Source organism: Pseudonaja textilis, chromosome 1 (assembly GCF_049901715.1).
Source record: "Pseudonaja textilis isolate UNSWEBS1 chromosome 1, rPseTex1.2, whole genome shotgun sequence".
NCBI lineage: Eukaryota > Metazoa > Chordata > Lepidosauria > Squamata > Elapidae > Pseudonaja > Pseudonaja textilis.
Window position 1 is genome coordinate 65,979,019 of NC_141990.1, and position 72,089 is coordinate 66,051,107.

General features: G+C 37.1%; 5 protein-coding genes across 5 annotated transcripts in view; 2 read left to right on the forward strand and 3 right to left on the reverse strand.

The window, feature by feature from the left end:
• Window positions 1–14,519, reverse strand: part of DRC8 (dynein regulatory complex subunit 8) — a 22,871-nt gene extending 8,352 nt beyond the window's left edge. Inside the window, exons 1-2 of the mRNA XM_026695396.2 lie at window positions 14,338–14,519; window positions 1,501–1,585 (exon numbers count right to left, since the gene is read on the reverse strand). Of these exons, the coding sequence (XP_026551181.1) occupies window positions 1,501–1,585; window positions 14,338–14,371 (119 nt within the window). The 5' untranslated portion in view covers window positions 14,372–14,519. The remainder of the gene's footprint in view (window positions 1–1,500; window positions 1,586–14,337) is intronic.
• An 8,648-nt stretch (window positions 14,520–23,167) lies between these two features.
• Window positions 23,168–35,343, forward strand: HNRNPU (heterogeneous nuclear ribonucleoprotein U). The gene is made up of 14 exons (XM_026695437.2): window positions 23,168–24,018; window positions 24,646–24,757; window positions 24,844–24,917; window positions 27,961–28,100; window positions 28,604–28,703; window positions 29,634–29,746; window positions 30,321–30,584; window positions 30,857–30,976; window positions 31,494–31,622; window positions 31,923–32,091; window positions 32,547–32,792; window positions 33,279–33,487; window positions 34,317–34,388; window positions 34,522–35,343. Exons 1-14 carry the CDS (start codon window positions 23,286–23,288, stop codon window positions 34,573–34,575), a joined length of 2,535 nt encoding a protein of 844 aa, XP_026551222.1. The 5' UTR covers window positions 23,168–23,285; the 3' UTR covers window positions 34,576–35,343.
• A 4,718-nt stretch (window positions 35,344–40,061) lies between these two features.
• Window positions 40,062–46,242, reverse strand: COX20 (cytochrome c oxidase assembly factor COX20). Its single transcript, XM_026695439.2, has 4 exons — window positions 45,761–46,242; window positions 42,739–42,850; window positions 42,059–42,122; window positions 40,062–41,328 (listed from the first exon to the last, which is right to left on the reverse strand). Exons 1-4 carry the CDS (start codon window positions 45,797–45,799, stop codon window positions 41,190–41,192), a joined length of 354 nt encoding a protein of 117 aa, XP_026551224.1. The 5' UTR covers window positions 45,800–46,242; the 3' UTR covers window positions 40,062–41,189.
• A 6,498-nt stretch (window positions 46,243–52,740) lies between these two features.
• On the reverse strand, window positions 52,741–60,592 carry DESI2 (desumoylating isopeptidase 2). The gene is made up of 4 exons (XM_026695436.2): window positions 60,414–60,592; window positions 59,035–59,128; window positions 56,893–57,034; window positions 52,741–55,661 (listed from the first exon to the last, which is right to left on the reverse strand). Exons 1-4 carry the CDS (start codon window positions 60,478–60,480, stop codon window positions 55,428–55,430), a joined length of 537 nt encoding a protein of 178 aa, XP_026551221.1. The 5' UTR covers window positions 60,481–60,592; the 3' UTR covers window positions 52,741–55,427.
• Window positions 60,593–67,359: 6,767 nt separating this feature from the next.
• Window positions 67,360–72,089, forward strand: part of ADSS2 (adenylosuccinate synthase 2) — a 35,006-nt gene continuing 30,276 nt past the window's right edge. The window contains exons 1-3 of the mRNA XM_087934489.1: window positions 67,360–67,371; window positions 68,540–69,010; window positions 69,923–69,925. Coding sequence (XP_087790615.1) covers window positions 67,360–67,371; window positions 68,540–69,010; window positions 69,923–69,925 — 486 coding nt within the window. The remainder of the gene's footprint in view (window positions 67,372–68,539; window positions 69,011–69,922; window positions 69,926–72,089) is intronic.

A 72,089-nucleotide genomic window follows, 5' to 3' on the forward strand; every position in this document is an offset into this window, starting at 1 on the left:
AAGTGCTTAGTGACAAAACAAACATTACAATATATAATAGTATTATCAATTCATGCTTTCAAACATAAACTGAATGTCTACTTAATTGAACTATAGTTCTGCAATATCGAATTTAAATTCCTGTCATGACAAATTATGAAGAAGTCCTGAAATTATTCACTTTCTAAATGCATTTACACTAAATGGCCTACTCTAGTTTTATCACATCATTGCAATAGTGTGTACATCTGGAAAATCAGTGGAGAGGACTTTTAACAAAACAGAGCTTTCCCAAAGAGAAAGCAGTAAATTCTATCAGAGATAGGTCCAGATTAAAAGATTGCATATTGAGAGGTTGCACAGTCCTGAGCAAGAGGGGGGGAAAGGAGAAGAGATCAAAGTAGCCACAACCTATATTTTTTTTTAGTATATATATCTAGTAGGTTAGAAAGTTACAGCTTTAATTTGGTAAGATTCTGTCCATTATTAAGTAAATAAAGAACTGGACTCAGCTGGATTTCATTGTGTCATTTAGGCTGGGGCCTGACAATCACTTACCCCAAATTTAGATTACTACAGAATAACTCAATATTGGTATTTATGGTTGTGGTAAGCTAGCCTTCCCCTACCTTGGTACCTCCAGACATGTAAATTTCAACTCCTAGAATTCTCAGTAATGACCACCTCAGAAAATTCTTTGAGTAAAATCCATGTATCCAGGGGACAGCGGGTTGGGGAAGGCAGGATTAAGCTGCTATCACCTTTCCTGTTGAATGGAAAGGGAGCACTGAAATTCACTCATTTGCCAGGAAATGTGAGTCTACAAATAGTGGCCCAAATACATGGTAAGTCACACAAAAAAAGAATTTATATTTAAAATACAAAAGAAAAAAGGTACAGTCAGTAATTGGCTTTCAAAAATACAAACAGTCCAGTACTAAACTGGTTAACTTATTTTCTTAATAAACCCCAGCAAAATCTCCAGCTGAGCAATAAGCTATGCCACATTGAATAGTGGTTAAGAAAAAAGAGGGTTGTGGCAATAAAACAAACAAAACAAAAAAAGGCAAAGGTGTCATAAAAAACCAACTGTAGAAAGAAAAGCTCAACAGGAATCTGGTGACTACTGTAAGCAAACCAAACTAGAACTTATCCTCTGTCAATCTTTGTCAAACTCAAATTTTCACACTTCAGGCTTTTCCTCCATAACGAAAGAACAGAACTCTACTCCCCTTCTCCATTTGCCTTTTATATGGTAAACACAAATGTTTCCCAGTCTCTGATTTGTGTGTAACATTAACTTCTTCCCTTATGCATTCAGCCAAACCATTTTGATCTCAGATTCCTGATTTCAGGGAAGTTTCCATTCTGCAACACAGACATTCAACCACATTAGGGCTAACTTAATCTAAAACCAATCAAAATGTTGCACATTTCTCTTTAAAATAATTGTCTTTATTAACCCCTTTATCCACTTTATCACTAGGGCTGCTAATTCTTAACAGATGAAATTTTCCAAACCTGACATCCACAGTTTTATTACACTCATGGTCAAAAACTTCAAAGGCTTCTGTGATCTTCTTTTCGATTTCTGTTATTGCAGATTCTATAAAGCAAAGAATTAAAAGTCAGTCATAGTATACTTTTTGTCAAAATTAGCAGTAAAGTGTTCATTAGAAGCAGCATAGCAAACATTTTGAGCTTTCCAGAGTTAGCTTGGATGTTAGGCATAATATAGTTGGATAAATAAGTGGGATGTAATCAATTGCCTTCATTCTTTTTTTCACTGTCAGTTTGAGTGTCACTGTCCCAATTTTATCTTTTTCATCAATTCTGGATGTGAATGTCATCCCTCAATCTTGGTGTGCTAGGATTAAATTTGACATTGCATTAATCATATGCTGAATGCATTAAAAGCACCCTTTGATGGAAATAGAGGATGTACCAGAATAAACTGAATACTCTGCGAATAGTTTGGCATTAAAGAAGTAGTAAGATAATGTGTGATATCTCCCAGATTGTTTAGGATGTTTATGGATAAAGGAACAGTTGTGGTGATGCTAGAGGTGTATAGATTGGGAATGTAAGTAAGTATGCATATACTCATATAGGCTGATAATCATTGAGTACCTAAATTCCAATAGAACATAAGTTACTCAGGGTTGAACTATGGAGCTCAGGTACCCTCTAAGCTTGGTTGTTTATTTGCAGATATTTCATTACCCAACTAGGTAATATCACCCATATGTATAAATAGGGGTTTGCTCACTGTTTATATACCATAGATTGCCCTGTCAGTGTTGCTGGGTGCAGAATTTTCTCCTTGGTAGTTCCCTGATTAGGACTTTGTTTTCTGCTTGATTGTTTATCTGGTATTAATCCCTGCTTATCAGGGTGTTAGCTGCTGGAGAGGATGTGTTCCGGTCTTTTTATTTCCTTCTTAGCATTAGCATTTATGTTGTCTCATTTTTGCTATACTATTTTTGTTTTATTTTGCTATACCATTTCTAACTTATTTGTGATGTAGCGCAAAAAGTTGTTTACCCTGAAAAGGAAAAGCATGAGCTGCCTGTGTGTATATGTATGTGTTTCTGCATACACAATGTTTTAAATTAAACTGCTGACATAGAGATTCCTAAAATATATTTACAATTGTGAGCCCCACCATGACTATACTCCATATTGTGTATTTAGGGTAGAGTGGGGAACCTGTCTGATATTTATAATATATTGGATGGATAGAGAATTGATCCACATTTAGATTAAGCCCAGGTAGATCAATTGGACAAGTAAATTGTATCAAAAACTATTTTATTTCACTGAGCCTAGAACCAATGTAGTAGATTTTTTCCTCAAAGAAACTAACTATTGTAGGGTCACACCAAACAGGTAAAATTTCTAGATACAGCCTATTGTATTCTAAAGTAGTTTATCAAGGAACTTCATAGAGCAGAAGTGGTAGGATTAAGACTATAAATTACTTCTAGACTACTGTTTAATTTACAGAACCAATTAGAAACCATGACTATAATATTAAATGACAGTATCGTTTGAAGAAATGTCCATCTGGGTTCAGTTCCAAGTGGGGAGAAAGACACTTGAAACATGGAGACAGCTTGGAAGGACAGGACCATATGGTTTAAGGTCCTGGGCAAAATTGAGCACAGGGGTGAGAGAGATTTATACCCTCTCTTGGGCTTTGAACTTGCTTCCTGTTCCTGTGAAAGAAATGTATTCTGATTAGTTACCAGACTCCCATGGGGCCATGCAGGGGTAACTTTGTAGGTTGTCTTGAGCCCCAGGCTTGGTTGAATCGTGCTGGTGATGTAATGAAGCAACTTTGGGCAATTCCGATTATGGCTTAATGGCTTTGTCCTGGTTTGGATCTGAGTGAGGGCTAATCCTATCATGTCCTGAGGGTGAAGGTCTTTTGTGTTGTAGATAAGCTGGCGCCAAAATATCTGCTGGGGCTGAGTTTCTATGTCTCTTAAGATTTCTATTTCTTTTAGGGGAAATATTCTGCCTTTTTAATATTTCCTAGAATATTTCATTCTTCTAGGAGAGGGGTAGGAGCTAACTTTCTACAGTATATTACAGAGGAGAAGATAATTGCTAAGGAAATCCAACAAAGTTATATTTCCTATAATTAGTGGACAACCTAAAAAGTGTATATGTGTGTATACCCATACACCTACATAAATATGCATGTATGCATATATATATGTATGCTATATATATATATATATATATATATATATATATATATATATATGGATCTTTGTTGTTCGGTTTTCTCCCACGGGAGAAAACCCGAACAACCAAAGATCCACATACAAATACCCGCGAGAACCTCAGAAAACAAATATATATATATATATATACATACACATACACATACACATACACACATACATACACACACACACACACACACACACACACGGAGATCAAAACTCTGTAGAATATTTGGGGTTTATTAAAAACCACTATTTTAAATACATATGAATACTGAATATGAACAAATGTAGTGCGAATCAGGAGGGGATAAGTTACACCAGTATTGTGAATAGTGAGATTTCCTATACAACAGTAAGCTGTTCTACAACATTTTTGTTCCCTAATTCTTCACAAGCAAATAGAAGCTGACTTGTGATTATTTTTCTGCTGACTTTTAAATATTGAGAATATTACCAATTAGTGATCCCACCAGTTGACCAATAGGTGAATGCAAGGAACCTTATTCAGTTATTGTTTTATACTGTTGGTCCTAGAGTAACAAAAATCCTCTTACCTACACCAAAAAGAAATAAACAATAATCTGCAGTAGTTCAGACCTGACTGCATTTGTCACTTATGACATAGAGAAGTATAATGAAATATGGGACTCATTTATACATAATATAGTAGGTTTTTTCCTAAACAAAAAGCTTGTCATATAAATGTATTGGAAATATATACATATTTGAATATTTGCATTAGACAAGTATATATAGAATTGTATATCTTTATTATAATGACATATTATGTTTTTGTTCTTTATTGCATTTCTTCATTCTTTTTGTTAAAGCATTTTTATGTATTCCTTTTTGTCTTCTCTTTGACAACATATCTACTTCCACCATTATTACCATTTTGTTAATAATTAGAAAACAATTTTAAAAAAGTATTAGGAACAATGCAGTTAGTTTTAAGGGTAAGGAAGAATAATAGCTCTCCTAAGCCTAGAAGACCGGGAGAGGCAAAAGTTCCTGGCAATGGGATAATTAGATAGCTCTAAAAGTTTGCAAACCTAGTGATTCAAAGAGAAAGCACAGCTTTCCTATAGTTTCAAAGAGACAAGCACCAAATCAACTCACATTGTGAGAGCATTAGTATTACTAAAAAGAAGGGTTTTTTAGGTTTCTAAAACCTGCTAAAAACAAATGTGATGCAAAGAGAGATTTTTGAATAACATAACATAACAAAATTAAATTAAACTGACAATAAAACCATAAGAAGGAAATCTTCCAGGAAGTCATTGAGTAAGGAAATTAAAGAAATAACAAAGATAATAAGGAGGTTGCAGAAAAATAGAATAAGTTCTTTATTATTTTTTCCTCTTATTGTATACTATTATTATGACAGACTTAGTGGAATATGTATATGTGTGTTAGTATAACTCCACACATAGAGAGGTGCATATGAAAGAAAATAAATGATATATGATAACATAAGAAGTCCCATAGGACTCTTTAACCTTGCAATGCCTTAGATAGATTAACATTCCCTAAAGAGTAATTATTAGTAATATGTTGACTGTTATTGTGCAATATATTAAGGCACCGAGTTCAACATCTCAAGAAAAGGACATATTCTTACTATATTAGTTTGGGCTTATCAAGAATAAAACATGCAAGGGCATGCATTATCTTTTGGGGACAAGGATATTACAGGTAGTCTTTAAGTCATAACCATTTGTTTAGTGACAGTTTCAAATTACAACAGCACTGAAAAAAGTGAGATGGCCTGTTTTTACACTTACAACTATAGAAAGTTAGCACCCACCCATCTCCTAGAATAATGAAATATTTTAAAAATAGTAAAAAGGCAGAATATTATATTTCCCTGGATGAGAAATGGAGAAACATGCTCTTGGAAAGCAGCCCCCACCTTTCTTTCTTTTTTTTTGAATAAATTTTATTAAATTTACAATTAAAAACATAACAACATTACATCTACAACAGGGGGAGAAAAAGGAAAAAGAAAAAAGGGAATAAAAAAAAACCGCTCGGTCTTGCGAACCGAAAAAGGAGAAAAAGAGGTATAAAAGAAAGAAGAAAACAAAGAAACGGAAGAAAAAAGAAAATACATTAAAAACAGACAGATATCCTTTTTGACAGTCTGCAAGATCCAATTCTCCTACCTTACTTTAATTATACACATCTTACCACTATTTATGCTTAAATTACCCATTGTTCATTGAACAGTTTATCTCTGAGATAACCAATTATACCACGCATTCCAATTATCATAAAATGCTGAAGGCTCTTTATTTTTAAGTGCTATGGTTAAATTGTCCATTTCTGCACAGTCACATATTTTCTGGATGACCATTTGATCTGTAGGTATATAGGATGATTTCCAGCACTGGGCAAATGCTAATCTGGCCACAGTTAGAATATGAATTGTTATATATTTCATCTTTTTAGGTAAATGTTTATCAGAGATCCCTAGTAGGAAGAACTCTGGTTTGTATTCGATTTGTTCTTTGGTTATTTCCTCCAACCATTTTCTAAATTTTTGCCAGTATTTCTGGGCTTCCTTACAGCACCACCACATATGAAAGTAGGTTCCTTCTATGTTTTTACATTTCCAACATTTTGGACTAGAGTTTGGGTTCATTTTCGCTAACCTCGAAGGGGGTAAGTGCCATCTATATAACATTTTATACATATTTTCTTTGCACGCATGGATTTCGTAATCTTAATGTTTCTATTCCAGATCTTTTCCCATTCTGTTAATGTAATGCTTCTTCCAATATTCCTACTCCACATTATCATGTTCCCTTTCACTATCTCTTGCTCTAGTTCTACCTCCAATAAATATTTATAAAATTTGGAGATATTCTTTTTATTTGATCCTAATAAGATTTTATCTAAATATTGTAATTTGCTATAGATTCCAAACTCTTTGATATCTTGTTTGTATCTGCTATGGATTCGTATATATAACCACTGGTCAATTTTAAATCCCTGTTCCTGTAAGTCCTGTCGAGTTCTTAATTTTCCTAAAGGGTCTAATAAATCTTTATATTTAGTCATTTTTGTTATATCCAAATTGTTGGGATGAACCATTGCCTCCATTGTTGAAAGCCAAATCGGAATTTTTAAATAATGTTTTTTGCATATTTTTTTCCAATTAGTTAATAGTGAATCTCTAATAAGATGTCTATGAAAATACGACTGTTTAGTTTTCCCCACATCCCATAGAAATGCGTGCCATCCTCTCTGAAGGTCGTGCCCTTCCAAGACTAAAGTTCTTTTATTCAGTAAATTGACCCAGTCTTTTAACCATAATAAGTTGGCTGCCCAATAATATAATTCCCAGTTTGGGAGCGCTAGCCCACCTCTACTTTTTGCATCTTGTAAGGCCTTAATACTGATTCTAGCTTTTATCCCTTGCCAAATAAATTTAAGAGTTACCTTATTTATATCTTCAAAAAATTTTTTTGGTAATTTTATTGGAATTGTCTGGAATAAGTAAAGGAGTTTTGGTAAGATGTTCATTTTGATCGTGGCAATCCTGCCCAGTAGAGAAAGCTGCAAGTTATTCCAAGATTCTAGATCTTTCTTAATTTGCTGTAACAGTTTATCATAATTATTCTCTTTGAGCGATTTACTATGTGGTGTTAACCATATGCCTAAATATTTGACCTTTTTTGTTGCCTGTATCCCCATGGTTTTTTCTAATTCTTTCCTCTGGTTCTCTGTTAGATTTTTAGTCAGTAATTTCGTCTTATTTCTGTTAATCTTTAATCCTGCTACTGAGCCATATTGTTCTAGTTCTTTTATTAGGTTATGTCCTTTTTCCATGGGTTCCTCTAGGAAAAAAAACCATATCGTCTGCAAACGCCTGTAGTTTATATTCCTCTGCTTTGACCCTAACTCCTTGGATTTCAAAGTTTTGTCTTATCCGCGTTAACAGTGATTCTAAAGCAAATATAAATAAGAGCGGTGAGAGAGGGCAACCCTGTCTAACGCCCTTTTCAATGCTTAATGGGCCTGTTTGTTCGCCATTAATTAATATATTAGCTTGTTGGGTATTGTAAATTGTTGTGATAATGTTCTCGAATTTAGTGCCCAGACTCATGTTATAGATTTTTTGTATTAAAAAGTGCCAATGTAAGTTATTGAATGCTTTCTCCGCATCTAAAAACATGAGTGCAAATTGTTTCTCTGGATGAGCTTCATAATATTCTAAGACGTCAATAACTGTTCTTAAATTGTTTTTAATTTGGCGGAATGGAAGGAAACCATTTTGGGCTTCATGAATGTATAAATTTAAAACTTGTTTTACTCTATTCGCTATAATTGAGGTAAATAATTTATAATCGGCGTTTAAAAGTGAGATTGGTCTATAATTGTTGATATATCTGGCATCTACATCCTCCTTCGGAATTAACGCAATCAACGCCCCCCTCCATGAGTCTGGCATTTTGGCAGCCAAAAGTACTTCGTTAAACACTTCCAGCATCAGAGGCCCTACTAAATCTATTGTGGCTTTATACAATTCTACTGGAATCCCATCTGGACCTGGGGATTTATTATTACTTTGATTTTCCATTGCGGATTTTAACTCAGACCATGTAATATCCTTATTTAGTAATTCTTTGTCTCCTTCCCCTATTGTTTTATCATTCGTATTCTCCAGATAAGTTCTTATTTTATCTTCATTGATTTCTTCTTTTTTATATAATCTTTGAAAATAGTTTAATATAATATCTTTTTTCTTCTCAATCTCATGTTGTGGGATGCCTTTCTCGTCTATTAATTGGTGTATCAGTCTCTTTTCTTTTTCTTTTTAAGTTTATAAGATAGCCATCTTCCTGGTTTATTGGCGTGTTCAAAGTAATTTTGTTTGGACCTTCTCAAGCTAACTTCTATTTTATCTTGTTCAATTAAATTCAGCTTATGTTTGGCTAATATTAACTGGTTTTGTAGTCCTTGGATCTTAGGGGTTTTTTGTAATTGTATTTCTAAGTCTTGGATTTGTTGTTGTAATACGTTTTGTCGGGCATAGATTCTCTTGTTTCTCATAGCATTATAGGAAATTGTTGTGCCTCTTATAATTGCTTTCATAGTATCCCAAATGTTCTGTTTTGAAGTTGTTTCATTATTATTATCTTTTAGAAAATAGTTTAGCTCCTCTTTCAGCTTATTAATATACTCTTCTTCATTTACAATTTGGTTATTTAGTGTCCATCTTTTTTTTATTCGTCTCCTATCTCTCCAAATTAGCTGTATTGGGTTATGGTCAGCCCATTCATTCGGTAGGATTTTAATTTCTTTTATTTCATTAGCCAAATCCAAATCCATCCAAGCCATATCTATTCTAGTCCAAGTCTTATGTGGATTAGAATAGTATGTAAATTGTTTTCCTTCAAGATTCCGTTCCCTCCATAAATCTTTTAAATTGAACTCTTTCAACATTTCCTTACATGCCGTGGAAAGTTCCCTTTTCCCCTTCTTGTTTTTTCCCATATTACTATGGTCTTTCTGGTAATCTGCAATGGAGTTAAAATCGCCAATCAAGCAAATGTTTCTTTTTTCAAAGCCTACTATTTTTTGGTGAAGGTGTTTAAAAAATTTCCCCTGGTCATCATTTGGGGCATAGATTGCTACAAGTAAAAATGTGATGTGGTTTATCCAAACTTGTATAACCAGAGTTCTTCCTTCGGGATCCGACCAGATTAAATCTGCCTTTACATCTTGTTTTACATAAATTGCAATTCCTTTTTTCTTGTGTTTGTCGGCCGATGCCATAAAAAGTTTCCCTAATTTTGGACAAATTAGATGTCTTTCGTCATTTTTTGAAATATGTGTTTCTTGAAGGCATATTATATCTGCGTTATGTTGAATAAGTTTTGAAAATATCCTTTTTCTTTTTGATAATGAATTTAATCCGTTTATATTGATGGAGAGCAACTTCTTCCCCTCCACCATTTATCTACGTCTGCTTAGATTTTTGCCTAGTAATGATTCGGTTCTCTTGTTGTTGTTGTTGTGGGATTTGCTCTTCTCTCCCAGGTTGTGGGTTATCACTTCCTGAAATTAGAGAAAGTCGTTCCTTTTGGGTTCTGTGATGATATCAGTCCTCCTGTGGTCTCCTTTTTGGTTCTTCTTTAGTGGATTGACCATTCGTATCTGTGAGCTGTTGATGAAAATCTTGGGCCTGTTCTATCGATTCTATTTTGATTTTCCTCTCTTTCCACGTAATTAACATCCCTTCCGGGATTAACCATTTAAATTGGATTCCTTTTTTATTTAAATCATTAGCTAAAAATTTATAATCTTGTCTTATCATCCTCACTTTCTTTGGAATTTGTTTTAAAATCCTAATTTCTCTGCCTTTATATGATATTGTTTCCTCCCTAGACATTTTCAAAATTAAATCCCTCAGACATCTCCTAGAGAAGCGGATATGAATTTCTCTTGGACAGTTGTTACGCCTGGCGTAGCTTGTGCTAACCCTATATACCTCATCAAACTCTTTAATTAGATCATCTTTTTCCTTTCCTAACCATTCAGCCAATATTTCTGCCATCAAATGTTCCAATTCTTCATTTTTTGCTTCCTCCACATTCTGGAACCTTAAATACGCCATTGCTTTGTCCATCTCGAGGTGGACCAGAGAGTCTTCCGTTTCTCTAAGTACATTTTTAAATTCCTCATCCATCCTTTCAAAGTTAGCCTCCATGCGTATTGTTCTACTCTCTATATTTTTTATTTTCGCTTCGTTTCTCTCCATGGCCTGCTGTAGAGACCCTATCTTACCCTCCACCTTCGATAAATCCGCTTTCATTTCAGCCTTCAGTTTCCCCATCTCATCTTTCAATTCGCTTATATCTGCTCTAGTTTCCTTGTGATTTTCAATCATCATTTCTTGCATTTTAAATATAGCTTCCTGCAAGGATAATATGGAAGTTTGTATATTAATGTTGGGGACATTAGCGAAAGCAGCCCCCACCTTTCTTAATAGCCCTCAGCAGATGTCAGCACTTTAGAGATAAAGAGATAGCTAGCTCTATTCATAAGCAAATACCCTCGCCCATGAACCAACAAAGGTAGGATTAACCCTCAGCCACAATAGGAATTGCCCAAAGCCCCTTCATTGCATCATCTCAGTTGCACCACCCCAAGCAGTTCAAACTTCAACCAAACTTAACTCAAACTCCTAGGATTTGTACATGGCCCCATGGGAGTCTAACAACAGCCAATAGAATACATGTTCTGGAACAGGATGTTCAAGTGCAAAACCTAAATAACGCCCCCCCCCCCCCACTCTCAACTCAATGTGGTCAGCTGCACCAGAACTACAAGCATGTAGTTCTGTTTATCAATAAATGGACCTTCTTTCCAATCAGCTTCAAGCCTCCATTTCGTCTTCAGTGCCTTTCTCCCGGCTTGGAACTGAACAAGATGGATATTTCTTCCAACATAACCACTGTAACATTCCCATAGTCCCATGATTAAAATCCAGGTGCTTAGCAACTGGCATGTATTTGTAACATTCACACTGTCCTGGGATTATGTGATCACCATTTATAACCCTTTCAGCTAGTTTCAGACAAGCAAAGTCAATGGAAGCCAGATTCGCTTAACTGTGGCAAAAAGGTCATAAAATGGGGCACAACTCACTTCACAGCTATCTTGCTTAGCAACCTAAGTTTTGAGCTCAGTTGTGGTCGTAAGTTGTGGACTACCTATAGTTTATACATTATCAGTATATTAGAAACATATTTTGATTTTAGCAAACAATATGATAGTGTTCTATCATATTTTAGTAGACAAGATATATGATGTTCCCTAGGTAATGCAATTAAAAAGAGTTATAACAAAAATAGTAAAGCCTTCTGTCTTATTATCTGAATCAGGAATGTGATGTGGCTCTTTATAACGGTTCAGTATTAGGCTATTTTAACAGGAGCCAGGCTATTGTATCCAGTGTATATGCAGGTAGTCCTTGACTTATGACCACAATTGAACCCAACATTTCTGTTGTTAAGTGAGACATTAAGTGACTTTTGCCCCATTTTAGGACCTTTCTTGCCACAGTTGTTAAGTGAATCACTGTAGCTGATAGGTTAGTAATTCAGTTAAGTGAATCAGGCTTCCCCATTGACTTTGCTCATCAAAAAGTTGCAAAAGATAATCAAATGACCTTGAGATACAGCAATGGTCATAAGCACGAATCAGTTACCAAGCATCTGAATGTTGATCACGTGGTTTTCGGGAATTCTACAAAGGTTGTAATTGTAAAAAATGGCCATAAGTCACTTTTTGAGTGCCACTGTTATCACTTTGAACAATCCTAAATGAAGTGTTATAAGTCGAGGACTACCTGTACTTTAGATCAGGGGTCACCAACCTTTTGGACCTCAGGGACCACTAAATTCATAATTTTAAATCCTGTGGACCACTAATATGATCTGCCTAATGAATGACTAGGTGGGTTTGGCTAGGTGGTCATGTGAGTGTGTGGGCATGGCCAACTTGATGTCACTACTCGCCCATCTCCTCTCAGCCACTCCTCGCTGGCCCACCTGGGCTTTTCAGGGCCCCAATAGGAAGCAGTTGTTGGAGCTAAGCAGCCACCAGAAAGAGTTGGCAAAACAGTTGGCTCAGTTCAAATTGGATCGGACTGAGAAGGAGGCTCAGCAGAAGCACCTTACTGAGGACAACAGCATAGGCTTTCCAAGCAGAGGGAAGACCTGCAGAAGTGCAAGGCCTGGTACCTATGTCTGGAGGCTCAGCAGGCTGAGATGGTCAGCCAGTTCCAGGCCACGATGCAATCCCACTGGAACAAGGTGCTCTTCTGCACCAGCGGCACTTCCCTCCAGCCTTCGGCTAAAGGCCCACACTAGGAGGCTGAAGCAGACCCCAAGTGGGAATTTCTACCCCCTTCTGACCTGCACAAAAAAATCCCAAAGGGGGAGACTCTCTGCAGCAACACAAAAATTTATTGCATGTATCAGTCCAGGGGCCATAGTTTGATTTATGCAATATAAAAAATGCAAATAATTTTTCTGCAGATCACGAACATTTTCTTGCAGACCACCAGATGATGACAGCTGTTTTGGACTAAGGCATTCAACGTGTCTCTGAAAAATCATGTCTTGTTTATGCTTCATTTTAGTAAGGACATTGTTAAGCTGGAGGTCATCCACAAGAAAATGACAAAAGTGATGAAGAATCAAGATACTGTATTTTATGAGGGATAGAATAAAGAGCTATAATTACAATTTTAAATGACTCTCAGAATGTAATTTCTTTTGTTATCATTTATCTTTCTATTAGTAGTGCTCAATAAGAAAATAGGATATTCTTTGCATAAATTCATAAGTTGTGAAAGTTCTCTGCGTGGTCCAGTACAGTCACGATATTTCTTCTCAAGACAATTTTTTTCCTTTTTAATACATATAAATTATACAGATAAAGAGTTATCCTGTTCATTTAAACAAATGTCTTTTACATATTGCTACTCTTCATAATGAATATTTGGGGTAGGTGTATGAAGTCACTGGCTAGTGGCAAACATTTGAAAAAGATATTTAAGATCTATAAATTTTCTAAACGTTTCACAAACCTATAACTTGTAAACACATTCCTATCCTATAATTTACAAATACTATGGTCAACATTTTAAAGACATGTCTGGATTTGTATACTTTAAATGTTGCATTTGTGAATAAATCTGTTAAATCATTCTTTTCTGATACATTTTAAGTAATGACACATTTCAAATGTTATCACTTTCTTTATCCAATTTGTTTGGATTTGGGAGAAAAAATACACCTGCTATATTTATCTCAGTTGCCCTAAGAACGTTAAAGCACCGCCTCTGCAAAATAAGCCTACCCATTATTCACATAAACATGGTTCACTAAAATATCACATTTTATTGTTTTCATGACACATTGAAGCATAAAATATAAAACATTAAAACATTTTACATTAAAATATAATTAGTCTCTTTGACTCAATATAGTCTACAGAACACAGTCACAGTAACAAGAACAATTTCTGATTCTTTAAAGATGCGTGATTGTGAATCACACATGATTTTTAATAACAGTCTAGGTGCTAATTTTTTGGGGGTGGGGGTGTAATGCCATATTTTATGTATCCATCTTAGAAAGGCTGAATTAATAAAGTAGTTGCTCTGGACTATCTTGAGGGCAGCCCTCTCAGTTCTCAAAGTAAGCAAACCAAATAATCAATGACTGCTTTGAAATAGGAACAAAGCCTATATTAAGGCACGCATTGCTAAAATTCTGTTATGGTTGATAACGAAAAGGGGTTTTGAAATTCAGAATTTTTTCTCTAGCCCCGCAAGAGATGGGAGCAGCATGGCTACGTTTCGTCCCGAGGATTCGTGTGAGGAAAGAAGGGAAAGAAAACTGGGACTGTATTGAGAGACTGAGGAAAGTCCCACTGAACGTAAATAAACTTGAAGATGGGGCGGGTAGGCCAGGAAAAAGATGTAGCCTAACTCTCCTACAATTAAAAAAGCCTTTTTTTTAAATTGTAGGAGATAGTGGGGTAGAGATACAAAGTATAGAGGAAATGGTGGAGCTGCTCACTAATCCCCAGTCCTTACCCGCAGCGGTTACTTCACGCTCCTCCGTCGCCATGGCGGCCTCTTAGCGGTCGCCATGGAGACTTTCGACACGGGCCGGGTCCCAGCTAGAGTTTCTCTCGCCTTTCATGGTCACCGCCCAGCCGTCTCTGCCTCCCTCCGGACCTTCAAGTTGAGGCGTGCTTTAATTGCAGGTAGTGTCCCGAGCGCTCCTGGATTTTGCCAGCAGCGAACTTGTTCCCAATATGCTAAAAGCGCTTTTTAAAAGCGCCTCTCAGAAATGTGTGGCTTGGTTTTTAACAAATAACGCATATTACCATGTCGCCGAAAGAAGAGACCATATATGACCTAAGTCTGCCTCAGAGCTACACACAGCATTACAATTTGGAAATTAGGAATCTTCTTATGAAGAGCATCGGGTGGAAAATACTTACTAAAAACAGGAACTTGCTGGGCAAATGATACTAGATGGAAAGGACTTAAACCTTGATTTGATAAACCTTATAAATGTTAAACCTGCATACTTTCCTCTGGATAATCTTTTACTGATTTAATTCTTTTTAAAATCATGAATTTTTAAAGAATGAATGCTTCCAAGATAAGTCCGTCTTCTGTTTTGACACACAGTATCTTTTAATCTAGAGTTTGGGGTAAGTTTTGGTATGGTGCCAAACAATTACTTGTTTAATCATAGTTTATTCAGTATACTACAATTGGCTGAGACATTAAGCTATGAACCACTCTTATAAAACAGCTGTCTTCATAAATCATATCCTTTGTGTTTTATGTGAACTGGCTGAATTTTAGGGCTGAAAATTATTTTAAATATGCTGCTGCAGCTGTGTACTTGCAACTTATATTAGGAATATGAGAATATTAGAAAAAAAGTGATGTGCATTTACATGCATGTAATATTTTTCTTTTGAATCATAAACTTTTGGAAAAAGTGGCAAGCAAATGCATTTTAAGCCAATTTGTGTACTTTAAGCAATTGCTTCCCCAAAACTCCAGCTGTGTTGCTTCATTGGGGAGGGAGGGCTGTTTTGGGGAAGGATGAGTAAAAAACACATGTCAAGAATATCAATCCTAGAAAAGCTATTGCTTTTTTGCCCACCTAAAGCAAGCAGGCACTTAAAATGGACAGTGGCAATTTAGGAAGATTTTAGAAGCAGAATATCTGCACCCACTTTTTGGCCCTTCCATGGGGGCCTGAAAACTTGGCAACTGGTTTGGGGCTCCCATGGGAGCATGTCATATTGGAGGTGGTTAGTGGACCAAGAGAAGATTCTACCTCTACCCCATGTGCATGTATCTTGCTCCCTTCTTTGCCATCTTTGTTAATTTTAATGTTAATATTTACTATCTTAATAAATGTTTTATCTTTTTGTTTTTACTTTACTGTAAGCCAGCTAGATTCACCTCCAGCCAAAATGCATGGCATATAAATTAAATAAATACATCAATATCATTTTACTGTAGTGACAATGGTAAAATATTTCATGCTGCACCAGAGAAGATAATAAACTAATCCTGTATTTTATCAAGAAAGCCACATGGATTGGATAGACGTGTGAATATTGGTGACATAGTGCCAGATGATGAGAATCTCTGATTAAATGGTACTCATCATGTTACTGGGTAAGAACTGAAGATACTTCAGAGTACTAATGGTGTTTATGAAGTAGCTAGGTTAAAGTCTTTGGGGTGTCTAGTTGCTATGCAGAAAAAGAATCCAAAGTTATAAAATGGAATTACAGCATGAACATGGAACTTGGAAACACTCAATGTAGTAAAGCATGAAATGAAATTAATATATATTGACATCTTTGGCATAAGCTAACTGAAATGGAGTAGAATTGGACACTTCTTGTCAGAAAATCATCATGTTAATTACTCAGAACATGAAAAATAAAGAAGGAATGGTGTTGCTTTCAGAGTCAGGAAAGATATAGGAAATAAAGTACTTGGGCAGAATCTAGTCAATGCCCAAATAATATCAATCGGATTTTGCAGTCAATCCTTCAGTATGACAATCATTCAAGTTTATGTTCCCATCACTCATGTAAAAGAATAGATGGTTGATTAATTTTATGGTGAAGTTCAGTTTGAAATCCAACAGAACATGAAAGTAGGATATGTAAAGCAGGAGTGACTTAACCAATTTCTTCCAATCCAATAGTTTACTGCTAAACAGTCTTATGAGAACTGTTTAATTCAATGCCTATATACAATGGGTGAGAACTGCGTATAAAATACCTATACAATACAATTATATATAAAATACCTATACATGGACATTACCAGATAGAGTACACAGAAATAAGATTGTTACAAGTTATTGTTACAAGAAAGTGGTAGACATCAGTTATATTGGCAAAGACATGGTCAGGGGGTTTCTATGAAACAAAATCACAGATTCCTTATGGGTAAGTCCCAAATTTAAAGATGAAGAAAGCCAACCAATTTTCATGATGTGATCTTAAGCATATATCCACATTTGTCAAACAGAACATCAGGAATTATTTCGAATTCCTTAACTTCATTGACAGGGAATCTGAGGAACCATGGAGGGAAATCATAGAACTTGTTAAGAATAAATGTGAAAAGAGGCACCCAGAGATCAAGAAACAGAAGAAGTAGAACTGGATGTCAGAACAAAATGATGGAAATTGTTAAAAAGAGATGTCAAAATAAAAAAAGACAAAGATCTATGGAAATAATTTAACAAAGGATTTCAGATAGCTGATAGAAGAGATGACAAGGAACATTACATCTGTAAAGACAATAAAGATGGAAACAGACATGGAAAAGCAAGGCAAGTCTAATGGAAATACAATAAAAACATATTCAAAAAAAAGCAAGGCAAGTCTTCAAAAGATCTCCAAACTTGTTGGAAGTTTGAACCTCAAATAGCTGCACTAAATGAATAGATACTTGATTTAAATATGAATAAACAAAGATGGGAGGGGTATAATGAAATAGAAATATTAGTCTCCAAGATATCTTAGAACAATGGTCTCCAACCTTTCTGGCTCCAGCAGCAGCAGTGGCAGCAAAGGAGGGAGATGGTTTTGTGTGCACAACCTACCTCTCGAACATTTGCAAATGAAGCGCAGATGCTTGCCCGCTGCTTGAACAGCCTGGTTCCCAACAGGCCATAAACCGATACTGGTCTCCAGTCCAGTAGAAGATATTTGCTACTTATAAGCACCTCTGGTACTAGAAAATGAAATTAGATAGCACTCTGTTCGTTACCAAGTAATCTAGTTCCTATTTACCATAATTGAATTGTGACTAGTGATATTTTAATGCTTAATATATTTGCATATTTCAATGAAAATTGGTTTGCATGGTTCATTGTGAGTGATGCATTTTTGTGTAATTCTATTCTTCTTTAATCTTTAATCTGGAGTCTATGTTCAGTTTTCAGTTTCAGAAGTAAATCAACTCATTTGAGCTGTGGTGCTGGAAAAGGTTCCTGATATTCCTTGGACAGCAGAAGTGACTAGCAAGCAAGTACTGGACAACGCCAGACATGCCACTTGAAGGCAAAAATTACAAAACTGCATCTTAGTTATTTTGGCCATATCATGTGGGGGAATTTACTGGAGAAAGCAATTATGCTCAGAAGACTTATTAGTAAAAGGAAACCAGGCTGCCAAAGAACACAATGGGTGGACACCATCAAAGTAGACACCAGCCAGCGCATAGAACAACTCAAAGTAGTGCAAGATTGGAAAACATGGAGAGACCTGGTTCACAGAATTGTCAAGAGTCTGACACAGCCGAATGGATAATATCATCATCATGTTCGGTTTTACTTATTCTACAGCAATTACATATACAATATTGTAGAGCTGATAGAGAAATACGCTTTTTCACTAATAGGAAGCATTGCAAGAAACATCCTTAAGACCCAATTAACAATAAAAAATATAACAAAATGCTTGTTTTCCTCCTGAATGGCGAAATTGCAATTCTCAGCTATCATTTATTCAAGGATTTAGAAAATCTTGTCCCTTAATTTTTAATATCTCTTTATCTTCTAGATCTGATATTTACACCTGAACTTCAGGCTGATGAACCTCAGTCCTTGTAAAAAATGAAAATCTATCCATTGTTGTAGGAATGGATTTCAGTTCTTTCCTTATAACTGCTCCATGTCTGCAAAATATTTTATTAATAAGGAAAACACAATAAATTGAAGAATAGAGGTATCAGTGAAAGTGTGGTGGCAGCCAATAGAAAGAAATGAGGAAAAAAATAGGCTAACAGATGGGAAAGGCAACTGGGGATAACAGTGGAGGAAAAAATTCAAGGGGCAGTGTCTTTCAGAGAAATTGAGAAATGTGATACAATGAATAGGTGACCCAGAAAGAAAATGTTGGTGAATGTGTAGTGAAAATGGAGTATTAAAGATTTGATGTGGCCTCAGTGTAGAGTAAAAGGCTTTTAAAAAGGATATGCCCCTACACCTGAGAATTACAGTATAATAAAATGCATTATAATAATACAGTATACAGTATAATACAGTATAATAAAATTACGGTATAATAAAATATAATAAAGTGGAGATGATGATACTGGATAGGTCTGTCTAAGAAGTGTCTATAGTAGGTATATTGGGCTAGATCTCCATGGTGCATTTCAATTCAGTGATTGATTGCTTGGAGGAGTTTTGAGAATATATCCAGGTATCAAGAAGATCAAGGGAGAATTAATCATATTTCTGAAAATGAGATCTTCAGATGGACCCAAAGATAATGACAGACCTAAATAAATAAAGACTAGCAAGGAACATGTTAGCAGAGAAATAGCATTCTTCAAGGTTGACTGGATTGATTCTTTAGTAAATATATTTGAAAGATAAGGGATACTACGTCATAGAAACTTTTAGGAAGATAATTTAGTAACTTCATGTTAATTCCATGAACAAAACAAACTAGAAAAGTACAGGATGAAAATGCTTAAGAGTTCTCAGAACAGTAAATATCTCGATTACTTTCCATATATACCAGTATTCAAAGTCTTGGCACTATCTCAAGCATGGGTAGAATTAAGGCACAATTTCTGCAGTACAAAATACTCTTTGTATATCATCTGGTGAAATCAACATGCTTAAGAGCAATTCAATTTTTAGAAAAGTTGGAATAATAATTAATAGAGAGAAATTAGTTCTATTATGTTCAGATAATAAGGTTACCACTGAAATAGAGCAGAGAGAATAGAAAAAGGCTTCTGCCCATATAAATAAAAGAAGTTTCTTACTGTTATTGAGATTCTAATAGCTCATCTTTATTGCAATATGAATCTTGAGATTCAGACTGATATTTTAAACAGTTTTTGTAAATGGGACACATACCATAACACAATGCAAATGTTTTGTGGTTGGAAATGTTTTGTGGTTGGAAAACAAGAATTTCTTCAGGAAAAATTGGTAACCAAGAATATTCAGGCAAAAAGATTTATTGCAATTAGAGAAAAAGGACTATGAAAAATATTCCTAGACATGTGGTGCCCAAGTCTAACTCTGCTCTCCTATTAAATTCATTTAATTCCAGGGTTATTTACTTAGACACAATGAAACTGATGGAGTGAGGAAAGAGTTTACTGGAGATGTGTGCATCAGGAAACAGACTAAAGTATAACTGCTTGTTCTATATGCTGTTCTGGAATATCAGTAAAAGCAGCCTAATGCCAGCTGATAGCAAGGCTTCCTTTGAGCACATGCATGGAAAACCAAAGTGAGTCTCGATTGATTACTAAATTATCAATTTGATCATTTGGGTATAAAAAAAATAAAGCAAGAACTAAGCAGACCATAATTTATATATTGCTCCAGAGTTTTCTGGATAAAATGTATTATCTAAACCCTTTCCAGTAAGAGCTCAGGCCTAGATATGGAATGGAAATGGCATTGGATGCACTTTTGATGAATTCTGGTGGGAGCGAGAGGCGTGTAGCACATCCATCCTTGCTCTATTTGACCTCTTAGCTGCCTTCTCTAACATCAACCATGATATCCTTCTGGACCAGCTTTGGTTGTCCTGGTTCATTTCCTTCCTCTATGGCCACTCTCAGTTGGTGTTGATAAAAAGCAAGAGGTCTAGTCCTCAGGGTTCTGCAGGACTCAGTACTCTGTTCACTTCTGGAAGTCTATAGAGATTCTCAGTCATCCAGGTCATGGTTGTCCCAAAGGTGCTTTTTCAGGAGGCAGCTGGACTTTCTTTTTTCTCTGAAGACATTTTGCTTCTCATCCAAGAAGCTTCTTCAGCTCTGACTAGATGGTGGGGAATGGAAGGATTTATATACCTTGCAGATAGCTGGCCATTTGCATCCTTTTAGAGGGTTGAAGCACTTGGAGGTATATAAGAAAGTCCAGTTGCCTCCTGAAAAAGAACCTTTGGGACTCTTCACTTCTGTTTAACATCTGCATGAAGCCAATGGGTGAGATCATCCACCATCATGGGTGACTTAGATATCAATATACTGATGACACCCAGCTGTATCTCTTGGCCCATGGTGAGCCAAGTGATGCCATGTCCTCCCTCTTGCAGTGCTTGGAGGCTGTTAAGGGCTGGATTGGAAGCAATGGGCTGAAATTGAATCCTGGCCAGAACAAGTGACTCTAGGTTTTGGATTCTTTGGTGCATGGAGAATTGCCACCTTTGGTCTTAAATGAGATGGCACTGTCCCAAACAGACCCACTGTGTAACCTGAGGGTTCTTCTGGACTCAACACTGCTACTGAAGGAACAGGTGGCAATCGTGGCCAGGAGGGCTTTTATGCAACTGCATGTTGTGCACCACTAACTCCATTTCCTGGGCCAACAATCCTTGTTCAGTCCCTGACATTCTAGTCACCTACCGTCTTGACTTTCTGAGGATGAATGACTTTGCTCAAGGCTTTTCAAAATATTCTGCTTCAGCATGAGCAGCTGCTGTTTCATTTACCACTATTTTGGACTTTTAAAACTACTGATCCATGAGCCTCCCGGTGTTGGTATCTTGGGTCTTTACATGGTGATAGCTAATGCCCTGGCCCAGTTGTCTTAAATGCCAGTGACTTGACCTGCTTTCAGTTGCCAGTGCTGTAGGCCTTTGGCAAGGATGCAGCTGACATCTTCTGAAATTCTGTTCTACTGTCATCCTCACTGTTCAGTATACACTGAGACTGGCAGTTTGTGACTGCATCTTCCTTCAGTTGTCTTTTTTCTGCTGAGCAATTTATTCATCTAGCTGATTTTGAAGGCCAGGACATTTAAGGTAAAAGGGGAAGGAAGGACACTCATATTTCTACCATTGTGTATCTTTCACTGTATAATACCTGTGATAGAACATGTATTGCCAATTAAAGCAGAATTATTTTAAGAATTTCTGATTTTTAAAAAAATTGATACTGTATTTGTTAAGTATCTCTGAAGATAACTTGTATAAAATTGGAAAGCATATAGAGATGAGGAATGAGAAAGCAGAAAAAAATACTTTTTAATGTAATTTTGATTTACTTTGACAATAAAATCAGAGATACCTTTTAAAGCAACTTTTGTTTTCATAACTTAATTTGTAATCATGTTCTTGTATATTATCTAAAAGATATATGATTGGGTAATATTTGAAAATGAAATGTTTGCCCTAAGTGATAGAAATGAACTGTCTGTTTTTCTCATATACTTTGGTTTCTAAACAGTAGAATAGTACACAAATCTAGTCTAATTTGTAAGGCAAATAAAAAGCATGTAATTGTCACCTCTTGTCCACATATTGTTAGCACAGTAGGAATCTGTAATATGTGACTGTTAAGTTGAAATATTAATATAACACATGAAAAAGCTGATGGCTAGCTAACATTCCAGAAAAGAGCATCCTAGTAGTGAATTGTTGTTAGCTCTATACAGGCCTTATGTTTGAGATCAGCTGACTCTATTTGCCTAATATATAATTTAAAGTTTTATTCTTTGACTTTTGTTAAAGAACATGCAAAACTTGCTTTTGTATAAAGCCCAACAAATGGAGAGAGCAATTAAAGATTACAGAAATAAAAAAAAATTGTGCTGCACAACTGAGTGGTATACAACAGACTATTGAATATGAATGCAAAGTGCATTCTTTAAAATAAAAGCATAGATTGGGAGTATATGCAGAGATGTAAGGTATTATAATTTGGTATCCTTGGGCTGTGATGGACAGTCTTTGGAATCTGCAGATCTTCAAAGATATCAGTGTAGCCATCTTAACTGCTACTATTCCATACTTGAGGGCATTCAACCATCACCGAAGGGCTGACAGTGGAAACTAAACAATTTTGAATAAAATGGCTTGGACAAAGGTAGAATTCAGGCTGCTTTTCTTTTCAGTGTATGTGCACTTGTATAGCTTCTGAGTTGCTTACAATACACGGCAACCAATGCAAACCTTGGCCTCATTATATTTTATTATATTTCCATTTTCCATGTAGATGCTTTTTAATATAGTCATAAACAATAACTTTCCTGTAAAATGTGCAACTAGTGCCAAAAATAATCTAAAACCTACAATTTGCTAGGGAAAAAAAAATCAGCAATATTTTATATCTAATTCAATCTGGTATGTTTTCTGGGTGAAGGTATAGGGCCCATCCTCCAGTGAGCTATCCCGTAATCTGGGACATTGGCCCGTAATTCAGGGAACAGTTAAAAAAAAAATTTTTTTCGCTGCGCCCCATATTTACCGTAGTACTGTTTACCGCCAGAGAAGCCAGCTAAGGCAGTGTGGCAAGGAGGGCGAGGCAATATAAGAGGCGCGCGACGGGGGCGGGTTGAGCGTAGCGTTACGTGCTCGAGCCCGTGAGTCGCGCTCCTTGTTCCTGCCTCGCGAGCCTCGGTGAAAGGATTTGGCGCCAGGCGGATCTCTTTCTGCAGCTGCCGCAGCCATACGAGCCAGCCGCCTACACCCAGACCGCATCGAGTCCCTGCCGTCGCCGCTGCCGCCATGAGCTGCTCGCCGGTGAACGTGAAAAAGTTGAAGGTGTCCGAGCTTAAGGAGGAGCTGAAGAAGCGGCGCCTTTCCGACAAGGGCCTCAAGGCCGAGCTCATGGAACGGCTCCAAGCCGCGGTCGACCAAGAGGAGGCCGGTGGAGGGGGCTTAGCCAGCACCGAGCCCGGCAATGGCAACATCGAGGAGTTGGGGGAAGCCGCTCCGGGCAGCGGAGGTGCCCAGGAGCAGTTGCTGATGGCTTCGGGAGGCAGAGGGCCCGACCAGGCCGCGGCCTGCGACGACGATGAGGAGGCGGAGTTCGGCGGCTGCCAGGGAGAGGGAGAGGGAGAGGAGGAGGAGGAAGAAAGCATGGAGTTGGGCGAAGAAAACGGCGAGGGGGTGGCCGCTGGTGATGAGGAGGCGGCTGACGATCTAGAAGACGACGAGAACGGCGACGACCAAGGCTTTCAAGAGGGGGAAGATGAGGAGGAAGACGCCGCCGCCGGTGCGTCCACCACTAGCAGCGGGAACGCCAACGGCCATGGCGCCGTGGGAAAAGAATTGTCTGGCAAGGGCGCTGTCGCTCCGGAGGCCTCGGCTTCGACTCCTGCATCCTCGGGCCAGCCCGCCATCAAGCAGCTTTCGCCCACTCGGCAGCTTTCGCCCACTCGGCAGCTCTCGCCCACCCGGCAGCTGCCGCCGCCGCCGCAGCAGCAGCAAAAGCCCGGAGGGCCCGCTCGCCCTGCGGGTGAGTACTTCGCGGAGCCCAGATGGGCGGAGGCGGTTGGTAGCTTCTTCACGGGGTTGGGGCGCGCCGCCATCTTTTTTTTTTCGGCGGCCGCGGCAACTTGTCCTTCGGGGATTTCCAGGCCTCGCGCGCCGCGTGTTTCGGAGGGGGAGGGGCGCTTGCGCCATTTCGTGAGAGCAACGAGGAAGGGGCGCGCGGGAAGGGCGGCCGAGAGGAGCCGCTGGGGCGCGCTATAGAACGCGCGCGCGGGGGGGGGGGCAGCGTTTGTGCGCTTTTGCGTCACATCCGCTCGCGAGGCGCTGAGGCCTCGAGTTCAAACGCGAAATACGATGGAGGCGGGCGAATCCTTTTCTTCCGCTGTAGGCCTCTCGCAGCGGCTTGTTTCTTTGGGTGAGAGTTATTAGGTCTTTTTGGAGCCGCCTTCAAATTTAGTGAGCGCAAATGATGCCCGAAGCCGCGAAATGGCCGGCTAGTTCTGGAAACTAAACGGAAAGCGGTGGATGGATATCGCGATGGGTTGTTGCTTAGTCAGCTAGGGCGTATCATTTCCAGAGCAAGATTTTTGCCCCTTTGCATTCTACTATATTGTTTCTAATGTACTTTATTTTTTCCTCCAAAAATCCCAAGGGGAAACTAAATCTGAACAGAAACCTGGTGAGAAAAAAAGGGGAGTGAAAAGACCACGGGAAGACCATGGACGGGGCTATTTTGAGTACATTGAAGAAAACAAATATAGCAGGTAATAAGTGGCATTTAATTTTTTTTAATGAAATACTTAAAATATTTTCCGATAGTTGAATTCAAGTGCCTTTTTTAATTGATCAGGGCCAAATCACCACAGCCACCTGTTGAAGAAGAGGATGAACACTTCGATGACACAGTGGTTTGTCTTGATACTTGTAAGTAAAAAAGTGTGCTGGTCTCTTAAAAGGTACTTCTTTGGTAAGACTTTGAAGATCTACTTACGATTATTATCACACTGGAGGTACAATTTCTGCTTTTCTTGGAATTGTTCAATGACCCTTACTATTATAATTTATCAAGATTGTTTAGAGATGTGCAAATGATGAAAAGCCAAACGAGAAAGTGGTGAAAGTACATAGGTACAGATTGAGTGTATCTTGTACTTATGCCTAACTTTTAAAATTAACCATGTGCAGACATCTATATTAGTCTCTGAATTATAATTTCTCCTTCAACTTTGGGTTGATCCACAGCTCTAATATATAGTTCATCACTCCTACAGTCTGAAGTTTGAGTTAATAGGAATTATTCAATGGTACATGGATGTAGGATTGTGGTTGTAATACTCATAAGCTGGTTATATTTTAGAGCTTTACTTGGAAAATCTTACTGTAGTCATTCCAAATATTTTATGATATGAACATTTGAACTAAAATACTACTTATAACCAAGTAATTCTTATAGAGAAATTGTAACATATATTCCCATGAAAGCCAATATGATGCAAAATACTAATTACCGGTGAATTTTTAAAATACCATTTTCCTTAAAAAGCTATAGTGGAATTTTATGTTGTGGATACCACTTTCAGAGCTATAATAAAGTACTATTAAACGTTTGGAACAAAGCACATAAGCCTGCATTGGTAAAGTATTGCAAACTGATAGATACCAGTTTTAAAATATGTTTCTGCATCAAGTTTGCAGTAGATCAGATTTTTCTTCACTTTAGGTTCCTTCAATTTTTTCATGCTATGTTGCTCATGAATGGTTTAACTGATGAGTGATTAAAGCTTTTTTTTAAAAAAAAAGTAATACATGGTGCGTGGCTATTGAAGAAAATTATTAACTTCTGTTTTATAAAAGAGCCTATTGCTTGCATGTTCACTAGTTTTGAATGAACAGTGAGTTTGATTTTGGGATAGAGAGCCACTAGATCAGTGATGGCTAAACTTTTTGGCACCAAGTGCCCAAAGTGCGTGCGCACATTCCCAAAATGCAACGCATGACCCCCGTGCATGTGCGCATGAGCCCTGTGTATGCACTGCAGAAACCGAACAGCTGGCCATGGGAGGTGCGCACATGCATGGCGGAGCTGAACTGGGGCGATGGCTCACATGCCCAGAGAGAGCTCTGCATACCACCTCTGGCACACATGCCATTGGTTCACCACCATGGCACTAGATCCAGGGAGGCTTAGTTCTGAGTAAGTATATTTTACAGGGCTTAAGTCCTGTTAAGGGGCCAAAATTTAAGTTTGGCATTAAAAGCAAAAATACTTTAAAATGAAACTCTATTGCTTTGAGTAAAATGCGGTAGTATCTGTCAGAAGAAGTTGAAATTGATGAAAAATATTTTTCTCTGTACCCATCTATAAATCTAGAGGTACCCCACAAGTTGAAAATGATATAGAAATTTTTGGAAACACAAACAAAATAGGAAGTCTCTTAATACCTATGTAATGACATTGGATACTGTCATTTCATACAATATGGACAGATTAGTGTAAAAATTTAAAAAACAAGTTCTCAGACATCAAAGTTATCTCAGAAACCTAGTTTTAGCTATTATATATGAATTGTATCTATAATATTCTAGGCCCGTGATGGTGAATCTATGGCACACATGCCGGAAGTGGCACTCAGAGCCACTTCTGCTGACACGTGAGAGGTCTCGCAGAAGAGCCCCAGCCTGCATGCACACGTGCCACTCGCGAGCTGATTGTTGGGTATCTGGCACACGTGCAAAAGGTGGGGGTGCATGGGAGATGCGCGCATGTGCAGAAACATGGGGTGTACGGGGTCTTGCGCAGTGGTGAGATAAGAGGGTTAACTCCGGTTTAGGATTTATGAGGTTCAGTGATTTACGATGTTCCCTGCACGCTGTGCGTGTAAATCGTTATCAGTACACTGCGTGCAGAGAAGCCGCCTTTGAAACAGCCCTCTTTTCTGGCTTTTTTAACTGCAACTGTGCCTCGCATGGCAGCTGAAGTTGAAAAATCAGGAAATAAAGGTCAGGTAAGAGCCTGGGTGGGCAAAAACATCAGCAGTCATGGAACCGGCTCTATGTCTGCTGTTCTTCAGAGCTACCGGTTCTACAGAGGTGGACATAACAGGTAGAAACCCACCCCTGGTCTTGCGCACATGGGAAGTTTGATTATTTTGGTGTTCATTGTTCAAAAACATTTAAAGCTCCATTGAAAATTGCTTAATGTGACACCTAAGTTGTCTTAAAACCATCTTGTGTATGGTGTTAATTTTCTGTTATATTAGACAAGGAAAACATACAAAGGGAGCATACTCCAAAGGAAAGTTGGGCAAACTTTTGGCATTGATTTTGCTACTAGTGCTGTGCCCACTATCCTATGCTGGATGCATGTTAGTGAACACACAGAAGTAAACAAGTTAGATAAGGAACTGCAGCAAATGATTTGCTTACTGCAACCTAATTGAAATTGTTTGCATAGTTATCTGAGTATTGATCCAGGATGCTCAACAGAACTCAAAACCTGATTCATGGAGTATTAAAAGCTCTTGGTCAAGGGTAACTGCTTTGTAAATATGAACTAATTGATACGGCAGCTTGAACGTTAACTTTCTCTGAATTGTTAAAAAAAAAAGTTTGGAAAATTGTACAAGTCATCCAATCATCAGCTAATAGGCAGATCATCTATTTTATACCCACATTTGTTTAAATGCATGACAAACACACTTTATACCTCAGCTGCATGTAGAAAATTTTAATTCTGGAGTCAATTTAAGTATCCTGTACATTGATTTTACTGCTTTGTTTTGGAACTTTTACAGGGAGGTGGGCTGAATTCATTTACAAAGACACTCATGGTCATCCAGAAATACATGCAAGTTTTTAGTTCAAAATAATTTGAACCACATTTTTAAAAGATGCTGTTCATTTTCATGTTAGAATGTACTACAGCAGATTTCAACTGTATCCCACCTCCCCCCTTTTTTTGGGACAGATAACTGTGACCTACACTTTAAAATTTCAAGAGATCGTTTTAGTGCTTCTTCATTAACTATGGAAAGTTTTGCCTTTCTCTGGGCTGGAGGACGAGCATCCTATGGCGTTTCGAAAGGAAAAGTCTGTTTTGAGATGAAAGTAAGTGAAATGAATAGTGGTATTAGGTGGTCATTGACGCTGAAAGTATTTTTGCTGAAACACAACTTGTAAAGGCAAAGAAAATACTTTGTTGGTATCTGATGGTAATATGGATATGTACCAGGCTTAATTAAAAATTAATATAATATAATGTAATATATTCCCTTTGCTTTTAAAGAAAAAGCTAACCAGAAAAAAATTATTGGTTCTTGGGAAAAGAATGTTTATGATTACTATTAAATTCAATATCAACAGTTTATTATAATTAAAATGTGGACTTCTGTGTTACAAAAATCCATCATCCATACACAAAAGAAAATGTTCAGGTTTGCAAAAATAGCAAGAAAAAGTCCATGCAAAAAAACAGTTTTGTTCAATATACATATAGCATGAAAAGTGAGGAGGAAAGATGGGTGTGTCTGGCTGAAATTCTGAAGAGAAATCCCTAGTGGTATAGCTGTTTGTATTGTCAAAACTAAATTCTATTATTTTCTATGGAATAGGTAACTGAAAAAATTCCTGTTAAACATCTGTATACAAAAGACATTGACATACATGAAGTGAGAGTTGGCTGGTCACTAAACACAAGTGGGATGCTGCTTGGTAAGATGTTTTTTTTCTGGTTTTTCTGTGGAGTTAAGCTGCCATTAGGAGATGAGAGAGGATAAAGTTCAGTTTTTTAAAAAAAAAACAAACACCGGTTAATGTTTGGAATTAGCTAAATTTGTAATTTAAATAAAATGTAATTAAGTGTACATATGAGAGTTGGCCAGTTAGGCACCTTTGGTCCCTCTTCCTCCTCCCATTAGCTAATCATTTTATTCTTGGGTTCTCTTAGTAATGGGAAGATAAAGCGGCTGGTGTGCGATTTGCTATATTTTATATACATGCTAGGGTATACAAAACTTTTGCTCTTAAATTTTTTGGTTGCATTGGTGTTCTTACAAAGTTGAAATATTCAAGGATATGATTTGTGCCTGAAACTAGATTTCGTATTCACAACAAGTCAAAATGAAATGTTTTGTGTTAAGCTTCCCAAGGCAATATAAAACAGTGATTAAAATGTTATAAAAATCAACATGTTACAAAAAAAGTTTCAAAAAACTCTTTTACTTTTGGAAGTTCTTCTGCATTGGAATATAGAAAGTGTAGCTCTATGTAGGATAATACAGGAAGGACTCATTTCTCATACATCAAGGAAAAAGAGAGTTACAAGAAATAACTTAGAAATATCAGTCACTTTTGTCAAGTTTAGCTCTACTCTCATTTACCTGCTTGACTCCATTTAGGATAATGGGTTTACTGGTAAGTTTGTGAAAAATATTTTTTCAGAGCTTGGCATAGAATGCTAGAGAGAATCGCATTGGATAGAAAACAATGTACTTTGTTCCATTGGTTGAGGCATTTTAACACACCTCCCTGTCAAAAAAACTAGTTCCTTTTCAATATATAATTTGCTTTGTGCCATTAGTAGTAAGTTTTTGTGTTTTCTACAGTTTGAAAGCCTCATCTGCAATTGTTCATATTTACTAGGTGAGGAGGAATTCTCTTATGGATACTCCTTAAAAGGGATAAAGACATGCAATTGTGAGATTGAAGATTTTGGTGAGAAATTTGATGAAAATGATGTGATCGGATGTTTTGCTGTAAGTTGTCTTTATAGGGTTGTACATGTTCCATATTTACTGTTGTGTGTTTGTGTAATTTTTAATAACTGGAATAACTAACTGGATAACTTTATTACAGTAATGAAAATTTTCTGGAAAATTTGGGAAAGTTCCCTTTCCTTTAAGCCTTCTGAATCTTCTCTTGTACCATGTCATTCCAGAGACAAGTTTCCACAAATAAATCCTCTGAACTAGAAGTTATTTGGGATGTTCAGGAGATTAATATTAAAAGAATATATTTCATCTGGAACCTCAAGTCTTAATTCCTTCTGTTTGGCGAATTTACTTAATAAGCACGGAACCTCTTTGAAACAGGATAGTCAGGGAGGAGATTTGTATTTTCCAAAGTTAACCAAAACAATCCTAAATAGATCAGAACATTTCTCAGACTCTAATGTTTCTCTAGTTTTGTTGCAGCTTTACTTGACCTTCAGTCTAAAGTTTACTGTTAAATCTTAACTAGTAATCTGTTTAGATTTACGGTTTTTTTCTGATACCTTAAACAACTGAGGAATTGCCACTACGTTAATAAAGTATTTTTTTATTATGGCAGAATTTTGATGGTGATGAGGTGGAACTCTCTTACTCAAAGAATGGGCAGGACCTTGGAGTTGCTTTCAAGATCCCTAAAGAAGTTCTTTCTGAACGGCCCATTTTCCCACATGTCCTCTGCCATAACTGTGCAGTGGAATTCAACTTTGGCCAAAAAGATGAGCCTTATTTTCCCATACCAGAGGGGTATACATTCATCCAAAATGTTAATCTGGAAGATAGAGTTAGAGGACCCAAAGGACCAGAACATAAGAAAGAATGTGAAGTAAGTAATAGCTCATTTTTGAACCAATACAAAAACTTAGTGCTTTCAGAAGGGAGGATTGTTGAAAATGATGTGATCAGATGTTTTGCTGTAAAGTTGTCTTTATCTTATAGGGTTGTACAATGTTCCATATTTACTGTTGTGTGTTTGTGTAATTTTCAACATTGTCTTGCAATGTTGAAGGCTTTATAGCACTAATCAAACATTTGAGTAGATAATGAATGTTTTATTTTGAGGCTTTATAATTAATATCATGACTAAATTTTCATTAGGTGGTCATGATGATTGGTTTGCCTGGGGCTGGGAAGACAACATGGGTCACCAAACATTCATCAGATAATCCTGGAAAATACAACATCCTTGGAACAAATACTATTATGGACAAAATGATGGTAAAATATTATTGTACTAATTGGTTGCACAATTTTTATATATAGCTACTTTAGATTCTTGTAAATAATTTGGCAGTGGAATTACAGGTCATTTGGTTGACTATCAGTTGTGTGCTTTTCATTGAGGATGTGACATTACTGGAAAGGGCAAGCACAATTCAAGTGAGTTGGTAATGCACTAAATTGCTCATTTTTATATTTGGAAATTTAGCTGTTAAAAGTGTTTCACATTCTTGACTGAAAGGTAGTATTAAAACTATCCTGACTGTTCAGATGAGACAGTTCTTTTTGATATTTATTTGACATTCCAATAATTAGTGTTTCTGATTTGAAAGATTATTGCAAGTGGCTAATCAAGTTGACAGAAAATAAATTGGGATAACATGTTTAAGATTTGGTATCTTTAATGAAAGGATAAAGTGGCTTTATTTTTGACATTTTAATTTATTAAGATTAAAGTGGATAATAAAGTAAACTTAAAATCAGTAACGATATACATGCTATTTGATTTTTATAGGTTGCAGGTTTTAAGCGGCAAATGGCTGACACTGGAAAACTTAACACACTGCTTCAAAGAGCACCTCAGTGTCTTGGCAAATTTATTGAGATTGCTGCTCGTAAGAAACGGAACTTTATTCTGGATCAGGTATGGGGGCTAGAATTCTTTATGTTACTAATGCAATTAAGCTGCAGTTTAAGGGGCATAGAGTAAACTTCAGTGGGAAATAAGTATTTGATACGTAAAATTGAAATTACAGCAATTGTTTCAAAATACAGTTAAAATCGGGGAAAATGGTTACCCTAGAATCTCAGCCTAACGTGCATAATTTCCTTCTACTTGTAAACTTCATTGCATTATACATATGGAGGTGAAATCTAAGCACACTAATTTAACTTAGCTCTAACAATGACAGCTACGTGTAGTAAGTTACTGCATTTTTTTCAGACAAATGTGTCTGCAGCTGCGCAGAGGAGAAAAATGTGCCTGTTTGCAGGCTTCCAGCGCAAAGCAGTTGTTGTTTGCCCAAAAGATGAAGACTACAAGCAAAGAACACAAAAGAAGGCAGAGGTGGAGGGAAAAGATCTTCCAGAGCATGCAGTGCTCAAAATGAAAGGCATGGAACATAATCTATACTGTGTTCTAGGATGTTGAGTATCTGTTTAAAGAAATAATGTAAAATCTATAAAGATTCAAAATTTCTTGCCTTAAACAATTAATGCCTCTTTAAAAAAACTGGAAGACTTCTGTAACTTTGTTAAGACAACACTATATTGTGTTCCCTCTGCTGCAGTCCTTAACACTATTCAGTCATGATATGCTTCATGCAGATGCACAAAGCTGTCTTGGCATTAAAGTGCCCTAGAAAACGAAGCTGAACATGTTGAGTGGACATGTATTCCCAGTTCAATTTTATAGGGAGAATGTGTCAAGTGTTCAAGAATCTTGTTCTTAGCATCTTGAGTTGAAGATCACCTGTCTTAATATTCCTTTTATATAGGAGGGGAACTTTGGCTTATTCTGATGGTTTCATAAATAAATACTGAATATTGAGGGCTCTCTGTCTTATAGGAAATTTTACTCTACCAGAGGTGTCAGAATGTTTTGATGAAATAATCTACGTAGAGTTGCAAAAAGATGAAGCCCAAAAACTTCTGGAGCAGTACAAAGAAGAAAGCAAGAAGGCCCTTCCTCCAGAAAAAAAGCAGAATACTGGTTCAAAGAAAAGTAATAAAAAGAGTGGTAAAAACCAGTTTAACAGAGGTGGACAGAGAGGACGTGGTGGATTTAACATGCGTGGCAACTTCAGAGGAGGAGGTAGACAGTAGTGCAATTTGTCCTTCTATGTTCCCTATATTGTAGGACTCTTCTTAAATGCCTGAAGAAAAAAAGCTGTGAAGGATTAACAGCTATCTATATCTACTTCCAGAAAGTTCTCAGGCTCAGACACAAGGCAGTACCAGTATTTGTAAAGTAGGATAAAGACTGCTATGCAGCTGTTTACCTTTTGTAAAGAGCGTTTGTCTTGATTCATGATTAAAATGAAAGTGACAGGTGGTGGTTGAAAAAGTTGGGACTTGTCATTTCCTTTTGTTACAATGATTCTTCAGGAACTCCATATGGGGTCCTGTAGATGCCATTTGAGGTTTGGATTCTAGTTGCAAAGTTCATGGCAACCTGGGTGTTGGGCAGAAACTAACCAATGAAGAATAGCAGTCGTTTGTAGTTGTGTGTGCCTTTCTGGGGTAATAGGTGTTTGGAAAAAAATACAGACATCGTATGAGTAGCATTTTCCCCCCACAGTCCCTGGAAATCGTGGCGGCTATAACAGGAGAGGTGGCAATATGCCCCAGCGTGGAGGTGGAGGTGGTGGTGGCAGTGGTGGAGCCATAGGCTATCCATATCCTCGTGGTCCTGTCTTCCCAGTAAGAGGAGGCGGAGGCGGTGGAGGCTATTCAAACAGAGGAAATTATAACAGAGGTGGAATGCCCAACAGAGGGAACTATAATCAGGTAATGTGTTGTTAGAACCAAGAAGATGGTCTTATTTTCTTGAATAATTTGCTTTCGGTAATCAATCTAGATTTAATTAAAAGTATGTTGCTCTGATAACTAAACTTGGAGCCTGTTGCTGATAGTATGTCTAAAGTTTTAAAATTTTATAACATTTCAGTTACTTTTACTTTGAATCAGTTTTTTTTCTTAACATGCTTTACTCGATTCCAATGATTTCCAATCAAGGAATGATATCCATACTCGTTTATTTGTAATGCCATTTTGTGGGCAGTTGTAATCAAGACTCCAAATGATTAAGATTATAAAGACATGGACATGTAACATAAATGCGACCATAGAACAGCTGAGCACAAGCCACATTTAGTGATAACACGAGTGTGCAATCAGTTGGTTTCCTAATCCCTACATTTTTTCAAATAACTATTAAGCTAAACGGATCTAGTCCTAAACTTACTCGTAGGGTGAGTCAGGTTTTTTTTTAATAAAATAGAAGATTTTAATCTAGAATTCTGGCAGATTCCAAGTCTATTTAGTACAGTATTTCATAGTATAATCACAGCTATTAACCTGAAGAAAGCTTTTAGGTTTGTTTCTAAATGGTTCATGGCTGTTGTGCTTAATAAAAAATAACTTATAAACACGTTTTGAAATATACCATAGTGTATTAGGGACATGCTTTTAGTAATAAGTTTAGCATGTTCTTAATAGACAGAATTTATATCTAGCTGGAGTACAAAAAAATTTTCTTAACTAAAACAACTTAATTGGATTGACAGAGATTAGTGTTCAACAGATAACCCAATTTAACCCATTTCTTTTGCTGTAGAATTTCAGAGGAAGGGGAAACAATCGTGGCTACAAAAATCAATCTCAGGGCTACAACCAGTGGCAGCAGGGTGTAAGTATGCTTTTCGGTTTTAAATGAAACACATTTTTTGTTTGCATATACCTCATTCTCTCTGTTTATAAGGCTTATAAGTAAGCCATAAACTTAAATTTGACATAACATTGTGTTTTCTGCTCTTTTTCAGCAATTCTGGGGTCAGAAGCCATGGAGTCAGCATTACCACCAAGGATATTATTGAATTCCCAAATAAAAATGAACTGATCCATATTTCTTCAAAACCTTCACAAGAAATCGACTGTTTTCTTTAGTAGGCTAACTTTTTAAACATTCCACAAGAGGAAGTGCCTGCAGGTTCCTTTTTTAGAAGCTTTGTGGGTTTGGTTTTTTTTTCTTTTTGTACATTTTTAATTGCAGTTTTAAAGTGAATCTTAACAGAACCTCAGCATTGTGCACGATGAGCGAATGTGTCAGTATTTCAGGTTCTTACATTTTATCTGTAAAATGTGATTTTTTTTTTTACCACAACAAAAGTAAAATGTTGCTTTGTATCTGGTGTCCTCTGATTAAAGATTTTTTTTTCTCCCTCTCCCTCCCTCCCCTCAATTTCTAGGAAACAGTCGTGAGTCATCAAAACAGAATATTTAGCAACCAGGTTATTTTGTGCTCCGCCCCTAAAAGATACAATGTAAATAATGTTCATTACACTCCATCTTCCACTCCATCCTCTCCACAGTTTTTAGATATGGAAGAAGGAAGAAAAATCAAGAGAGTCTTTTGGCAATAAAGAAAGGGATATATATTTTTTAATTTGGCAATGATTTTTGAAGAGGCCAAAACAAACCTTAAAGTTAAATAGTGATGATGGAGTGCACATCTAACCTGGTTGCATTTGTCTGTAGAGGCTCAACTTGTGAAGGTACACACCATCAACTTTTTCCATTGTTCTGCATTTTGATTCTGAAAAAGCTGGCTCTGCCCATTTCTTATTAAACAAACTTGTTGTAAATCCAGTTGTCTAATGGGATCTATATGAAGTTAGCTGTGTGTCTGTAACCCTTTCCCCACAAATACTGTGTATTTAGTGTGCTTGTAGTAGTATACTCCACCATTTTGTAAACAAATGAAATTGTGATTCACCCATTTTCTATCTAATTTTTAATCATGTTAGTTTTCAGATGGGTGTTTCTCCTTAGCCTGCTGATTTACTTTAAAGAAAGTGGGTGGAGAAATTAACTTTAGCCGTTTGTTTGCAATAAAATAAAATCATTTTACTCTTACTCTGGGATTCTCACCACATTGGTCTAAAATCCCTTTAATGAAACAGTTAGGTTCAATGTTTAAAGTACTGATTTCTGAGAAGGTTCAAAATGTATGCTCTCCACATCCTATGATACAGGGGAGAGAACCCTACGCAAATTGTCATTTTAATAGAAAATATGGAAATTTGCCTGTTTATTATTTTTGCAGTTTGAATTCCTGTGTTGCAAGTTACTACATTAAAGCTCATAATGGCTTTCTTATGTCCACTAATACTGCTTAAACTCCTAACTTCATTACCAGAATTTTGCAGAACTGACTGCAGTTTAATATAGATGAAATTAGTTGCAGAGAGGAATTTTTCGGGGGGAGGGGGGGTGTTACAAGTGAATAATGCAGAATTGAGTTTAACAGGAGTAAATGAAAGTGGACATTTGTGCATTTTATCGTGAATTCCATTAAGTTGGCAGTCATGGTTTGCATGTACTATCTTTAGCATTTCTAGTTCTTGGGAAACATTATAGATTTTAATAGCTTCCAGCAAAATACTGATGTTCTTGAAAACAAGTAATAGAATTTATTTTGATTGAAAAAATTGTTTCCCAAAATGCACTCGGCCTTAATAAATTTTAGGCACGCTTGAGAATCATTTCTCCCTAATTCATTTGTTGTATTTGTGCCTTTCCCTTCTATTCCTTTCCCCTTCGTATTTGGGCTAAGAAAGGTTTTGGGATGCTTTGGATGGATTTTTGGGAGCTTAGTGCATGCATTCTGTTCAGAATTAGCATTATTCCTACAATATTTACTAACCTGAACAATTTATTCCTAGATTTGCTTTTCTAGGAAACTACTCTATGAAGCAATCTGCATTCATTAGGGTACACAATGACATGATATCAAAATTGGTTTTCTGTAAAGAAAGCTTTTTTGTGAAGAGATGTGTTTGGCCTTAAAAAGAGTCCCTTTGGGAAAGTAGAAAACATTTGGGACGTTACTTTAAGTTTTGGGGGCAGCTATTTTATGAGTACATAATTTCACAACTCTCTTGGCTTTGGTTCAAGAAGCAGTTGGCAACATGAACACGTGGATCTTTGCACACATCCACTTTGTGTAGCAGTTGGTCCTATTTCCAGATCAAGAGATGTATTTAGTTGCTTCCTAATTGGATTATTACAATTTATTCTCTTGGCATACACTTGAAAAACATTCAAAAACCAGATAGTCAAGAAAGTAGCAGTGCAGACTTTATGCCACTAATTGCTTCCAACAAGTTTCTGAATGCAATGCTGGTTGTCACCTTTAAACCCCACATAGCACAAAACCAAACAACTGAGGAACTGTCTTATCACTAGTGGTTTCTGCCTGTTCTGCCAGATCTGGCAGCATACATATATTCCATGTCTCTTCTGTGAAACACTATTTCCTTGTGGGGGACCTAAAAGGCATGCTGCCTTTGTTGGAAGTCTTCCTTGTGGAAAAGACTCCTCCTAAATTTTGGATGGTCCAATTTTCTTGGCTTCCCAGAAGAAGGGAAAAAACTGCTGCTTTCAGGCTTTAGGGCCAAGATGCTAGCAATTCCCTCTTAGTATTTTGTTGCGTGTTTTAGTTTTGGTGCAGATACATATTTTACCAGTCATTTATTTTTTATACGTTAACTCTTTTATACTTCGTTAGCTAGTTACTTCAGATAGGCGGCCATATAATTTTTCAAAATAAGGAACGAATGTGTTATAGGTCAGCAATCCCCAACCAGGGACACTTTTTGACATCAGGGATCAGTTTCATGGAAGATAATTTTTACACAGCGTGGGAGGGATGGTTTTGCTTGCTCAACCACTGCTCGCCTTCATTTGTGCAGCCACATTCCTAATAGGTCACAGACTAAAATTCAAAATGTAGAACATAAGTACTGTTCTATCAGTTCACAACTTTGGCTGAAAATGGAATTAACGAATTACTTTTTCTCTAGGTTCCCCAAAACTTGTGTTTTTAACAAATCAGACCAGGCTCCTCAGAATGTCCTGGAGTGTTTCATGCCATGTTCTAGTGGAATAGAAGAGTTAAGGTCAATTGGGGCTGGGAAGTCCATGGTTTTAAGTCCCATTCTCAGCCAAAAAGCTCATTGCATGACTGGATCAATAACTTGACCAAAATGCAAGAATGCAAGCTGCTGCATAAAATCACCTATTATAATTATTGATGATACGAATTTGACACCCCTGACTTAGGCAAAGAGCTTCTTCTATATAATTACATAATTTCTCAGTACACTTGGATAGACTTCTACTGCATTAAAAGGTACTGCATTAAAAAATACATGTATTAATATACTGTGTTCTTTACAAATACTTTGTACACCAATATGCAATTAAATGAACATACTGAGTTTTTCTATTAGGTATACATTTTTTCAATTAAAATCAGGCAAAGGATATTTGCTTTTTTAGTGAACTATTCTACAAGATCAGTAGGTCATTAAGAGATCAGTAACAATATATTCTAGTACATTTTGGTAAAACGTTTTTTCAACTATTTGGATCCTTTATAACAATTTTTTAAAAAAATATGTACATAACAAGCTATGCATGCATACATACACCAGCTTGATGCAAATCCTGTACTAATTATGACTGAAGGAATGACTGGAATAAGATCATCCAGCTACATCATCTGGTTCTCATCAGTGGAAATGTTTCCCCCCCAAAAACCCTAAATCAGATCATTCATAGCGAGTGACCAAAACAGATTCTTACCGAATAGACAAAAATAATACCAGAATAGTATTGAATATAATAGAATATTATGAAGCAAATCCAGGAAAACATTTGGCTATGGTCTTCGATGCGCAAAAGGCATTTGACAATGTTAATTGGCAGTTCATAATACAACAATTAAAAAGCATGCAATTTGGCAATAAATTTATTAAACTGATTTCGCCAATTTATACGACACAGACGGCCAGTGTAATAATGAACGGTGACAGAATGGAAATATTTAAGATCAACAAGGGAGTAAGGCAGGGATGCCCACTGTCACCCCTTCTCTTTATTCTTACCTTAGAAAACTTATTGGAAAACAGGAAAAATGTAGAAATCAAAGGGGCTTTAATTAAAAAAGCATAAAGTACAGGCATTTGCAGATGATATAGTATTTTTTTTTAGAAGATCCAGAGGATACGGGAGTAATAATAAAGGAAATGGCAAGGTCGGAGGCCTTAAGATTAATAAAAACAAAACAAAATTATTGACTAAAAATTTAAAATATAAGCAAAAAAAAATTAGAAGGAAAATTGGAATACAAAATGTGAAAAAGGTAAAATATTTAGGCATTTGGTTAACAGCAAGATGCTCTTCAATCTAAAAAGATAACTGACAAATTAATAATACAAATAAAAAAAGAATTGGAAACGTGGGGGAAATTACAGCTATCACTACGGGGGAAATTGCAGCAATTAAAATGTCTACCCTACCAAAAATGCTGTATCTTTTTTCAAACTACCAATAAGATTGGATAAAACCTTTTTAAGAGAATTAGATCAAATAATTCGTTTGGGATGGGAAAAAAGCTAGGATAAAAATGAAATTGTACAGGACAAAAGAGAAAGGGGTGGCTTTGGACTCCCTGACTGGGAAATGTATTATCAGGCTGTGGCTATGGTATGGATTAAAGATTGGATCAACCAGAAAAATAGAAGAGTATTGTCGATAGAGGGTCACGACTTGCAGAGAGGGTGGCATAGTTTCCTATGGGATGGGAAATGTAAACAACATGCATATTTTCAGAGACACACGATTAGAGATTTATTAATTTGGACGTGGAACAAGATTAAAAAGAATCATACTAAAATACCGAACTGGCTGTCAACTATGGAAGCACAAATCTACCCAAATGCAATGGATCTGGGAAAAAAGAGGAATTACAAAGACCTATTAGACACACAAGATTAAAAATGAGACAAGAATTACAGCAACAAAATATAAAGATAGATTGGTGGCCATACATACAAATTCAGGTGAGATATCAGAAGGACAAAGAACAATTTGGTTTCTGCTTGGAAAAGCATCAATTAGATAAAATTCTACAAGAAATGGAAAAGAAAATGATTTCAAGAATATATAACTTTCTACTAGATTTTAAAATGGAAGAGGAGGCTGTCAAAGAGACGATGGTGGTATAGGCAGAAAATGTTGGCCACAATAGACCTGGAAAATTGGGAGAGAATGTGGGAATCAAATTACAAACTAATTACTTCCACAGCATACAAGGAAAATCAATACAAAATGTTCTACAGATGGCACCTTCCTCCTGGCTAGATCAGCAAAAATGTTTAACTCAGACCCAAATTGTTGGAAATGTGGCAAAGAAAAAGGCACTTATTTTCATACCTGGTGGACATGCCAGGAAGTGAAAAAATATTGGAATACAATTAGACAATGGATAGAAGAAATCACAAATCAGAAAATTGAATTTAATCCGGAAACTTTTTTATTAGGTATAATAACACAAAAATGCAATAAAACAGATAGATATATTATGTTACATATATTAACAGCTGCAAGGATTTCGTACGCACAACTCTGGAAGGAAAAAAGGGTTCCACCGGAAGGCATGGTTATAAAAAAAAAAAGATTGTATAGAGATGGACAGTGAAAATAAAAGACAGAGAAGATTCAATTATAGGGCCTAGGATGCCTGGTATGAGTGGTTTATAAATGAAAAGAAAATGGCAATTAGGAAAAGAATGAGGGAATATGTAAATATACCATGGAGGAGATTGAGATGTAAGGATAAAAGATATTAATTTATAGTAAGAGTAAGATGTAGCGGTAAAGGAATAAGTAAATACATATACTGAAAAATGAGGAGATGCAAAAAATGTCTCGATGTTGATAACAATGTATAAAGTTTTATGTTTTTAAAATTCGGAAACTTAATAAAATTTATTTTTTTTAAAAGGAAATGTTTCCCAAAAAACAACAACCATGTGCATTGCTATATATAAATCAAACAACAATTCTTAAAAACTAAAGGCCCTATTAGGCACAGATGAAAAATTATGAAAACAGAAAAAACTGAAATATAGAATAGCAATCCAATCTACAGATTGCATAGATTACAAAAATCTATGGCTAACATTAGAATCCGGTAAAGTATTGCATGATAATCAAAAATTCTAGCATTCGAAATATATTTGTAGTGTGAGTTCAGGCAAACAGCTATTTGATTTCCTATTAAAATAGGTACTGAGAACAGCAGGAAAATTGTGTTCTGAGGTGGTAGCTGAGAGAAACTTAAAAAGACTGCTGTACTTCATTAAGATCAAAGTAACCATAACTATCCTTTAATTTTAGCCAATGGATAAAGCTTTCATGTACTGTATTTTTAATTAATCAGAAAAATTGCTGGAATGTGCCACTGGAAAAAAGATTTCTGCCATGCTCTCAAAGCAGCATATTTTATATACATTTATATACAAATCAGTGGTAAAATGAAAATAAAAAACTGAATTTTACACAAGAAACATTTTATCAAATTATAGTAAAGTTCATACTGTACACGTAATCAGTACAAAATACTTTAATGACACTGTCAAAACTAATGACTTTTTTCATGATTTGTTTCTTTCCTTGTGGGATCAAACTCAGTGCCTTCAAAGAGTATCTTGTTTTTTATCGCTTCTTGAACCATGCGTTGTTGAAACCTTAGTTTTGCATTGTTGTATCTACAATAGAACCTTTTAAAAAACACATGATCACTTGCATTATTATTTATATTTTGTTTGCTTTATTGCAATTAAAAAACTAAGAAGAAAAGCATCATCTCTTTTTCAGAAAATATAACTTTAGCTGTTGTCAGACTGACATATACAAAACTTAAAGAACACATGCTACATAATATTTTTCTCTTATCCTTTATGCAAAAATATTTTGTTATTCATATATACAGTATTTATTTTCTGTCAGTCCAAAAATGTCCAACTTCCACCAGTACTTGCCACGGAAGCTATTTCAAACGCCTTCCCCATTACTCCTACACAAAAAAATCAACAGACATGCCTACTCTTTTTCATTGCAATAACCTTTTTTAAAGAATAGCAACTAGTTGGAAATTTTAAAAGGCTACATAGTTAAAAAAAATTGTATGGTTGCCAATCAAAAAGCAAAACTTCATGGCTCACAATAAACAATTTTGGAATCATAATTTCATTCCAATAATGAAATCAACCAAGTTCTATATGGAAATTATGGAAGAAAATTTGGTCATTGTTGCCAATGAGACCAACTTGGTATAAATTCAGATTGATACATGGAAAGTACAGCTCTTCCAGGTGTAAAGGAAATCTTACTACAAATGTTAATTAGCAAATAAGTACTATGTGCAATTACTAAGTGTCGAAAAAACATACATGATTAGAGCATGATCAATCTTAAAAGAGTAAGCTATCATGTTTGAATCATACCCACCAGCATCCTAATGTCGTCACAAAGAAACCTCCTACTCCCAAGTTATAGGATCGTCTCACTCTGCCTGATGATGAGAAAAGAACTATCTTACTCATATGAGCATGTATTGATAAGGCAGCAAATAACAAATATAGGAAATCAACAGAAAAACATAATCCAAAATAAAGTTATTTCTGAAGTTTAAGGTAATGATCATTGTTGGAATAGTTATTTTAGTTGAATGGGATTTAGTGAAACTGCATTAAACCTGAGATCATCACTGCAGAACCGTTATTTGGAAAGCACAAAGAGCATATTAAATTGATAAAGGAGGAATAGGAAAAATATGCAAATTATTGAAATAAGAATGTCTAGTTAATGACTGAAACAGACTGGCTAATCACTGAATTATTCTTAGTATTAATTTGATTGCTGAATTATTATTTTACTATTAATTTTAACATTTAGAAGTTTAAAATTTCAAAGCTTAGAGATTATTGACAATATGCATTTTTTTCCTAGAAGGAATGCAGAGTAACAGAAGCAAGCACTACTTTGAAAGATGCATCAACTCTGTTTATTAAAATGGTGCATAGATGGCATATGGTAATCTGTGAGAAATTACGATGAGAAAAAGGAAAAATAAAACTTTACACACAATCTCAGTGTTAACATATAACAGGTCTTTATTTTTCACTTACTAGTTGCCAAAAAGTGTCCAAGCCCTACACCTAGACCACCCAATATTCCATAAAGAAATGATTGTCGAGCACAAGGAATTTTATGGATTTCCAGCATTTCCTGCAGAAAGGGCTGAAAAGAAATTAAACACATTATCGTTAAGATATACTTGGGAATCACCGAATGTAATTTTAAAATGAACAAGAACAACTTCTCTGAATAATAATTTAAGATCCAATTTCTGTTATAGTTAAGCATAACTGAGAAATTTGATGAAAACAGCTTTTCCACTGACCCACAAAGACAGGAAAAACTGAACAGCAAAGTCTATTGCAACAAATAAAACTCATTCATTGTATGTTACTTCTAGTAGATTTTTCAGAGATTAAAAGTTAGTCTTCCTTTGATTCTATGATTTACAAGTAGTCTCTGATGGCATTAAGTAGATCATGAGCTGGATAGCTCTAATATTACTTTTCTGGTGGATAAGTTGCAGAAAGTGATGCTAGGAGATTGGTCATATTAACAGTCATCAGTATCAAATTTATATATTTAAGGTATAAATTATTCAAATGAATATACTTGGAGATTTGAGGTATAGTGTAATAAATTATTGGTAACATCAAATTTGCTAGTACAACTTAAATAAAGCCATCTGCATTATGGATTAGTTTCTGAACAAAAGGTCATGGACTTCACAGTTTTAGGAATGGATCAGTAAGTGCTTCATAACTGAGTTGTATTCTTGTTAAGATTTGGGAAAGAAGATTTAGAACTTATTTCAGTTTTCATACATTTCCTACCTCAATGTGGCCAAATAGTCAAACCACAATGCCAATTTTTGGCAATCCTATCATTGATATTCAGTGATAGTTATAGAGAGCCAAACAGTGGGGCCAAGAACTGTATTTTAGAATGCATGGAATAAATGAAGGAAAATGGACACAAGGGAAGAAGATATGGAAATTGTTAGGAAGACAAAAATTGTATTACACATTGCCACAGAAGAATGCAAAGTTACACTAACAGGAAGCATTAAAAATATTGGTTCAAGGATGAAGAGAGAAGATGAATGTGCTTATGTCAAGAGAATTTTATTATAGGTTGAAAAATGGATGGGGAAAACTAAAATGTGCAAATACTGGTAGAAAAATTAGTAATCGTATGAAGTCTGCATTAAGGAATAAACATCTGTTGATAGAAACAAAAATGGCTGTATATAAGAGTGCTTTTCCCCATTTTGTTATATGGAACTGAGAGTTGAATGTGTCGGGAAAACATAAAATGAAAGCAGTTAGATAGGGTAGAGTCTGTAACAGGTATATAACTGGAAGCTGGTCAGAAAAAAATACAACCAGGAAATAAGGAGTGAGAATGATTAGTCAATGGAACAGTTACGAACTGGAGTTGTGAGTGCTCCATTACTGGTGGTTTTCAAGAAAATACTGGACAACCATTTGTCTGGGATGGAATAAGGACTCCTCCCTTGGCTGGGGTGTGGGTTGGGCTAGAATAACTCTAATGTCCCTTTCAGCCCTGTGATTCTTTACTTAAAAACTGTATAGTAAAACAAAAACAGCTATGAATATGAGCTGAATATAAAAGTAAATATGCTGTGGAGGTTTGATTGTACAAAAGAATGGATGAGTATTGAATTACAAACGTATGGTATGTATTTGTGCATGCAAAGGGTTGACAAGAATGGGAAGGTGGAGGAAGTCATGGTCCTACGGAATTAATAAGATCTGCAAAAAAAAAAGGCAAAAAGTTTTCAGAACTTTTTCAGGCCACACAAGAAATGGAATATGGAAACAATGGAATATGGTGGAAAAAACAATTATTTGCCAGGATGGAAAATATGGATTTAGTGAATGGTGTTCAGATACTGTGATCAAACTTTGGAATTTGCTACTATAAGATACGAAAGCTGACTTCCAGTTTGCCTAGCTTCAAAAACGGTTTGACCAATACATGGAAGTCAGACAAACATAGCTGTTGGCACATGATGGACACTATACTTGTCTTTGAAAGATATCTGCTGGGAAACTAATGGGGTTTCTTTTTGCTGTCAGTTGGCCACTGTGAGAAGACACTACTGGACTAGATTGGCCAAGGATCCAATCCACCTTGGCACTAGTTATGTTTTTATAATAAATAAGATTTTTTTGTATCTCCTGACTTCTTCTCTTGTTATTCCCTTTCTATACTTAGCATAAAACTTCTTACTCTGAACAGAATGTTGTTTTAAGTATGCGTGTTGTCTTTATTTAGCACTCCTGTATGGATATGCCTGTAATACAATGTCACCATACAAATAGACACATTTACACATTTTAAAATATACATATGCTGTATTAAGGATGATCCTTTCCCAAGAGGGTAAACACCTGATACTATGTAACAGCCATTAAGAAGTTAAATTACCAGAATGCTGAGGATATTGTATTTTATAAAAACTCTTTTCATAACAATTGTTTGTTCTTTGGAAAAATATCAAATACATGTGGACATTTTTTTAACACCAGAACAATAATTGGGATCATATACTACCAACTCCACCCCAATATGTTGTTACTACTACACTTTGTATGTCAGTATCAACAAATACAAATAATAATAGACTTATCATTCATTATTTTTTGCTTTTTCCTACTAGTAGCCAAAACCACTTTAAAATAATGCAGCAGGGATTGTGGCTGTTATTTTGAAATAGGGTCGCTTGGGTGCAATTGTATTTCCAGAAGTAACTGTCACCATCCCAGCGTGGAAGAAAAAAAAGGAGCTTGGTGTTTTAAATAGATTAAAATTAAATCTAGGTCTCCTACATTAAGATGTCAAAAGGAGAAGACCAGAGGTCACCGGAACCTTCGTGTTCAGAGCTACTATGTATCTCTGGACGGAGAAAAAAAGATTCGCTTAGCCTGGACTGCTTGAGAAAGTGCTAAAGGCGGTACGTTTCGACCAACCGAGCCCTTCGGGGTGATTTTGAAGCAATTCGGCGAATTCGGCAATTTTCTTTAAAGAAGCTTTCACCTCCATTACCTTCTTAGAAACCTTAGTCTCTTCCTCCGTCGCCATCATCAGACAAGTACCGGATCTTTTTCCCGCAGTCCAGGCTCAGAACTACGACCAGCGAGTCAGAATGCCGCGATAGGCAGAGAGGCCTTATGCTTTAAAAAAAAAAAAAAAGCCACTCTTCCCACCCGCCTCCCCCCCCTCCCCCCTAACTCGGCCTCTCCTTTATCTCTATGGTGTTGGGAGATTGAACTGACGCCATTTTAGGTCTAGAGATTGCGAACAGGAATCCTTTGTTCAGTGAGATGGGTCACAGAGCAGCGCGCGCCTCGTCTGCATGCACGCGCGCGCGCGCGCGCGCGCGCGTGCTCTCCTTCCCGCACTTCTTTCAGCGCGCCGATGTGCAGCGTTCCAGTCTCTGAGCGCTCAAGGTGGAGCTCGGAGAAGACGGGAAAAAGGCATGATAGGAAATGGGAAACGAGCTTCGTCTCCCATTTCCAAGCATGCCTTTAGGGCGGGTGGGGGGGGGCATAGAGTAAATGTAGTTGAACTCATTGAGACAATGCCGTATACTGAAGGTTACGTTCCCCATTTCCTTCTATGCATTCTCAGAACGAGTTTCGCAGGTCAGCGCGAGTGTGTGTGGCGTTACTTGGCACAGTGTTTTGTTTTTGTTTAATAATTAAGTTTCAGAGTCAAACATGACTGACCTGTGTTTAGCTACATAATCTCATCGTATTGGTTAAATATTTTTATATACATCTTTTTAAATTAAAAACACCTAGAAAGCCCCCGTTGTGTATCCTAATAGAATGACTAGAGAAACTATCACTAACATAGAAGTCTCTGGGAATGATAGACTTTCTGGATTGAAAATTGGAGCTGTAGTGCAGGGTTATCTAGAGCAGGGGTTGCCAACCTTTTAGACCTCAGGGATCACCAAACTCATAATTTTAAATCCTGTGGACCACTAATACGAATTTTGACTGGCAGTGGCTTGCTGACATTGGTGGGAAAGTCGGTCCCATATTCCAGAGCTGCAGTAATCACAGGACTGGCCCTTTGGTCCTCCCGGATCAGCTGCTCCTTCACCCGGGAGTACCAGCCTGCCATGGACTGGAGCAGCTGCTGCGGGAGGACCAAAGGGCCAGTCCTGTGACTATTGCAGCTCTGGAATACGGGACCGACTTTCCCACCAATGTCAGCAAGCCACCCTGGGGCCAATTTCCCTCCCCTGCCACCGAAGGGTGGGAGCCAGTGGGTGGACAGGCTATGTGGGCAGCACAGTCTTATGTTCCCACACAGCCTGGATTAATTGCTTTGGGGGGGACATTTTTCTGCGGACCACCAAAATTTTCTTGTGGACCACCAGTGGTCTCTGGCCCACCAGTTGGCGACCACTGATCTAGAGAGTATCAGTTTAGCTAGATTATCAGACTAGGTCACTAGGATAAGCCATATTGCATAAGTGCAGGGGGCGTGCATAAATGCACCAACATGCCTACAGTCCCTGTCCTATTGTTTCTTTTTATTTTTCTTATATCTATCCATTTCGTGTATTCATAACTATGTTTATACTTATACCTATTATCTTGTAAGCCATTGACAAATCAAATAAATATTCATAATTCTACAACTGCTTCACAGTTTGGCCTACCTCAAAGGATAGTTGTGAAGACAAAATGGAAGAATACCCCAGTATGGCACTTTAAAATCCTTAAAGTCATGCTGCCTGGTTCCATTACAATATGTTTTATAAAAGTTGCGTGGAGATATTTGAAATATTTTGTGAACCCTTTCAAAATTTCTCTTGCCAAACATTCGATGCTTTTCTATATCCAGTTTCCAGTTATCAATAAATATATTACATTTTAGATATCCGTAGTAAGACCATTTTCATTATGACTTGCAAAAATGTCACAAAATAGCGAGTAAATTTGTATGTTCAAGGCACTGCGAGTAAGTTGAGAGAAGGTACAGGAGAGAAAATGTCTTACATGGGTAATCGTTGACTTTCGACCGTTTGTTCAGTGACCATTCGAAGCTACAACACTGCTGAAAAGGATTTATGGTCATTGCAGTATCCCTGTGCTCACATGATCAAAAATTGGGTCTTGGCAGCCTACCTGCACTTCCATGTGCAGGGTCACTCCAACACTCCCCACCTGCTTATCTCTCCCCCACCTTTATCTCCATCTTTGCCCTTTGGTTGCCCTGCATCCTACCGTACAGGGTGGCAAGCAGGCTCTGGGGAAACTGCAGTAGTCCCAGTCCAGGCCCAGCCACAAATACTCTTAACTGTTCCACACTTTGAGACCCCTGCCACCCTGCACTTCACTGTCCCACTTCACATTTGCCATTCTGCTGATGAGATATGCCTAGCCTCGATGCCAGGCAGGGCTGGACTGGGTTTCGGCTGTCAGAAAAGCCAAAATCCATCCCTGAGTGGCAGCACACCAAAATCTTGGTAAAGTCCAAGGTATGAAGAATTAAAATATGTATACTATATTAAACATAAAACATAAGCCAAAGATCCCCTGAAAACATGTTCTTTAGAGGCAGTGCAAGCCCATCCAGAGATTACCCTGGTTCTGATAGACAAACACAATGAACCTACAGCAAATACATCTTGCTTGGGTTCAACTTTTCAGCCTCCAAACACCAGGATAAGATGCTAAAAGCCGCATCAGAAAGTAATGTGATATTTGATATAATTAATTAAAATATGTATAATAAAATGTTATAGGAAGATATCTGAATGATAACATTTTATACATAACTTGTACAAATTTACAGAAAATTAATATAAACAACTGCCTGATTAAAATTTCTGACATTTGTAGAAAGGATGTGTATAATTGATTATAAGATATAGGTCCATCTGCCATCTGGTGGTTATATATAACATTGTCTTTGCTTTTAAGTAAGTTTGCTTGTTTATGTTATCAAGATTGCAGTATTATATGCTCTTTTAATGCTTAAAAATACATAGATTTTCTTTGTATGGATAGAATGGGAAAGGTGAAAGAGTAGATAAAGCAAGTTCATATTATTTGAAAAGCAAATTAAGGAAAATTTAACTCCCTGTAATCTCACCCATCTCTTAGTTATACTTAGTACTAGTTATATATCAAATTAATGTACAGATAATTATTTGCAGAATAAAATGCCCATATGTTGTGGTTAGCCAGCAGCAGGTGCAGCTGGCTGAGGAGAGCGAGGACTCTGATGAAGGGCCAGGACCATCAGGGAGTGGACTGCTGCCTTCAGAGATTGTGGGGGCTGGCAGCAGTGATGAGGTTCCTGAGGAGTCTGTGCCAAGTGCACATGCACGAAGGATTGCTCAGAGGAAAGAACAGTTACAGCAGCACAGGTGACTCGGGAGTAAGGCTGCAAGGTAATGGCCCCTCTCTCAAGAGGATAAAAGCCAGCTTTGGAAAAGCATTCTTTGCAGACAGCAAAGAAGCTCTGAAACTCAACTCGTGGACATCTTAGTTCGTGTTTGGAAAATCTTGTAAATTAGTTCTTATCTCTGGGTTTTTGGCAGCCTTGACAAACAACTTGGCAAGGCTCTTTCTTGTTGGAGCTAGTTAGTGGAAAGCAGCCTTCAGAACAGAATTTGTTATTAAACCTTAAAAGGTGGGGGCTGCTGCCTTTGTCTGTGTTTGTTCTTTGGGAACCCGGTTGGGTCAGACCACCATAGGCATGGTTTGCAAGAATGAATAAGAATATATTCCTAAGATAATTCAAAGAAATAAAAAATGCAGCAAAGTTAAAACATTTTAAAAGACATAACCCCACTAACAATGTAAACACTCTGTTATCCTAAATATCTTTAGCAGGGAGTAAGCCACACGGTGGCATTTACTTCTGAAAAGATTTGGAAAGCATGTATAAGATTATTTCATAAAATAGCCTCTGATTTAATGAGAGGCAATTAATATAATCATAAAAATATTGATACAGTGCTCTTGTATTTGCTTTACCATATTTTGCATAATGCAATCAAAACACACAGTGCTTAATACTTGCTGGGAGTACTACATGAGTTACACATGAATATTCAGGAATAGTACTGACTACATGAATGGGATGTAGGTAATTTGTGATGTAAGAGCTAATAAGATTAGACATTGTGCAGTATGTGTAAGGACTGTTTGTTTAAAATGTATCTTTATGTGCTGATGGATCAGTGTAATCACAGTAAATTCATGATAATTATTTATATAAAAGCTTATGTTTTTAAATAGGTGCTGTGTAATTATAAAGTAAGGAACACAAACCCTGACTGTGAACTTATAGGCTTAATGAATGAGAAGAGATGGAATATAAAAGGAGAAGGAAAACAAGATAGAGACTACTGGAGTGAAGCATAGATGGAGAACCCGTATTACAGATTTAGCCATTTCAAAAAGGAGTGGATGACTGACTCAACTTTGAAATGTTTTACTAGGTTAGACTATCTGGTTCTTTTCTCAACAATAGAAACCCCATTATCTTTGGCAGCACACACAGACATACACACACACACAAAACAGGATAGGAGCCTAATGGTATCTAGTTGTTTGTTATAGACATTTTGTATTCAAAGATGAATGACATCAAATGAATACTGTACTTAAATATGATAGCTGATACCATAGATATATCAGTTCAAGTAGTAGCTGGAAACGTACTGAATAATATAAACATACTGAATAAATTAAAAGATATGCATTCAAATTGTGTTATTTTATTTTTTTTAAATGTTTATCACATTAAATTAAAAAGGAAAACAGAATATCAGGTAACCTGTATTATCTCGTGAGAAATATCAAATAAATCTAGTGGAATCAATTCCTGATCTTCATCAATTGTTTGCTTATGTCTGATCCTCCAGGAGCTGAGTTTCTTAAACAGTCCTAAAAAAGATGCAATTTTGCCTTTGTTTCTCTCTTTCTTAGCTTTATTGCAAGGTTTGTTTTTCAGAGTCTTATATTTCCCATGCTGTTTTTTACTTCTAAATAATGATTTTAAATTCCAGTAGCTGCAAGTATTGATTAATTTTGTAGTTTCTGTTTTTGTTCTTTGCATTTTTCTTTCCATGTTCAGGAAAGCCATGAATCTGTCATTCAGTTTCTTGATGTTTGCTGTTAATTGAGGTAATTTTTCTGAAAGTTCTAGTAGATTAACAAGTTCAGTCATCCTTCAAAAAGCCTCTTGATAGTTACGGCTTTCAACTTCTAAGAATAGGAAAATATTATTAACTTTAATCAGTTAAAGCCTTAATATTTAGACATTGTTAAAACTTACTAACCTTGTTTGTTAATGAATTTGGCAGAGGTCCATGGATCAAGACATAGCATACACAAATACAGCGTCAGTGAAGTTCTTTGAAGAATGAGTAGTATTCCGTTTCTTTGGAAGCAGATGACATCACTATTGGTTGAGTTACTTCATATGTCAGCTCAGAAATACAGATTGTGTATATAAGAATATTCATCAAAGACTATACTTGAATAATTCCACATTCAATTGGATATTTGCTGGTAGGATCTTACCTGATGGCCTTTCATAGACGTAACTTCAATAATCTTAGGTCTTTATTCTGGACATCGTTTGTTTAGCATTTCTCTTTAACTGAATAAGGACAGCATACCAAGATGTATAAAATCATGAAAATTTTCATGTCTTCAGCAAACTTATAAAAACTGTACCAAGTAAAATCAGATCAAATCCATCACCTAAGCTATTCTTAGCCACTATCTGTGTAGGCTAATTCGTATAATTTGCATTCCACATCTGTTCTTAGAACATAGATTTCAGAAATGCCTCTTTCTACACTGATGTCATACATGTTATAATAGTTGCTATACAAAAGCATGGTGAATGAAATAGTAATACAGACTCTCAACTGTAGCTGTTACAGCAAACTGTAGTCATACTGCAGTGTAAAGCATAGTGATATGTATCCTTTTTATATTTACAAAATTAAATTATGTATTACAGTGAGTGCCTATTCATTGCTTGATGAAATACCAAGTGCTGCCATTATCTTTAAAAAGCTATATAGGCTGAGCTTAATCTAGGCTGAGATAATGCCTTTCTGTGGGAGCCTCCATATCACTAAGATCATCTCCAAACTTGTGGTAATGATGTATGGTGGGTGTGAATCATTCTTTTGTGCTTTAGGTTTTTTATCTCTTCTAGATTGAGGGTAAGTATTAGTTATATTACTCTTTAAAAAGAGTTTTCTTTTTTAAAAAACAAATTTTATTAATTTTAAAGACAAAGAAAACATAAAACATAAAACCTCTTTTCTCTTTAAAAAGAGTTTTCATTGTTCTTTAACGTTTGTGCTTGGTTTTGTCTACCAATAATTTGTATGGTAAACAACCTGAAGAAATAGCTTTTATACTGGCTAACAATGAGCACAAACCTATGTGTTGAAAATAAAGGGAAGTAATTGTAATGGAAATATGCAAGAACCAAAGGGGGTGAAATATTCTTTTAAGCCCTGGGAAGCTAGATAATATTCAGAAGCAATTCAGACAAATGCCTTTCTGATTCACTGTGCTGTACTTCTCTATTTCTTAGAGTTCAATTGGGTTTGCAAGGTTCTATTGTTATATCCTCTCAATAAAATAATTGTATTAATAGTTCTAGCCTTTGGAGATAGTTTTCTGTTCTGGCCTTCTAGTAGAGCTGGCACCTACATAGCATCACCTAGACAACTAAATGTTAATAACCAGTGTCAATGGATTTTAAGAGCCTTCCTGTCATGTGATTATGGACCCATACATCTCACAGCAGTGACTCTGGAGAGAGTATACAATTTAAAGTACAAGGTATAATTCATAATGCCCTGATTAAAACCATACCCCTCCCTCCCAAGGCAGAGCATTCCTGCTAGGGGAAAAAATTTATTCTGGCATGCCAATATTTTGATTTCAAAATGTAAAAATAAATTTAATACAATAGTGAAAAATCATTTAAAAGATACATTAAAATGACAAGATCAAACTACATTTTTATAAAAACATCTTTTTAATAAATTAATGGATTCAAGTTTATAATAGACATGAGAATGTAACAAAAGTCAACATCTGCTATTTCATACAAATACTATGCATTACAGTAAACCTATTTTTAGTTTACAAAAATGTGTTGGTGAAAACTCTCTTAAACCACCTAAAAGTGAACATCAGTTGTTAACAGAGTTGTATTGCATGTAATCAAGAACCTCACCATTTATAATGAACCCATCCAGTTTACTAGTGTAGTCTGACATTTGTTAGCAATTAATTTTTAACTTCTTAAATATGAATGGCATCTTAAAAATGGCTTTAATAAGACAAAACATCAACTACAGTATTCTCTTTGATAAGAAACAAAATAGAACTTGGGCAGATCAGAGAACCCAAAATGTATTTCTTCTACCCGTTTTTCTTTTAAGGTTGAGATATCCAGTATTATAGGTAGAAAATGTTTTAGCTTAATGCACACTATGGCTACTGGGAGAAATGCATTCCCTGCTGAGTAGTAATGCTGGTGAAATATACCTTCAACTGTTGCTAGTTAGGAAAGTAGATTTTGGCAGGTTGCTTTGTTCAAGGAATCAAGTGTAGAATTGATATAGCACACATGATAAGTTATAGGACTGCCATCATTCCCTAAGATTGTAGCAGCTTCAGAATTCAGCTGTTTGTGGACATAAAGTCATTATAAAATGCCACAAAATGTATAATAGAAAAATCCAGTAAAATCAGAATATATAACCATGTTATTAAATAATTGCTTTTACTTAGTATGCCATGTATTTCCTTGCATTCCTTACATGCTATTGTCGTGGATACAGACATAAAATGTCAAATTATTCTGTAATTAATAATAAAGCCAGTTATGTTATAGAATCTATTATGGAGATTCCATCAACTCTGCATGGGTAAAATTTCATGGCACTGGTAAGTAATGTCAAAAAATATGTGCATCATCCTTCCTTGAAAGGAGTGGATAAATTTATATCTATCAGTATATGAATGTTTTCTTTGTTAACATATCAACTTCCTTAATAGATGGAGACCCATACTACTCTTTCCCATATCAGTTGAAAAACCAAATTATCTCATTGTCAGTTTATAGAGAAACACTCTATGCTTATGATTTTAATAGTGTATTCTCAGAAACCCAATTTAGATGATTGCTTAAAAAACATGGGATTTAAACATTAAATTTGAAATTAACCAATAAGTTACTCTGGTTAAATCATAAAAATGACTAGTAAGAATGTATTTGCTTATTAAAAGGACTGGCTACAATATATAATGTTTTTTAATATCCATTATATATATATAACTTTCAATAGGATGATGTTACATACCTGAGTATTGTTTGCAATAGCAAATGTATCCACAAAGGAGCATAAAATGTTGTTATTGGAAGAATTTGTATTCTTCACTAATGCAAGCCTTGAAAGCCTTGGTTTAAACACAACTTCCAAGTATTTGGAAGAGTTTTAAAACCACATATATAAAAATCTGAACCCAATTTCAATTAGATGCCAGTACTATTTTTAATTCTATCCCAACGAAATTATGTCAGCAATAGAACACGTTAAATAGAAGATATTCCTCTAATATTTTTGCAAATGATTTTTTTGTAGTTCACACAGTATATATTGCTATTTAATGGCACAAAAATGTCTATAACTTATTCATCTAAAACACTCATTGCTTCGGCAAAAAACACAGTGAGCTGGATAAAGCATTTGGTTTGCTTGAATCTGAGAATTGAGAAAGGCAATTAAAACTGTCACTTCTCTTGGAGTTTCTGAACTGGAATTCTATTTAACAACACTTTACATCTGCTGAATAATCCACATTTTTAGTTTCCAAAGGACCTATTGTTTACCATGTTCTAAATTAACTCATCCACAAGTTTATATGAATCTGTAATTTATCTGTTTTATCTGCATCTTATAACTTTAGATTTTAAATGATATGTGAAACAGGCACTATTATCTGAAAAATTCAGAATGATTTTTCATATCTGCAAATCAGATAAAAGCATGAGGCAGTTGAAATAAAATGACTGCAATTTATCACCCCAAAGAATGCACTTGTATTTGTAATAAAATATAAATTTGCTCATTGTAATTGAAAAAAATTGACATAGAAGTCACATTTTAGGAACATTTCTGCTAAATAGTAGGGCTACTTCCTTTCTTTCTTAGATAAAATTCTTTATATTGATAATTCTGTACCCTGTTTACACATAGTATTCACTAGTTCCTTGTACACCAATAAGAGTTGGAAGAGACATACTCTAACCTATTCTATTCCAAGGCAGTAGCAAGGAACACTGACCATTACTATACTTCCACTGATGCTGAATTTATTCATTTTCTTTTAATGGCTGATATCCCTCAGGGATTTGTAACAGCAGCACACAATACTGTAAACAGTTTAACTTCTGCTCAATTAGTCCAAGTCATTTGATTAGATTAAAATGAAGATTCCATTTGAGTTCTTCTCGAGTTCTTTCCATTTCATCAAGACACTTTTTTCACTACATATAAAATCCTGAGCAGAACACCATGGGTTTGAATTAGTTCTCTAATTACAAACCAAAGACACCATCAAATGTCTATTTACTATTGTATAAGGGAAGTCAGTTATTGACAAAGCTTCCAAAATTACAGTACTTTGGACTAAACCTATATTTTAGTATGATGGCCAGTTCTTGCCCCTGATGCTGAACTTGACAGAGAAGTTGATGTTGCAGCATCTTCTGCTTCTTCTAGGACTTCCTGAAGCTCTTGGCTTACACTAGACTGAAGGGCAGCAGGTGTAAGCCATTCTTTTGGTAGACAACTCTGGAGAAAAGGAATACAGGAACTGAAATAGGCAAGACGATTCACCCAACGAGGAATCTCTCTTCCACAGAGAATCTAGATGGAATTAACAAGTTAATCATTAAGTACGGTATATCTGGGCTCCTATCTGAAATCAATAATTTCTCTTTCAATTGAAATATTCAAATATACAGTTATAGCACAAAGTAAATTTCTACTAATATTGCCTGCCAGGCTGATAATATAAGTTATAAATCTAATTTTCAGGCAGAAGTAACTGACAATTCTGAACTTGCATGTATACTGTGCATCTATTTTTTCCAATAAAGACTAATTAGAACATAAGTACAATGAAACATCACTTATACGTATGGAAGGTAATGTGGGTCATGTCATAATGATATCCAAATGCCACAAATAGTAATGTATTGATACCACTTCAGCAATATCTGAATTACATTAGATGTGCCAGACTTGTCCGTTATTTTAAAGTGATGCCTATATGGAAATTTGGTCGTCTGCATCCACAAATCTGGGAAATGGAGGTCCATTAATAAAAGTTGCAGTAATACTAATAAAAATAGTAAAATAAACACTATATAGGAACAGGGGTGAGATTCAAAATTTTTAACAACTGGTTCTGTGGGCATGGCTTAGGTGGCAGACGTGGCTTGGTGGTCATGTTATTGGCTGGATGTGACCAACTCAATATCATTCACATCAAGGCACGCATCTCCTCGCCTGGCCTCTCATGACTGTGGGGATGCTACAACAGTCCCAAGTGTGAAAAAGGGTCATGTCACTTTTTTCAGTGCCATTGTAACTTTGAATGGTCACTCCACACAAGCAAAGTACCAGCAAAGGAGGGGGAAAAAACTCCAGAGATGTTCCTGAGACAGAAAATCCAGTCCTGCCAAGAATCTAATAAAGGTTAACAGAGAGGCAGCTTCTGTAAGCAACACCAGAATGTTTCCTTCCTGCCTCCCTTACAGGATTAGGCCAGTAATTTCTTCTAACAACTGGTTCTCTGAACTGCTTAGAATAGTAACCAGTTCTAGCGAATAGGTGCGAACTGGTAGAATACCACCCCATATAGGAGGTCACTAATGATGTTTCCACTATTATTCTGTCCTTATATATTGTTTTTAGTAAATAGAACAAATCCCATGAAATAATTCTTTGCTTAACTGACCTCTCTAGAAATGCAAATGGAATATTCTGTCATTGCCAAGTGCAATCTGGAAACAGAGGTAACTTAAGGAGTCTATTTATAAGATATAAAAAGGTTACTTTTTAAAATAATGGCATCTGTACAAATTAAACTTGCCTCTGATAAAGCTGAAGAAAAGTGATTGCAGTTTTTGTGCATTAAGTGATAAGCATTTCCCTTAAATTCTTTTCCAAGTTCTTCTATAATTTTTTCTATATCTTCCTCCATGAAGTCAGTACTTCCAAGAACAACAGCTTCTCTGAAATAAAAGACTGAAAATTAAAAGATTCTTGCAATTTAGGCAAGAGTTTTTCATTTCCATTCTCTTTTGAGAACACAGATAACACTTCTGGAAACCAGCCTTCATTTAAAACATACTAACTTTGAACTTCATGTTCAATGAATATTTCACAATATTGCTTTTTTAGAATTATACTTTTTTATATATAGGCACATCAGCTTACTTGTGTAGGCTTATTTTTTATCTAACAATCATGGGAAGAGCTTTTTAATATGAAAGCACAACAAATACACTGCTCAAAAAAATAAAGGGAACACTTAAACAACACAATGTAACTCCAAGTCAATCACACTTCTGTGAAATCAAACTGTCCACTTAGGTAGCAACACTGATTGACAATCAATTTCACATGCTGTTGTGCAAATAGTATAGACAACAGGTGGAAAGCATAGGCAGTTAGCAAGACATCCCCAATAAAGGAGTGGTTCTGCAGGTGGTGGTCACAGACCACTTCTTAGTTCCTATGCTTTCTGGCTGATGGTTTGGTCACTTTTGAATGCTGGTGGTGCTTTCACTCTAGTGGTAGCATGAGACAGAGTCTACAACCCACACAAGTGGCTCAGGTCGTGCAGCTCATCCAGGATGGCACATCAATGCGAGCTGTGGCAAGAAGGTTTGCTGTGTCTGTCAGTGTAGTGTCCAGAGCATGGAGGCGCTACCAGGAGACAGGCCAGGACATCAGGAGACATGGAGGAGGCCGTAGGAGGGCAACAACCCAGCAACAGGACCGCTACCTCCACCTTTGTGCAAGGAGGGACAGGAGGAGCACTGCCAGAGCCCTGCAAAATGACCTCCAGTGGGCCACAAATGTGCATGTGGCTGATCAAAGTCAGAAACAGACTCCATGAGGGTGGTATGACGGCCCAACGTCCACAGGTGGGGGTTGTGCTTACAGCCCAACACCATGCAGGACGTTTGGCATTTGCCAGAGAACACCAAGATTGGCAAATTCACCATTGGTGCCCTGTGCTCTTCACAGATGAAAGCAGGTTCACACTGAGCACATGTGACACACGACAGGGTCTGGAGACGCCATGGAGAATGTTCTGCTGCCTGCAACATCCTCCAGCATGACCGGTTTGGCAGTGGGTCAGTAATGGTGTGGGGTGGCATTTCTTTAGGGGGCTGCACAGCCCTCCATGTGCTCGCCAGAAGTAGCCTGACTGCCATTAGGTACCGATATGAGATCCTCAGACCCCTTGTAAGACCATATGCTGGTGCAGTTGGCCCTGGGTTCCTCCTAATGCAAGACAATGCTCTTAGACCTCATGTGGCTGGAGTGTGTCAGCAGTTCCTGCAAGACGAAGGCATTGATGCTATGGACTGGCCCGCCCGTTCCCCAGACCTGAATCCAATTGAGCACATCTGGGACATCATGTCTTGCTCCATCCACCAATGCTATGTTGCATCACAGACTGTCCAGGAGTTGGGGGATGCTTTAGACCAGGTGTGGGAGGAGATCCCTCAGGAGACCATCCACCACCTCATCAAGAGCATGCCCAGGCATTGTAGCAAGGTCATACAGGCACGTGGAGGCCACACACACACTACTGAGCCTCATTTTGACTTGTTTTAAGGACATTACATTAAAGTTGGATCAGCCTGTAGTGTTTTTTTCCACTTTAACTTTGAGTGTAACTCCAAATCCAGACCTCCCTGGGTTGCTAAATTTGATTTCCATTGATAATTTTTATGTGATTTTGTTGTCAGCACATTCAACTATGTAATGAACAAAGTATTTAATAACAATATTTCATTCATTCAGATCTAGGATGTCTTATTTTTGTGTTCCCTTTATTTTTTTGAGCAGTGTATATTACTATTATAAACAAGGATTAAAATTTTATTAATAGGAGATGGGCAGCTACTTTCGTTTTGATCATACAGTTTCGAATTTACAAGTTGCAGTCAATAACTGTTTAAATAAATTTCAGAACACACTAACGAAAATTGCTTACTTGAATTTAAATGTTTCCCCTAATTCAGATGCATTTCCTGGTAAAATTTCAAATATTCCAGAAAAAGGATATGGATGACCACCATAAGCAAATTCTGAAAGACAAATTCAAGATATTATCCTTGTTAGTAATAGCTGACTTCTCTATACAAATAATTTTCCAGGCATGCTTAAAACTGATATACTATCATATCAAAAATATTGCTACAAAATCTAGACAAATCTTAAGACTTGGTACTTATAATATAAAGATTTATATTTGAGTTGGGAGTATTAGGTTGAAAGATTATAAGGTAAATGCTATTTATGCCAAGTAAATCTCCCTCTGAAGAAGATAGGTGGTTAAGAAAGATGAACTATTAACAAAAGAAGTATGAAACCATGGGGAAAAAAATCCCAGAATTATTGCAGTTTTGGCTGTGGTAAAATGTGCCTCACTTTCCTGATCAGATGAACATATTTCAGATGCTTGGCCACCTATTCACATTTATGACTAGTTGCTAAAGTACTCTGTGATCTGATTTCCTATTTACAATCTTCTCTGCTAATCTCTCCAGAAATATCAGTGAGGAAGCAGATAATGAAGTTCGTAAGCAGAACGGACGTTGGATTTGTCTGTTCTGCTACCATTTCTGCCCCACTGGAGAAAATGCTAGCAAACACCAGTATTCTGAGCCTTCCAGTTTTCACCAGATTTGAGGTCCAGTCCTCTAATGTGCCAAGAAATTTCCCCTCTGAACACCACTGTTCTCATGATCATTCAGAAGGCCCCAAATTGTCCTAAAAATGACAGGAATGGAGCCTGTTTAAGGATGAGGTAAGGTAGCCTTAGTAGTCAGCAACTGCAGAACAATGGAAAGCAATAGTGATTAGACTTATATACCGCTTCTTAGTGCTTTACACCACTCTAAGCGGTTTACAGAGTCAACATATTGCCCCAACAATCTGGGTCCTCATTTTACCAACCTTGGAAGGATGGAAGGCTGAGTCAACCTTGAACTGGTCACAAATGCCTGGCAATGGGCAGTTAGTCTGCAATACTGAAGTCTAACCACTGTGCCACCCATGGCTCTTTTTCTCTCTCTCTTACATGGAAGTCAACCTGAGCATGGTGGGGCATGGAGTGAGCCCAAGCCTCCCAGACATGGTGGGGTGGAGAAAAGGCCCATATCTCTTGGCTATGGTGGGGAACCTGGGTTCTCTCCCTGCCCCACCATGCTCAGGTGGCCCAAGTCTTCTGGCATTTCACTCAACATATCCAACTGGGAAAGCTAGATTGTGATAAATTTAAAATTAAAAACTGTCAATCTCTTCCTACGCACACAAAAAGTTCCATTTTAATCCTTTTAGTAAAAAAATATAACGCACATAGGTACATACCTCTACCATATATCTCAATTCCTGAGTGAAATACTCCAATTCCAAGGGAGGAAGTGTATTCATTCATCCAGTACTAGAAAAGAACATAGGAAATGTAGCTAAATGTAAATTTACATTCCACATGCCAAGGCTATTTCTGAGGGGGAAGACCATTTTAATTAATTTTTCCTGAAATGTTCAAAACATTACTGAGCATTAAGACAGTCATAGATAGAGCGCAGTCTAATTTAACTAGGCGCTAGGAAGCTTAATAATCCACTGCTTATTTGTTTGCTATATCAAAGTATAATCAGACAACTAAATCCAAGGAACTTTTCTCACCCATTAAAAAAATACCTTTACAGCTACAGAAAAGAACATCTTTTACTGGACAAAAAAGGCTGTAACTGATTTTGAATGTGGATTTAAAAATACTGATTACAAAAGTAATATGGAAAAAGATGCCATATTGTAAATACAAATGAAACTCGTGAATGAAGGCCAATGAAATTGGCTATAGTCTTAATAATGAAAGGTGAGATACAAATAATAAATAAGATGTACAAAATATGCATGTTAAACTGGTGAAGGAGTTTCTGAAAGGAGACAGAGAAAATGATAAATCAACTTGAAAGAATATGGATTTTTTTTATCAAGATTAAAGTATATATGTTGTTGTTTCTGGTAGCTCTTAAGAGACATAAGTCAAATAATGAAACCCCAAAATCAGAATTATATTTTCCTTAGTTTGTTGCAAAGTCCAAATGTTAACTTCATTAACAACTCATTGCTGTCTCTTATAATACAAGATTTTTTTTTCATTCCATACCTCACCCCATTTTCTATAAATTCATTTTTAAATCTTTTGTTCTCCTTATCAATCAGCACAGATCCAGTAAAATAAAAATTAACAAAAATACTTAATAACATATGTAGCCTCTTTTTCCATTAGCCTACATTTCCTTCATCCCTCACATTTCTGTAATGTCTAACATTACAAAAAAGAAATTAAAAACTATTAAAAAAATAACAAAGGAATCACCTGTTTTTTAGATATCAAAAACTAATCTATTACTTCATTAGATATTTTCAAAAGAAATACTATCCAAACTATCACAAAAAATAAGTAATTATTTAACCATATTGAGATATACATTTTTCCTTTTTCTTCCCAACCATCCTTAAGTCCTATCCTTATACTTGGAACACCTAAAACATTGTACTTTTTACTCTTTAGGCAACTAGGTCACATAATAATAGAGATATGATGAAGTACATTCATACTAGATTTTGGGATATCCAGTAAGAATAACTGGCAATAGGTTCTAGGCATTATTGATGAATTTACAAAAATATTTAATGGCCACTCAGAAATCTATTAAAAATGTAAAATCTATCTGATCTGAAAATCAGGTGTAACAGAAGGTCTAAGATTAAGTGCTTTATAAAAGAAATATGAAATGAATGTGAAAACATATCAATTATTTTTAACTTTGACTACAAAAGCAATCTTGTCAAAAAAAAGTATATTCCAACAGTTGTTACAAAGTGGTTATTCCAACAATGATAACAAAACGAAAACAAATGTATATATAGGTAGCTCTTGGTTTACGACAGCAATTGAGACCAGAATGTCCTTCGCTCAGCAACGCAGTCATAACACGCTAGATCACATGATTGCAACCCTTAGCAATGGCAATTCTGGTAATCCCAGTTTTCATTGTTAAGAGAATCCCCAAGGGTTATTAATAAGCAAAACCATCATATTGCTGCCATTGGTGAACATCATCTGGTTTCCCCATTGGCTTTGCTTGACTGACAAGACACTGCATCAGATGGAATTGTGAGGACTGGTTGTAAGTCCTTCTTGTTAAGCACTATTGAACATTCACTGAGCCAATGATGTATATCAAGGGCTCACTGTATTTCATTACAATGATCTGAATTCTCAGGTGGAATATTATTGGCAGAAATCAGAATGCAGCTGCATAAGCATTATTACAACTCACATTTTGACTTCCCAATGAAGGTAAGAGGCCTTAGGTGTATTTAAGACTAGCAGAGAGACTATGAAATTAGACATCTACTGTTCAATGTCTTGGGGTTTTTAGACATGGACATGTTTAAACAAGCTGTTTGCAATGTCAACACAAAACAACAATTAACATAAAATACATTCTAGTAATTTTATTATATCTCTTATAAATCTATAGAACACACTCAGAAGGTTCAATTATTGTTCAAAGGTTTGAAGAGTGACATTAGCAAGAACACCTTATTTTATGAAATTAAAGATAGGCAAGGCATATAGATCCAGACATCCTGTTTTTGTTGGTGTTGCATTTCCACACTTCACCCCCAAAACACTTTCTAGCTTGGTTTTCATAAATCTCATCTTATTCCCAGAATTATTGCAGTCAACATCTTGTCAATATAGCTTCTGAAATCTTAACATCAATATTTAACAGAGAAATTGGGTAATAACTTGGACACTAGGTGAGATCCTTATCAGCCCTCAACATTCTATTGATAAAAATCTTTATAATAGGAAGCTGGCAGAGCTTTACTTTCATAAATTATCTGAAATAACTTCAGAAGTATAAGAGCTACTTTCTTGTTCAATTTTTTATATGTCTCATCCAGATTTCTTTGTGTCACCAGCGTCATATAAATGCTGTAATGTTGAGCATATAGCCAGCTCTTCTGGTTCTATATCTAAAACTTCTGAAAGATTTATTATATCTGAATAAATATCTATCTGACTAGCTGTAAGGACATGTATAGAATATATAGTTTTATAGAATTCAAAATGATGAAAATTAGTCTCATAGCTGGTGTAACATGTCCCTGAAAAATCTCTTACTAAACTCTTATATACTTTGTGTTTCAAATGAGAAACTAACATTCTCCAGGTTTCCCTCCTCATTCCAATATGTTCATTTCATTTGTTTTAAACCATATTCTGTATCCAAGTCATATAATTCAACTTTTCTATTTTGTGATTCAATACATTTTTGATCCAGAAGCATAGTTGATTTAAAGGTATCTCAAACTATCCCCATATTATTTGAATTGCAATTGATTTGAATAGATATAGATATATAGATATATTTTACTGTTCCATAAACTGCAATTCTTCCAACAAACAATTCATAGAATCATAGGGCTGGAAGGGTCATTGGAGGCCTTCTAGTCCAAGCCCCTGCCCAAGACAGGAGTTGTTTATACCAGGGGTCGCTAACCTTTTGGACCTCAGGGACCACCAAACTCATAATTTTAGATCCCAGGGACCACTAACCGGTTCTGTGAGCGTGGCCTAATTTGTGGGTGTGGCTTGGTGGTCATGTGACTGGCTGGGCATGGCTTGTATGTAAATATTATAAATATTTATATAAATATTGAATTTTTTATTAAAAAAGAGCAACTTTTACCCAAAATCAGGCAAAGCAGGCAGATTTAATTGCTCACAGAATCACAGATTCATTCAGAGATCTATCTATCTGCAACTGGCTAGCTCGGTCTGTCACATAAAATTTTCTTGCAAGCACACTCATAAAATTTGCTAGCAAGCAAACTCACAAAATTAATTCACAACACACCATGCATATAAATATTGAATTTTTTATTTTAAAAAAGAGCAACTTTTACCCCAAATCAGGCAAAGCAGGCAGATTGAGTTGCTCACAGAATCATTCAATGATCTATCTATCTGCCATCGGCTAGCTCAGTCTCTCAAATTTGCTTGCCATGAGTCTGCACTGAATTTGCTTGCAAGCAAACCTTCAGTCAGTCTAAAGGGAGGTTCAGCTGTGCTGAGCCGAAGATCTAAAGACTAGCTAGAAATCAAGAAATCAAACCATTTCCTGCTTCCTAGCTAATCTAAATCTCCCGGCACAGCAGAACAGATGATGGTCAGAAAAAGGAAAAATAGCAATTTAGCAGGCAAGTTTACCAGGTAAGGAGTGGGTGGGAAGGGTTCCTGTGGGCCATGTGGGCTGAGAAGCCTTGTGTTTCTGCGCAGCCTGGATTAATTGCTTTGTGGGGGTGCTCTGGGGCTGAGATTTCTCTGCGGCCCACCAAAATTTTCTCACGTCCCACCAGTTGGTGACCGCTGGTTTAATACCATACCAGAAAAATAGTTGCCCAATCTTTTCTTGAAAACCTCCAAGATAGAGCACCTCAACTCCAGGAGGCAAACTGTTTCACTGATTGTTCTCACTGTCAGGAAATTCCTCCTTATTTTAAGGCTGACTCCCTTTGATGAGTTGCACCCACTGGTTTTTGTCCTGTCTTCAGGTGCTATGGTGACTAGCTCTCTTTGCTCTCTTTGACTGATGGTCTCTTTCCTATGAGAGCACTTCTAGCACCGGAAGATTACTATCATGTCTCTCCTGAGCCTTTTTTTCATTAAGCTAAACACACCTAGTTGTCTTAGCCATTCACTGTATGATTTAACTTGTATACCCTTTATCATCTTTGCTGCTCTTCTGTGCTGCTCTGCCCCAGAATCTTTTCTATATCGTGGTGACCAGAATTGGATGCAGTGCTCCAGTGTTGCCTCATTCGTGCAATATAAAATATTACTATCAGCTTTGGAAGCCATATTCCATACTGCCACATAGCCTGAGAAAGTGGGAGGGGGGTGATTTCAATTCAGTAGCTCTAAATAGACAAAATAAAATTCTTTCGGGTCATGTGATGATGGCCAAGGGGAGATGGATTTGTAGTTTGGGAAAATGTGGGAAGCCCAAAAACTTTTAGATTCGAGATTTGACAGATGTGCCAGGTGATATTCTAATAAAGGTACTTTTGAGATATGTTTGTCTCGGAGTTACTGATTGGAATGGAGGTTTGCTGGAATGCTGACAACCTGAATCTCAATCGAACTTCAGCACCCCAAAAGTTGGCTGTCAGGGGTGCTGAGCCCCAGCACTGATTCCAAAGATGGAGCAGTGCAAAGAGTCAGTGAAGAGGAAAGAAGATACAGAAGGGGCTATGCAGCTGGACACCAGAAGATTAATTGAAGCCTCCAGCCCCCCTTCGGAAGAGGTGATGCAGGCATTAGAGGCGGCAGAGGAGAGGTGGACGTTAGGAGTCCAGCTCACGGAGACAGACTCATGGAGAAGCTGCCAGACGGAGCTGAATCCAGGGGTGAGACCGGAGGAGATGCTGCCTGAATGCCTCTGTTTCTCCAGCTCTCTGAGGACAGCTCAAGAGATAGGATGGAGATGTGGGGGGAACATTGGGATCAGACACCTCCCAAGACTGCAACCTGTGGCCTCCATCCCGAAGCCAGTCGTTGGCAGGAATCCCAGAACTCCAACAACTTAAGGTGAAAAGTTATGTCTCATAGCCACAACCTCTCCAGACGAGCTGGATCCTAACGCAGCCCATCTTTACTTTTCCTAGTCAGAGAAGTGGAGGGAGAATCATTGTAGCATCGGTTGGAGATGGCCTGCAAAGCAGCCCAGCCCGGCAGGCTCACGTTTCAAGGGAGAGACGGTAGATGCAGCCAACATTGGGTACATTACAAACCCCAAGCCCTCCCCCTCCACAACCAGAAAGGAGATTACCTCCTACAGAGAGTATTTCTCCAGGGTGGAGATTTTATCCTGGTCAAAGATCGGTCCAATGCCAGTGGATGCCAGCCCCCATTGCACCACCTGGTTCGGGAGCACTCTGGCCCCAAAGAGAATCAGCAATCCCTTCTTAGCAAAGGGATCTGCGCAGGCAGCAGACGGCAGCCATCCCGCTCTTCCCATCACGGGGAAGAATGCAACAAATGGCCTCTCCACAGCAGGCGCGAACCAGCCACCCCTCAGAGCAACCCTGCAGAGGCCCTTCTTCCAGACAGCCCCATCACAGCCGGCCCTCAAAGTACCCCTGCAAGGTTCCTACATTCCTCGTCAGGCTCCATTCATTCCAGTTCAACCTGCAGTTGCTATGGCGATCCCACCCACCCCTCAAATGGCTTTTAAAGCAACATTTGACGGACAATGCGAACATTTTGCTTATATCCTCACTCAGATCTGGTCCCACATAGATCAGTTTGGAGCCCAATATGCAACAGATCGCGACTTGGTCACTGCAATCACAGATGGGATGAATGAGGAGGATGCTTCCAATTGGGTGGCTCAATTGCACCACGAACAAGCCCCAGAACTATAGGATGTCAATGCTTTCATTGAACTCCTTAGGTTTAGGTTTGAGAATCCTTACAGAGTTGGAGAAAAGGAAGACAAATTAATGGAAATGAAACAAGGCAAGCGACCCTTAAAAGACTTTGTATGGGATTTTAGAAGGGTTGTAAGCCACCTCATGGACTGGCCTGAAAGAATAATGTTGCACTATTTCAAGGACACTATTGACCCAGAAGTTAAAAAGGCCTGTAACATTAGAGGAATACCCGAGACTCTGCAGGATTGGTATGCAATGTCCCTCAGGCTAGACAGGGAAATCAACCCACCAAAACAAACCTCTTCCTGAAGGCTCTCCTAGGAGAGCTGTGGCCAGACAACCTCTGACCAGATCTGCTGAAGCTGCTCCTACCCGACCCACAAAAATGATAAAGTGCTATCGTAGCCAGGATGGCCATAGAGCAGCCGACTGTCTGGCTCCTGCACCTGTTCCACAAGCTCTACAGCCAAGGCCTAGTACAGCCACCAGGGGTCTAAGAAATCCATGGAAGCCTCCTGACACTAGCCGGTTTGCTAGACACCGTAGAAGGTGCCCTTCACAAAGAAGGAGCAATTAACTTCCGGCCCGAGAAATTCTCCCCAAAGAAGCTGATGAAGATGACAACCCTATGGTGAGTACTGCCATCGCCCTTTACAGTCAAAGTGAAATTGGTGGTGCCTGACACAGGGGAGGCAAGGAAGATAGAAGCCATAATAGATACTGGGTGTTCCAGATGCCTTATTGGCCTTCCCATCGTTGAACGATTAGGAATAAAAACTAAAAACCCGAAATGCCCAATCAGGTTTGAACAAGTAGATGGCACTTTAATTGGGGGAGTCCTGGACACCCAAATGACAGAGTTAATCGAATTAGAGATGGGCAGACACCATGAATTCCTACGTTTTGTAGTGGTTCCAAAAATCTGTCATATTGGGACTTGCTTGGCTGGATAAATGGGTCCCTACCATCAAGTGAGAGGACAGATACTGTAAAATCATAATTGGGGTTGGCCTACTGCCCCTCTCCTCCCACAAAGAAACTACCACCCAACAGAGATTCCCAACCTGAAGCAGCAGCCACCGCTTCAGACTCTCCTCCAGGTGCGCCCCAAGTCCCCAAACTATACAGGGACGGTTCAGCGGAATGCAATGTTTTACACCGCCCTATCGAGCAACTGATTGTGCCATAGAATTAGAACCCGGGGCAAAACTGCCAAAACCAAAGATGTATTCCATGACACCAGATGAAATGACTGAGTTGAGAAAATACATTGATAGCAATTTTGACAGAGGTTTCATTGAACTGCCAAATATAGGTTGGCCGCCCAGTGCTGTTCAAAGAAAAAAAAGATGGCGGCTTAAGATTACGCATGGATGGGGCGTGAAAGGGGTATACATAAAAAACGTACCCCCTCCCCCTCATGAAGGACTTATTAAATCATCTTTATGTAAAAAGGTCTTCACCAAACTAGATCTGAGAGAAGCTTACTACTGAATCCGCATAAAGGAGGGAGATGAATGGAAAACTGCCTTCAACTGCCCTCTGGGTAGTTTCCAATTCTGAGTCATGCCTTTCAGACTCCAGCCCCCCAGTATTTATGCAACTCATCAATGAAGTGTTACATCCACACCTATACCTATACAAAGGGGTCCTTGTCTACCTAGATGACATTCTTATATTCAGAGAAACCATTGAAGAACATGTTTCTGAAAGAAATTGGTCAGACAAGTGCTGAAAAAAGGTTAACCACCAAGTTATATGTAAAGCTGTCAAAATGCAAATTCCACAAAGAGTCACTGGAGGCTACCGAGTGTCTAACCAAGGAATTAAAATGGACCCTGGAAAAGTGAAAGTGGTGTTAGACTGGCAACCCCCCAAAACATGTAAACAACTTCAAAGGTTTTGGGTTTTTTCAAATTTCTATAGACAATTTATTCCTTCATTTGCTGAGGTTGCCCTCCCTTTAACAGTTACTGAAAACTGGGCCTTCCCTGACCAAACCAAAACCCAATGAACTCCTCGCTTGGACAATGGACTGTCAGAAATATTTTGAAATTTTAAAACGCCTATTTGCCACTGAGCCCATCCTCCAGCACTTGGACCTGACCCAACCTTTTATAGTCCAAGCTGATGCTAGTGATGTGGCTGTCGCGGCGATTCTTCTCCAGAAGAACTCTCAAAACCAGCTAATGCCTTGTGTTTATGTGTCCAAAAAGTTGACAGAGAGCCTCCTTCAACAAGTAGCTGAACCAGCGAAGCTTTGGGAATTAATTGTGATGGACTTTATCGTAGAGAGTGGAGGAAATACCATGATTTGGACTGTTATCGACTTCTTCTCTAAGCAAGCCCACTTTATAGCTTGTAACGGACTACCTTCAGCTAAGAAACTTGCAAAACTGTTTGTGAAGCATATCTATAAGCTCCATGGAGTACCTCATAGAGTAATCTCAGACCGAGGTTTACAGCTTACTGCTAAGTTCTGGAGGGAGTTTTTGAAGTCCATTGGGTCGTTCCAAGGGTTTTTCTCAGCATTCCATCCTGCGTGTAACGGGGCAGCAGAGAGACCAAATGCCATGGTGGAACAATACATTACATGTTATGTAAATTATCAACAGAACTGGGCAGAGCTGTTGCCATTTGCAGAAGTTACTTACAATAATGCAGTACATAGCAGCACAGGCTTGACTCCGTTCCAAGTCAACACCGGCATGGAATTTGTCCCTATCCCAGAATTACCTAGGGAACCCCCAACATCCATGTCTTTAACAGAGTGAATGGACTCATTAAAGAAAGGTTGGGAGGATGCAAAAAAAACTTTGACTGAAGCTGCTGAGGAATATAAAAAACAAGCAGACAAACACAGATCCCTCCAACCACCATTTAAAGAATGGTACAAAATGTTTTTGTCAACTAAATATCTCAAATTGAAACTTCCCAGTAGGAAGTTGGGCCCTAAATTCTTAGGTCCATTCCCTATATCAAAAATAATCAATCCAGTGAAAGTCCAATTAAGTCTCCCAGTGTTCCATAGTAGTTTATTGAAACCTGCGGTAGGGTCGAATCTAAGGCCAATATCAGCAGCTCCCCCCAAAACTTTAATCATACAGGGTGAGACACATTATGAAATAAAGAAAATCCTTGATTCTAGATTACACTGAGATTACAATATTTGGTATTATGGAAAGGTTACCCTTTGTCAGATGCTACTTGGGTAAAAAGTTGGGATGTCCATGCAGATAGATTGGTTAGCCAATTCCATGAAGAATTCCCTGACAAACTGAAGGGCCCCCTTGGAGAGGGGGTTACGGGCATCGCATTAACCCCTGGTTGTGTTTTTTTATTATCTCTTTTAGGAGGTAAATTTCTCAAGGAGGCCAAAGGGGAGCTGTCAGCTTTGAAAGCCATATTCCACACTGCCACATAGCCTGAGAAAGTGGGAGGGAGGTGATTTCAGTTGAGTAGCTCGAAGTAGACAAAATAAAGTTAGTTCAAAGTCATTAAGTGTGGCGCAGGATGAAAAAAGGATCTTACTTTTGGACGGATCATGATTGGGCCATGTGATGTGATGATGGCCAAGGGGGGATGGATTTGTAGTTTGGGAAATTGTGGGAAGCCCAAAAACTTTTAGATTCAGGATTCCACAGATGTGCCAGGTGCTACTCTAATAAAGGTACTTTTGAGATATGTTTGTCTTGGAGTTACTGATTGGAATGGAGGTTTGCTGGAATACTGACAATTACTTCCCATGATCTTGATGTATTAGTATAAAAGTGCAGGTAGTCCTCATTTACCAACCACAACTGGCACTGGTAACTCTATCCCAAAGCAATGTGGTCATAAAGTGAAATATGTGACCATGCCCAACTTACACCATCAGTTCTGGTTGCAGTCATGAAGCAAATCATTTAAGCAAATCACCCATTATGTCACATAACTGACATTTGCAACTTCAGCAAGTTTCCCCACTGGTTTGCTTGTCATAGGTCAGCTGTAAAGATTACAAACGGCAATCACGTGATTGAGGAATGCTAGGACCATTGTAAATGCATGCTGGTTACCAAATACTTGAATTCTGATCATGTGATTGCAAGGACACTGCAAATGAATGCTGAATGACTGGTCAGTAAGCAAGGACTACCAGTACTATATGCCACTAACTAGGATAAGTTTATCAAAAGTCCATAACATTACTATGGATGTGTGATTAGAAATTCAAACTGAATCAACATTGCATATTTCAACTATATTAACCATCAAAAATATTAAAAAATATTTACTCTTTAACATATCCAGGAGGTGTGATTTTAAAAACAGAAAAGGGTAGCCTGTTGGAATTAAACTTTCATATCCCCATCAAATTATATTTCTGGATGGATGTACAGAGAACATCGTGATTTGTGGGACTCATTTTCTTTTTTCAATTTTTATTCTAGTGCAAAACTAATATAAAAGTCTGTGTGGCTGCTATCATCTGCTTTACCTATGGTGTAAAGAGAGTAGCAAAACAACTGTATAATACTTGTACATCGGATTTATTTTTTGTCTGAACCAATTAACCACTAACATTTATCCATACGATCTGAAAATTTCCACATTTGGCTACTAAAATTATATAATGATCTCTAAAACCTTTTGTTCAATAATAAAACTAGAAAGTGTTTTTAATATAATTTCCATTTCAATCTATAAAACATCTGCCTTCATTCAGGTGCTTGTAGTTCTACAGTTAGGACAGTAACAGAGACTGCCCATCATGGGTGTAACTTGTGACAGCCGTATGTAAGTTAGTCACATGACCAACACAATATCATAATCTGTTTTGTGGCAGTCATGAAGTGACTACTTTAGTCATAAAGCAAAACCATGGTTTGGTATAGGTCAGTTTTGCCAAAACCCAGCAGTAAATGTTGGGTGTTGGCAAAATTGTTATAAAATGCAGTCAAGGGACCACAGGAAGCTGTGAATGGCTGTAAATGTGGCCTGGCTGCCAAGCACTCAAGGTGTGATCACATGACTTCAGTCTTCCCAAATGCTGGAACTTCGAACAGTCACTAAGCAACCAGACATAAGTTGAGGACTAACCTTTCAGTCCTTTAATGTTCCATGACACAAATTTTATCTATTTGTAATTTCAATTTATAAGGCCAACTCCCTTGCCAATGACTCTAGATGGCTTATGAGAGATTAACAATAGTTACTGTAATAACAATAAACATTATAAAAGAATGAGTGTGAGGAGAAAACAAACTCAATTACCTCTCCATTAGCAGATTCATCTACCATCCCAGTCTATGCAAAGAGTCAACCCTTTTTTAAGGAAAAGCATGGTCAGAACCATATGTGATTTTAAAAAAAATCCCTACTTGTGTTATTTATTAGAGAGGCAATTGGACTAAATCTTACGTCGAGTTTGGATTAGACATAATCAAAAATTCAAATAACTGAGCCTTCTTAGCACATCCATTTATATAATTAATTCAATATAATTAAGTTCATTATTTCAAAAATACACTTATCAAA

Coding starts and splice junctions, on each gene's coding strand:
- HNRNPU (XM_026695437.2), top strand. CDS start 23,286: ATGAGCTGCTCGCCGGTGAACGTGAAAAAGTTGAAGGTGTCCGAGCTT. Junction 24,758..24,843: donor GAAGAAAACAAATATAGCAG/GTAATAAGTGGC, acceptor TTAATTGATCAG/GGCCAAATCACCACAGCCAC. Junction 30,977..31,493: donor CTATTATGGACAAAATGATG/GTAAAATATTAT, acceptor TGATTTTTATAG/GTTGCAGGTTTTAAGCGGCA.
- COX20 (XM_026695439.2), bottom strand. CDS start 45,799: ATGATGGCGACGGAGGAAGAGACTAAGGTTTCTAAGAAG. Junction 42,851..45,760: donor AGACTAAGGTTTCTAAGAAG/GTAATGGAGGTG, acceptor ATTTCTTTTCAG/CCCTTTCTGCAGGAAATGCT. Junction 42,123..42,738: donor TGGACACTTTTTGGCAACTA/GTAAGTGAAAAA, acceptor TCTCATCATCAG/GCAGAGTGAGACGATCCTAT.
- DESI2 (XM_026695436.2), bottom strand. CDS start 60,480: ATGAATGAATACACTTCCTCCCTTGGAATTGGAGTATTTCACTCAGGA. Junction 59,129..60,413: donor AATTGAGATATATGGTAGAG/GTATGTACCTAT, acceptor TTTGTCTTTCAG/AATTTGCTTATGGTGGTCAT. Junction 57,035..59,034: donor GGGGAAACATTTAAATTCAA/GTAAGCAATTTT, acceptor CTTTTATTTCAG/AGAAGCTGTTGTTCTTGGAA.